The following is a 71004-nucleotide window of genomic DNA, read 5'->3' as shown; positions in this document are numbered from 1 at the left end:
AACCAGAGGCCGAGAAAAAAAAAACAGGGCGCGAGGAACCAAGCCAGAGCCCGAGGAACAAAACCAGCCCTCCATGAACAAAACCAGAGCATGAGGAAGAAAACAAGAGCCCGAGGAACAAAAATAGAGCCCGAGGAAAAAAACCAGGGCCCGAGGAACTAAGCCAGAGCCCGGGAAAGAAAACCATAGCCCAAGAAACAAAACCAGCCCTCGAGGAACAAAACCAGAGCCCGTGGAAATAAAGCAGAGCCCGAGGAACAAAACGAAACCCCGAGGAATAAAACCAGGGCCTGAGGAATAAAACCAGAGCCTGAGGAACAAAACCAGAGCTCGAGGAACAAAACCAGAGCCCGAGGAACACAACCAGCACCCGAGGAACAAAAACAGAGCCCGAGGAACAAATCCAGGGCGTGAAGAAGAAAACGAGAGCTCGAGGAAGAAATCCAGAGCCCGAAAAGAAAACCAGAGCCTGAGGAAGAAAACCAGAGCCCGAGGAAGAAAACCAGAGCCCGAGGAACAAAAACCAAGGCCAAGGACAAAAAGGAGGGCCTGAAGAACAAAAAGAGGGCCATAGGAAGAAAACCAGAGCCCGTGGAATAAAACCAGGGCCCGAGGAACCAAACCAGAAACCGAGGAAGAAAACCAGAGCCTGAGGAAAAAAAACAGAGCCTGAGGCAAAAAAACAGGGCCCGAGGAACCAAGCCAGAGCCCGAGGAACAAAACCAACCATCCATGAACAAAACCAGAGCCTGAGGAAGAAAACAAGAGCCCGAGGAAGAGAAGCAGAGGTGAAGGAACAAAACCAGAGCCCGAGGAACAAAACAGAGACCGAGGAGATAATGCAGAGCTTCAGGAAGAAAACGTGAGCCTAAGGAAGAAAAGCAGAAGCCGAGGAAGTAAACTAAAGCTCTTGGAAGAAAACCAGATGCCGAGGAAGAAAACGAGAGCCCGAGGAACAAAACCAGTGCCCAAGGAACAAAACCAGATCTCGAGGAACAAAACCAGAACCTGAGGAAGAAAACCACAGCCCGAGGAACAAAACCAGAGCTCGCGGAACAAAACCAGACCCGAGGAATACAACCAGAGCCCGAGGAACAAATCTAGGGCCTGAAGAAGAAAACGAGGCCTGGAGGAAGAAATCCAGAGCCCGAGCAAGAAAACCAGAGCCTGAGGAAGAAAACCAGAGCCCGAGGAACAAAAACCAAGGCCAAGGACACAAAGGAGGGCCTGAAGAACAAAAAGAGGGCCATAGGAACAAAACCAGAGCCTGTGGAATAAAACCAGGGCCCCAGGAACCAAACCAGAAACCGAGGAACAAAATCAGAGCCCGAGGAACAAAACCAGCCCTCCATGAACAAAACCAGAGCCTGAGGAAGAAAACCAGAGCCCGAGGAAGAAAACCAAAGCCCGAGGAACAAAACCAGAGGCCGAGAAAAAAAAAACAGGGCGCGAGGAACCAAGCCAGAGCCCGAGGAACAAAACCAGCCCTCCATGAACAAAACCAGAGCATGAGGAAGAAAACAAGAGCCCGAGGAACAAAAATAGAGCCCGAGGAAAAAAACCAGGGCCCGAGGAACTAAGCCAGAGCCCGGAAAAGAAAACCATAGCCCAAGAAACAAAACCAGCCCTCGAGGAACAAAACCAGAGCCCGTGGAACAAATCTAGGGCCTGAAGAAGAAAACTAGACCTGGAGGAAGAAATCCAGAGCCCGAGCAAGAAAACCAGAGCCTGAGGAAGAAAACGAGAGCCCAAGGAACAAAAACCAAGGCCAAGGACAAAAAGGAGGGCCTGAAGAACAAAAAGAGGGCCATAGGAACAAAACCAGAGCCTGTGGAATAAAACCAGGGCCCGAGGGACCAAACCAGAAACCGAGGAACAAAATCAGAGCCCGAGGAACAAAACCAGAGGCCGAGAAAAAAAAAACAGGGCGCGAGGAACCAAGCCAGAGCCCGAGGAACAAAACCAGCCCTCCATGAACAAAACCAGAGCATGAGGAAGAAAACAAGAGCCCGAGGAACAAAAATAGAGCCCGAGGAACAAATCCAGGGCCCGAGGAACTAAGCCAGAGCCCGGGAAAGAAAACCATAGCCCAAGAAACAAAACCAGCCCTCAAGGAACAAAACCAGAGCCCGTGGAAATAAAGCAGAGCCCGAGGAACAAAACGAAACCCCGAGGAATAAAACCAGGGCCTGAGGAATAAAACCAGAGCCTGAGGAACAAAACCAGAGCTCGAGGAACAAAACCAGAGCCCGAGGAACACAACCAGCACCCGAGGAACAAAAACAGAGCCCGAGGAACAAATCCAGGGCGTGAAGAAGAAAACGAGAGCTCGAGGAAGAAATCCAGAGCCCGAGCAAGAAAACCAAAACCCCAGGAAGAAAACCAGAGCCCGAGGAACAAAAACCAAGGCCAAGGACAAAAAGGAGGGCCTGAAGAACAAAAAGAGGGCCATAGGAAGAAAACCAGAGCCCGTGGAATACAACCAGGGCCCGAGGAACCAAACCAGAAACCGAGGAACAAAACCAGAGCCTGACGAAAAAAACCAGAGCCTGAGGCAAAAAAACAGGGCCCAAGGAACCAAGCCAGAGCCCGAGGAACAAAACCAGCCCTCCATGAACAAAACCAGAGCCTGAGGAAGAAAACAAGAGCCCAAGGAAGAAAACCAGAGGTGAAGGAACAAAACCAGAGACCGAGGAACAAAACAGAGACCGAGGAGATAATGCAGAGCTTCAGGAAGAAAACGTGAGCCTAAGGAAGAAAAGCAGAAGCCGAGGAAGTAAACTAAAGCTCTTGGAAGAAAACCAGATGCAGAGGAAGAAAACGAGAGCCCGAGGAACAAAACCAGTGCCCAAGGAACAAAACCAGATCTCGAGGAACAAAACCAGAGCATGAGGAAGAAAACAAGAGACCGAGGAACAAAAATAGAGCCCGAGGAAAAAAACCAGGGCCCGAGGAACCAAGCCAGAGCCCGAGAAAGAAAACCATAGCCCAAGGAACAAAACCAGCCCTCGAGGAAAAAAAACAGAGCTCGAGGAACAAAACCAGAGCCCGTGGAAATAAAGCAGAGCCCGAGGAACAAAACGAAACCCCGAGGAATAAAACCATGGCCTGAGGAATAAAACCAGAGCCTGAGGAACAAAACCAGAGACCGTGAAAGAAAACCAGAGCCCCAGGAACAAAACCAGAGCTCGAAGAACAAAACTAGAGCTCAAGGAACAAAACCAGAGCCCAAGGAACACAACCAGAGCTCGAGGAACAAAATCAGAGCCCGAGGAACACAACCACAGCCCGAGGAACAAAAAGAGAACCCGAGGAACAAATCCAGGGTGTGAAGAAGAAAACCAGAGCTCGAAGAACAAAACCAGAGCCCATGGAAATAAAGCAGAGCCCGAGGAACAAAACCAGAGCTCGAGAAACAAAACCAGAGCTCAAGGAACACAACCAGAGCCCGAGGAACAAGAACAGAGACCGAGGAACAAATCTAGGGCCTGAAGACAAAAACGAGAGCTCGAGGAAGAAATCCAGAGCCCGAGCAACAAAACCAGAGCCTGAGGAAGAGAACCAGAGCCCGAAGAAGAAAACCAGACCTCAAGGAACAAAACCAGAACCCAAGGAACAAAACGAGAGTCCGAGGAAGAAAACGAGAGCCCGAGGAACAAAACCAGTGCCCAAGGAAGAAAACCAGAGCTCGAGGAACAAAACCAGATCCTGAGGAAGAAAACCAGAGACCGAGGAACAAAACCACAGCCCGTGGAATAAAAACAGGGCCCGAGGAACCAATCCAGAAACCGAGGAACATAACCAGAGCCCGAGGAACAAAACCAGCCCTCGAGGAACAATACCAGAGCCTGAAGAATAAAACAAGAGCCCGAGGAACAATGATAGAGCCCGAGGAAAAAACCAGGACCCGAGGAACCAAGCCAGGGCCCGAGAAAGAAAACCATAGACCAAGGATCAAAACCAGCCCTCGAGGAACAAAACCAGAGCTCGAGGAACAAAATCAGACCCCGTGGACATAAACCAGAGCCCGAGGAACAAAACCAGAGCCCGAGGAAAAAAAACAGACCCCAAGGAACAAAACCAGAGCCCGAGGAACAAAACCAGAGCTCGAAGAAAAAAACTAGAGCTCAAGGAACAAAACCAGAGCCCAAGGAACACAACCAGAGTTCGAGGAACATGACCAGAGCCCGAGGAACACAACCACAGCCCGAGGAACAAAAACAGAACCCGAGGAACAAATCCAGGGCGTGAAGAAGAAAACGAGAGCTCGAGGAAGAAATCCAGAGGCCGAGCAATAAAACCAGAGCCTGAGGAAGAAAACCAGAGCCCGAGGAACAAAACCAGAGCTCAAGGAAAAAAAACAGAACCCGAGGTACAAAACGAGAGTCCGAGGAAGAAAACGAGAGCCCGAGGTACAAAACCAGTGCCCAAGGAAGAAAACCAGAGCTCGAGGAACAAAACCAGATCCTGAGGAAGAAAACCAGAGCCCGAGGAACAAAAACCAAGGCCAAGGACAAAAAGGAGGGCCTGAAAAACAAAAACAGGGCCATAAGAAGAAAACCAGAGCCCGTGGAATAAAACCAGGGCCCCAGGAACCAAACCAGAAACCGAGGAACAAAACCAGAGCCCGAGGAACAAAACCAGAGCCCGAGGCAAAAAACCAGGGCCCGAGGAACCAAGCCAGAGCCCGAGAAAGAAAACCATAGCCCAAGGAACAACACCAGCCCTCGAGGAACAAAAACCAGAACCCGTGGAAATAAAGCAGAGCCCGAGGAACAAAACGAAACCCCGAGGAATAAAAACAGGGCCTGAGGAATAAAACCAGAGCCTGAGGAACAAAACCAGAGCCCGTGAAAGAAAACCAGAGCTCCAGGAACAAAACCAGAGCTCGAAGAACAAAACTAGAGCTCAAAGAACAAAACCAGAGCCCGAGGAACACAACCAGCACCCGAGGAACAAAAACAGAGCCCGAGGAACAAATCCAGGGCGTGAAGAAGAAAACGAGAGCTCGAGGAAGAAATCCAGAGCCCGAGCAAGAAAACCAGATCCTGAGGAAGAAAACCAGAGCCCGAGGAAGAAAACCAGAGCCCGAGGAACAAAAACCAAGGCCAAGGACAAAAAGGAGGGCCTGAAGAACAAAAAGAGGGCCATAGGAAGAAAACCAGAGCCTGTGGAATAAAACCAGGGCCCGAGGAACCAAACCAGAAACCGAGGAACAAAACCAGAGCCTGAGGAAAAAAAACAGAGCCTGAGGCAAAAAAACAGGGCCCGAGGAACCAAGCCAGAGCCCGAGGAACAAAACCAGCCCTCCATGAACAAAACCAGAGCCTGAGGAAGAAAACAAGAGCCCGAGGAAGAAAACCAGAGGTGAAGGAACAAAACCAGAGCCCGAGGAACAAAACAGAGACCGAGGAGCTAATGCAGAGCTTCAGGAAGAAAACGAGAACCTGAGGAAGAAAAGCAGAGGCCGAGGAAGTAAACTAAAGCTCTGGGAACAAAACCAGATGCCGAGGAAGAAAACGAGAGCCCGAGGAACAAAACCAGTGCCCAAGGAACAAAACCAGAGCTCGAGGAACAAAACCAGATCCTGAGGAAGAAAACCACAGCCCGAGGAACAAAACCAGAGCTCGAGGAACAAAACCAGACCCGAGGAACACAACCAGAGCCCGAGGAACAAATCTAGGGCCTGAAGAAGAAAACGAGAGCTGGAGGAAGAAATCCAGAGCCCGAGCAAGAAAACCAGAGCCTGAGGAAGAAAACCAGAGCCCAAGGAACAAAAACCAAGGCCAAGGACAAAAAGGAGGGCCTAAAGAACAAAAAGAGGGCCATAGGAAGAAAACCAGAGCCTGTGGAATAAAACCAGGGCCCGAGGGACCAAACCAGAAACCGAGGAACAAAATCAGAGCCCGAGGAATAAAACCAGAGGCTGAGAAAAAAAAAACAGGGCGCGAGGAACCAAGCCAGAGCCCGAGGAACAAAACCAGCCCTCCATGAACAAAACCAGAGCATGAGGAAGAAAACAAGAGCCCGAGGAACAAAAATAGAGCCTGAGGAAAAAAACCAGGGCCCGAGGAACTAAGCCAGAGCCCGGGAAAGAAAACCATAGCCCAAGAAACAAAATCAGCCCTCGAGGAACAAAAACAGAGCCCGTGGAAATAAAGCAGAGCCCGAGGAACAAAACGAAACCCCGAGGAATAAAACCAGGGCCTGAGGAATAAAACCAGAGCCTGAGGAACAAAACCAGAGCTCGAGGAACAAAACCAGAGCCCGAGAAACACAACCAGCACCCGAGGAACAAAAACAGAGCCCGAGGAACAAATCCAGGGCGTGAAGAAGAAAACGAGAGCTCGAGGAAGAAATCCAGAGCCCGAGCAAGAAAACCAGAGCCTGAGGAAGAAAACCAGAGCCTGAGGAAGAAAACCAGAGCCCGAGGAACAAAAACCAAGGCCAAGGACAAAAAGGAGGGCCTGAAGAACAAAAAGAGGGCCATAGGAAGAAAACCAGAGCCTGTGGAATAAAACCAGAGCCCGAGGAACAAAACCAGAGCCCGTGGAATAAAACCAGGGCCCGAGGAACCAAACCAGAAACCGAGGAACAAAACCAGAGCCTGAGGAAAAAAAACAGAGCCTGAGGCAAAAAAACAGGGCCCGAGGAACCAAGCCAGAGCCCGAGGAACAAAACCAACCATCCATGAACAAAACCAGAGCCTGAGGAAGAAAACAAGAGCCCGAGGAAGAAAACCAGAGGTGAAGGAACAAAACCAGAGCCCGAGGAACAAAACAGAGACCGAGGAGATAATGCAGAGCTTCAGGAAGAAAACGTGAGCCTAAGAAAGAAAAGCAGAAGCCGAGGAAGTAAACTAAAGCTCTTGGAAGAAAACCAGATGCCGAGGAAGAAAACGAGAGCCCGAGGAACAAAACCAGTGCCCAAGGAACAAAACCAGATCTCGAGGAACAAAACCAGAACCTGAGGAAGAAAACCACAGCCCGAGGAACAAAACCAGAGCTCGCGGAACAAAACCAGACCCGAGGAACACAACCAGAGCCCGAGGAACAAATCTAGGGCCTGAAGAAGAAAACGAGGCCTGGAGGAAGAAATCCAGAGCCCGAGCAAGAAAACCAGAGCCTGAGGAAGAAAACCAGAGCCCGAGGAACAAAAACCAAGGCCAAGGACACAAAGGAGGGCCTGAAGAACAAAAAGAGGGCCATAGGAACAAAACCAGAGCCTGTGGAATAAAACCAGGGCCCCAGGAACCAAACCAGAAACCGAGGAACAAAATCAGAGCCCGAGGAACAAAACCAGCCCTCCATGAACAAAACCAGAGCCTGAGGAAGAAAACCAGAGCCCGAGGAAGAAAACCAAAGCCCGAGGAACAAAACCAGAGGCCGAGAAAAAAAAAACAGGGCGCGAGGAACCAAGCCAGAGCCCGAGGAACAAAACCAGCCCTCCATGAACAAAACCAGAGCATGAGGAAGAAAACAAGAGCCCGAGGAACAAAAATAGAGCCCGAGGAAAAAAACCAGGGCCCGAGGAACTAAGCCAGAGCCCGGGAAAGAAAACCATAGCCCAAGAAACAAAACCAGCCCTCGAGGAACAAAACCAGAGCCCGTGGAACAAATCTAGGGCCTGAAGAAGAAAACTAGACCTGGAGGAAGAAACCCAGAGCCCGAGCAAGAAAACCAGAGCCTGAGGAAGAAAACCAGAGCCCAAGGAACAAAAACCAAGGCCAAGGACAAAAAGGAGGGCCTGAAGAACAAAAAGAGGGCCATAGGAACAAAACCAGAGCCTGTGGAATAAAACCAGGGCCCGAGGGACCAAACCAGAAACCGAGGAACAAAATCAGAGCCCGAGGAACAAAACCAGAGGCCGAGAAAAAAAAAACAGGGCGCGAGGAACCAAGCCAGAGCCCGAGGAACAAAACCAGCCCTCCATGAACAAAACCAGAGCATGAGGAAGAAAACAAGAGCCCGAGGAACAAAAATAGAGCCCGAGGAACAAATCCAGGGCCCGAGGAACTAAGCCAGAGCCCGGGAAAGAAAACCATAGCCCAAGAAACAAAACCAGCCCTCAAGGAACAAAACCAGAGCCCGTGGAAATAAAGCAGAGCCCGAGGAACAAAACGAAACCCCGAGGAATAAAACCAGGGCCTGAGGAATAAAACCAGAGCCTGAGGAACAAAACCAGAGCTCGAGGAACAAAACCAGAGCCCGAGGAACACAACCAGCACCCGAGGAACAAAAACAGAGCCCGAGGAACAAATCCAGGGCGTGAAGAAGAAAACGAGAGCTCGAGGAAGAAATCCAGAGCCCGAGCAAGAAAACCAAAACCCCAGGAAGAAAACCAGAGCCCGAGGAACAAAAACCAAGGCCAAGGACAAAAAGGAGGGCCTGAAGAACAAAAAGAGGGCCATAGGAAGAAAACCAGAGCCCGTGGAATACAACCAGGGCCCGAGGAACCAAACCAGAAACCGAGGAACAAAACCAGAGCCTGACGAAAAAAACCAGAGCCTGAGGCAAAAAAACAGGGCCCAAGGAACCAAGCCAGAGCCCGAGGAACAAAACTAGCCCTCCATGAACAAAACCAGAGCCTGAGGAAGAAAACAAGAGCCCGAGGAAGAAAACCAGAGGTGAAGGAACAAAACCAGAGCCCGAGGAACAAAACAGAGACCGAGGAGATAATGCAGAGCTTCAGGAAGAAAACGTGAGCCTAAGGAAGAAAAGCAGAAGCCGAGGAAGTAAACTAAAGCTCTTGGAAGAAAACCAGATGCAGAGGAAGAAAACGAGAGCCCGAGGAACAAAACCAGTGCCCAAGGAACAAAACCAGATCTCGAGGAACAAAACCAGAGCATGAGGAAGAAAACAAGAGACCGAGGAACAAAAATAGAGCCCGAGGAAAAAAACCAAGGCCCGAGGAACCAAGCCAGAGCCCGAGAAAGAAAACCATAGCCCAAGGAACAAAACCAGCCCTCGAGGAAAAAAAACAGAGCTCGAGGAACAAAACCAGAGCCCGTGGAAATAAAGCAGAGCCCGAGGAACAAAACGAAACCCCGAGGAATAAAACCATGGCCTGAGGAATAAAACCAGAGCCTGAGGAACAAAACCAGAGACCGTGAAAGAAAACCAGAGCCCCAGGAACAAAACCAGAGCTCGAAGAACAAAACTAGAGCTCAAGGAACAAAACCAGAGCCCAAGGAACACAACCAGAGCTCGAGGAACAAAATCAGAGCCCGAGGAACACAACCACAGCCCGAGGAACAAAAAGAGAACCCGAGGAACAAATCCAGGGTGTGAAGAAGAAAACCAGAGCTCGAAGAACAAAACCAGAGCCCGTGGAAATAAAGCAGAGCCCGAGGAACAAAACCAGAGCTCGAGAAACAAAACCAGAGCTCAAGGAACACAACCAGAACCCGAGGAACAAGAACAGAGACCGAGGAACAAATCTAGGGCCTGAAGACAAAAACGAGAGCTCGAGGAAGAAATCCAGAGCCCGAGCAACAAAACCAGAGCCTGAGGAAGAGAACCAGAGCCCGAAGAAGAAAACCAGACCTCAAGGAACAAAACCAGAACCCAAGGAACAAAACGAGAGTCCGAGGAAGAAAACGAGAGCCCGAGGAACAAAACCAGTGCCCAAGGAACAAAACCGGAGCTCGAGGAACAAAACCAGATCCTGAGGAAGAAAACCAGAGACCGAGGAACAAAACCAGAGCCCATGGAATAAAACCAGGGCCCGAGGAACCAATCCAGAAACCGAGGAACATAACCAGAGCCCGAGGAACAAAACCAGCCCTCGAGGAACAATACCAGAGCCTGAAGAATAAAACAAGAGCCCGAGGAACAATGATAGAGCCCGAGGAAAAAACCAGGACCCGAGGAACCAAGCCAGGGCCCGAGAAAGAAAACCATAGACCAAGGATCAAAACCAGCCCTCGAGGAACAAAACCAGAGCTCGAGGAACAAAATCAGACCCCGTGGACATAAACCAGAGCCCGAGGAACAAAACCAGACCCCAAAGAACAAAACCAGAGCCCGATGAAAAAAAACAGACCCCAAGGAACAAAACCAGAGCCCGAGGAACAAAACCAGAGCTCGAAGAAAAAAACTAGAGCTCAAGGAACAAAACCAGAGCCCAAGGAACACAACCAGAGTTCGAGGAACATGACCAGAGCCCGAGGAACACAACCACAGCCCGAGGAACAAAAACAGAACCCGAGGAACAAATCCAGGGCGTGAAGAAGAAAACGAGAGCTCGAGGAAGAAATCCAGAGGCCGAGCAATAAAACCAGAGCCTGAGGAAGAAAACCAGAGCCCGAGGAAGAAAACCAGAGCTCAAGGAAAAAAAACAGAACCCGAGGTACAAAACGAGAGTCCGAGGAAGAAAACGAGAGTCCGAGGTACAAAACCAGTGCCCAAGGAAGAAAACCAGAGCTCGAGGAACAAAACCAGATCCTGAGGAAGAAAACCAGAGCCCGAGGAACAAAAACCAAGGCCAAGGACAAAAAGGAGGGCCTGAAAAACAAAAACAGGGCCATAAGAAGAAAACCAGAGCCCGTGGAATAAAACCAGGGCCCCAGGAACCAAACCAGAAACCGAGGAACAAAACCAGAGCCCGAGGAACAAAACCAGAGCCTGAGGCAAAAAACCAGGGCCCGAGGAACCAAGCCAGAGCCCGAGAAAGAAAACCATAGCCCAAGGAACAACACCAGCCCTCGAGGAACAAAAACCAGAACCCGTGGAAATAAAGCAGAGCCCGAGGAACAAAACGAAACCCCGAGGAATAAAAACAGGGCCTGAGGAATAAAACCAGAGCCTGAGGAACAAAACCAGAGCCCGTGAAAGAAAACCAGAGCTCCAGGAACAAAACCAGAGCTCGAAGAACAAAACTAGAGCTCAAAGAACAAAACCAGAGCCCGAGGAACACAACCAGCACCCGAGGAACAAAAACAGAGCCCGAGGAACAAATCCAGGGCGTGAAGAAGAAAACGAGAGCTCGAGGAAGAAATCCAGAGCCCGAGCAAGAAAACCAGATCCTGAGGAAGAAAACCAGAGCCCGAGGAAGAAAACCAGAGCCCGTGGAACAAAAACCAAGGCCAAGGACAAAAAGGAGGGCCTGAAGAACAAAAAGAGGGCCATAGGAAGAAAACCAGAGCACGTGGAATAAAACCAGGGCCCGAGGAACCAAACCAGAAACCGAGGAACAAAACCAGAGCCTGAGGAAAAAAAACAGAGCCTGAGGCAAAAAACCAGGGCCCGAGGAACCAAGCCAGAGCCCGAGGAACAAAACCAGCCCTCCATGAACAAAACCAGAGCCTGAGGAAGAAAACAAGAGCCCGAGGAAGAAAACCAGAGGTGAAGGAACAAAACCAGAGCCCGAGGAACAAAACAGAGACCGAGGAGATAATGCAGAGCTTCACGAAGAAAACGTGAGCCTAAGGAAGGAAAGCAGAGGCCAAGGAATTAAACTAAAGCTCTGGGAACAAAACCAGATGCCGAGGAAGAAAACGAGAGCCCGAGGAACAAAACCAGTGCCCAAGGAACAAAACCAGATCTCGAGGAACAAAACCAGATCCTGAGGAAGAAAACCACAGCCCGAGGAACAAAACCAGAGCTCGCGGAACAAAACCAGACCCGAGGAACACAACCAGAGCCCGAGGAACAAATCTAGGGCCTGAAGAAGAAAACGAGATCTGGAGGAAGAAATCCAGAGCCCGAGCAAGAAAACCAGAGCCTGAGGAAGAAAACCAGAGCCCAAGGAACAAAAACCAAGGCCAAGGACAAAAAGGAGGGCCTGAAGAACAAAAAGAGGGCCATAGGAACAAAACCAGAGCCTGTGGAATAAAACCAGGGCCCGAGGGACCAAACCAGAAACCGAGGAACAAAATCAGAGCCCGAGGAACAAAACCAGAGGCCGAGAAAAAAAAAACAGGGCGCGAGGAACCAAGCCAGAGCCCGAGGAACAAAACCAGCCCTCCATGAACAAAACCAGAGCATGAGGAAGAAAACAAGAGCCCGAGGAACAAAAATAGAGCCCGAGGAAAAAAACCAGGGCCCGAGGAACTAATCCAGAGCCCGGGAAAGAAAACCATAGACCAAGAAACAAAACCAGCCCTCAAGGAACAAAACCAGAGCCCGTGGAAATAAAGCAGAGCCCGAGGAACAAAACGAAACCCCGAGGAATAAAACCAGGGCCTGAGGAATAAAACCAGAGCCTGAGGAACAAAACCAGAGCTCGAGGAACAAAACCAGAGCCCGAGAAACACAACCAGCACCCGAGGAACAAAAACAGAGCCCGAGGAACAAATCCAGGGCGTGAAGAAGAAAACGAGAGCTCGAGGAAGAAATCCAGAGCCCGAGCAAGAAAACCAGAGCCTGAGGAAGAAAACCAGAGCCCAAAGAAGAAAACCAGAGCTCAAGGAACAAAACCAGAACCCAAGAACAAAAGGAGAGTCCGAGGAAGAAAACGAGAGCCCAAGGAACAAAACCAGCCCTCCATGAACAAAACCGGATCCTGAGGAAGAAAATCAGAGCCCGAGGAACAAAAACCAAAACCAAGGACAATAAGGAGGGCCTTAAAAACAAAAACAGGGCCATAGGAAGAAAACCAGAGCCCGTGGAATAAAACCAGGGCCCGAGGAACCAAACCAGAAACCGAGGAACAAAACCAGAGCCCGAGGAACAAAACCAGAGCCCAAGGCAAAAAACTAGGGCCCGAGGAACCAAGCCAGAGCCCGAGAAAGAAAACCATAGCCCAAGGAACAAAACCAGCCCTCAAGGAACAAAAACAGAGCTCGAGGAAGAAAACCAGAGCCCGTGGAAATAAAGCAGAGCCCGAGGAACAAAACCAGAGCTCGAGAAACAAAACCAAAGCCCAAGGAACAAAACCAGCGCCCGAGGAACAAAAACAGAGCTCGAGGAACAAAACCAGTGCCCAAGGAACAAAACCAGAGCTCGAGGAACAAAACCAGAGCCTGAGGAAGAAAACAAGAGCCCGAGGAACAAAAATAGAGCCCGAGGAAAAAAACCAGGGTGTGAGGAACCAAGCAAGAGCCCGAGGAAGAAAACCATACCCAAGGAACAAAACTAGCCCTCGAGGAACAAAACCAGAGCTCGAGGAACAAAACCAGAGCCCGTGGAAATAAAGCAGAGCCCGAGGAACAAAACAAAACCCCGAGGAATAAAACCAGGGCCTGAGGAATAAAACCAGAGCCTGAAGAACAAAACCAGAGCCCGTGAAAGAAAACCAGAGCCCCAGGAAAAAAACCAGAGCTCGAAGAACAAAACTAGAGCTCAAGGAACACAACCAGAGCTCAAGGAACAAAATCAGAGCCCGAGGAACACAACCAGCACCCGAGGAACAAAAACAGAGCCCGAGGAACAAATCCAGGGCGTGAAGAAGAAAACGAGAGCTCGAGGAAGAAATCCAGAGCCCGAGCAATAAAACCAGAGCCTGAGGAAGAAAACCAGAGCCCGAGCAAGAAAACCAGAGCTCAAGGAACAAAACCAGAACCCGAGGAACAAAACGAGAGTCCGAGGAAGAAAACGAGAGCCCGAGGAACAAAACCAGTGCCCAAGGAACAAAACCAGAGCTCGAGGAAAAAAAACAGATCCTGAGGAAGAAAACCAGAGCCCGAGGAACAAAAATACACCGAGGAAAAAACCAGGACCCGAGGAACCAAGCCAGAGCCCGAGAAAGAAAACCAGAGACCAAGGAACAAAACCAGCCCTCGAGGAACAAAACCAGAGCTCGAGGAACAAAACCAGAGCCCGTGGAAATAAAGCAGAGCCCGAGGAACAAAACGAAACCCCGAGGAATAAAACCAGGGCCTGAGGAATAAAACCAGAGCCTGAGGAACAAAACCAGAACCCGTGAAAGAAAACCAGAGCCCCAGGAACAAAACCAGAGCTCGAAGAACAAAACTAGAGCTCAAGGAACAAAACCAGAGCCCAAGGAAAACAACCAGAGCCCAAGGAAAAAAACCAGAGCCCGAGGAACACAACCACAGCTCGAGGAACAAAAACAGAACCCGAGGAACAAATCCAGGGCGTGAAGAAGAAAACGAGAGCTCGAGGAAGAAATCCAGAGCCCGAGCAAAAAAAACAGAGCCTGAGGAAGAAAACCAGAGCTCAAGGAAGAAAACCAGAGCTCAAGGAACAAAACCAGAACCCGAGGAACAAAACGAGAGTCCGAGGAAGAAAACGAGAGCCCGAGGAACAAAACCAGTGCCCAAGGAAGAAAACCAGAGCTCGAGGAACAAAACCAGAGCCCGTGGAAATAAAGCAGAGACCGAGGAACAAAACCAGAGCTCGAGAAACAAAACCAAAGCCCAAGGAACAAAACCAGCGCCCGAGAAACAAAAACAGAGCCTGAGGAACAAAACCAGTGCCCAAGGAACAAAACCAGAGCTCGAGGAACAAAACCAGATCCTGAGGAAGAAAACCAGAGACCGAGGAACAAAACCAGAGCCCAAGTACAAAAAGGAGCGACAAAAGAACAAAACGAGGGCCATAGGAAGAAAACCAGAGCCCGTGGAATAAAACCAGGGCCCGAGGAACCAAACTAGAAACCGAGGAACAAAACCAGAGCCTGAGGAACAAAACCAGAGCCCGAAGCAAAAAACCAGGGCCCGAGGAACCAAGCCAGAGCCCGAGAAAAAAAACCAGCCCTCCATGAACAAAACCAGAGCCTGAGGAAGAAAACAAGAGCCCGAGGAACAAAAATAGAGCCCGAGGAAAAAAACCAGGGCCCGAGGAACTAAGCCAGAGCCCGGGAAAGAAAACCATAGACCAAGAAACAAAACCAGCCCTCAAGGAACAAAACCAGAGCCCGTGGAAATAAAGCAGAGCCCGAGGAACAAAACGAAACCCCGAGGAATAAAACCAGGGCCTGAGGAATAAAACCAGAGCCTGAGGAACAAAACCAGAGCTCGAGGAACAAAACCAGAGCCCGAGAAACACAACCAGCACCCGAGGAACAAAAACAGAGCCCGAGGAACAAATCCAGGGCGTGAAGAAGAAAACGAGAGCTCGAGGAAGAAATCCAGAGCCCGAGCAAGAAAACCAGAGCCTGAGGAAGAAAACCAGAACCCGAGGAAGAAAACCAGAGCCCGAGGAACAAAAACCAAGGCCAAGGACAAAAAGGAGGGCCTGAAGAACAAAAAGAGGGCCATAGGAAGAAAACCAGAGCCCGTGGAATAAAACCAGGGCCCGAGGAACAAAAACCAAGGCCAAGGACAAAAAGGAGGGCCTGAAGAACAAAAAGAGGGCCATAGGAAGAAAACCAGAGCCTGTGGAATAAAACCAGAGCCCGAGGAACAAAACCAGAGCCCGAGGCAAAAAACCAGGGCCCGAGGAAAGAAGCCAGAGCCCGAGAAAGAAAACCATAGCCCAAGGAAAAAAAAACAGCCCTCAAGGAACAAAAACAGAGCTCGAGGAACAAAACCAGAGCTGGAGGAAGAAAACCAGAGCCCGAGGAACAAAACCAGAGCCCAAGGACAAAAAGGAGGGCCCAAGGAACGAAACCAGAAACCGAGGAACAAAACCAGAGCCCGAGGAACAAAACCAGAGGCCGAGAAAAAAAAAACAGGGCGCGAGGAACCAAGCCAGAGCCCGAGGAACAAAACCAGCCCTCCATGAACAAAACCAGAGCATGAGGAAGAAAACAAGAGCCCGAGGAACAAAAATAGAGCCCGAGGAAAAAAACCAGGGCCCGAGGAACTAAGCCAGAGCCCGGGAAAGAAAACCATAGACCAAGAAACAAAACCAGCCCTCGAGGAACAAAACCAGAGCCCGTGGAAATAGAGCAGAGCCCGAGGAATAAAACGAAACCCCGAGGAATAAAACCAGGGCCTGAGGAATAAAACCAGAGCCTGAGGAACAAAACCAGAGCCCGTGAAAGAAAACTAGAGCCCCAGGAAAAAAAACAGAGCTCGAAGAACAAAACTAGAGCTCAAGGAACAAAACCAGAGCCCAAGGAACACAAGCAGAGCTCGAGGAACAAAACCAGTGCCCAAGGAAAACAACCAGAGCTCGAGGAATAAAACCAGAGCCCGAGGAACACAACCACAGCTCGAGGAACAAAAACAGAGCCCGAGGAACAAATCCAGGGCGTGAAGAAGAAAACAAGAGCTCGAGGAAGAAATCCAGAGCCCGAGCAAGAAAACCAGATCCTGAGGAAGAAAACCAGAGCCCGAGGAAGAAAACCAGAGCCCGAGGAACAAAAACCAAGGCCAAGGACAAAAAGGAGGGCCTGAAGAACAAAAAGAGGGCCATAGGAAGAAAACCAGAGCCTGTGGAATAAAACCAGGGCCCGAGGAACCAAACCAGAAACCGAGGAACAAAACCAGAGCCTGAGGAAAAAAAACAGAGCCTGAGGCAAAAAAACAGGGCCCGAGGAACCAAGCCAGAGCCCGAGGAACAAAACCAGCCCTCCATGAACAAAACCAGAGCCTGAGGAAGAAAACAAGAGCCCGAGGAAGAAAACCAGAGGTGAAGGAACAAAACCAGAGCCCGAGGAACAAAACAGAGACCGAGGAGCTAATGCAGAGCTTCAGGAAGAAAACGAGAACCTGAGGAAGAAAAGCAGAGGCCGAGGAAGTAAACTAAAGCTCTGGGAACAAAACCAGATGCCGAGGAAGAAAACGAGAGCCCGAGGAACAAAACCAGTGCCCAAGGAACAAAACCAGAGCTCGAGGAACAAAACCAGATCCTGAGGAAGAAAACCACAGCCCGAGGAACAAAACCAGAGCTCGAGGAACAAAACCAGACCCGAGGAACACAACCAGAGCCCGAGGAACAAATCTAGGGCCTGAAGAAGAAAACGAGAGCTGGAGGAAGAAATCCAGAGCCCGAGCAAGAAAACCAGAGCCTGAGGAAGAAAACCAGAGCCCAAGGAACAAAAACCAAGGCCAAGGACAAAAAGGAGGGCCTAAAGAACAAAAAGAGGGCCATAGGAAGAAAACCAGAGCCTGTGGAATAAAACCAGGGCCCGAGGGACCAAACCAGAAACCGAGGAACAAAATCAGAGCCCGAGGAATAAAACCAGAGGCTGAGAAAAAAAAAACAGGGCGCGAGGAACCAAGCCAGAGCCCGAGGAACAAAACCAGCCCTCCAGGAACAAAACCAGAGCATGAGGAAGAAAACAAGAGCCCGAGGAACAAAAATAGAGCCCGAGGAAAAAAACCAGGGCCCGAGGAACTAAGCCAGAGCCCGGGAAAGAAAACCATAGCCCAAGAAACAAAACCAGCCCTCGAGGAACAAAACCAGAGCCCGTGGAAATAAAGCAGAGCCCGAGGAACAAAACGAAACCCCGAGGAATAAAACCAGGGCCTGAGGAATAAAACCAGAGCCTGAGGAACAAAACCAGAGCTCGAGGAACAAAACCAGAGCCCGAGGAACACAACCAGCACCCGAGGAACAAAAACAGAGCCCGAGGAACAAATCCAGGGCGTGAAGAAGAAAACGAGAGCTCGAGGAAGAAATCCAGAGCCCGAGCAAGAAAACCAGAGCCTGAGGAAGAAAACCAGAGCCTGAGGAAGAAAACCAGAGCCCGAGGAACAAAAACCAAGGCCAAGGACAAAAAGGAGGGCCTGAAGAACAAAAAGAGGGCCATAGGAAGAAAACCAGAGCCCGTGGAATAAAACCAGGGCCCGAGGAACAAAAACCAAGGCCAAGGACAAAAAGGAGGGCCTGAAGAACAAAAAGAGGGCCATAGGAAGAAAACCAGAGCCTGTGGAATAAAACCAGAGCCCGAGGAACAAAACCAGAGCCCGAGGCAAAAAACCAGGGCCCGAGGAACCAAGCCAGAGCCCGAGAAAGAAAACCATAGCCCAAGGAACAAAACCAGCCCTCGAGGAACAAAAACAGAGCTCGAGGAACAAAACCAGAGCTGGAGGAAGAAAACCAGAGCCCGAGGAACAAAACCAGAGCCCAAGGACAAAAAGGAGGGCCCAAGGAACGAAACCAGAAACCGAGGAACAAAACCAGAGCCCGAGGAACAAAACCAGAGGCCGAGAAAAAAAAAACAGGGCACGAGGAACCAAGCCAGAGCCCGAGGAACAAAACCAGCCCTCCATGAACAAAACCAGAGCATGAGGAAGAAAACAAGAGCCCGAGGAACAAAAATAGAGCCCGAGGAAAAAAACCAGGGCCCGAGGAACTAATCCAGAGCCCGGGAAAGAAAACCATAGCCCAAGAAACAAAACCAGCCCTCGAGGAACAAAACCAGAGCCCATGGAAATAGAGCAGAGCCCGAGGAATAAAACGAAACCCCGAGGAATAAAACCAGGGCCTGAGGAATAAAACCAGAGCCTGAGGAACAAAACCAGAGCCCGTGAAAGAAAACTAAAGCCCCAGGAAAAAAAACAGAGCTCGAAGAACAAAACTAGAGATCAAGGAACAAAACCAGAGCCCAAGGAACACAACCAGAGCTCGAGGAATAAAACCAGTGCCCAAGGAAAACAACCAGAGCTCGAGGAATAAAACCAGAGCCCGAGGAACACAACCACAGCTCGAGGAACAAAAACAGAGCCCGAGGAACAAATCCAGGGCGTGAAGAAGAAAACAAGAGCTCGAGGAAGAAATCCAGAGCCCGAGCAAGAAAACCAGAGCCTGAGGAAGAAAACCAGAGCCCAAAGAAGAAAACCAGAGCTCAAGGAACAAAACCAGAACCCAAGAACAAAAGGAGAGTCCGAGGAAGAAAACGAGAGCCCAAGGAACAAAACCAGCCCTCCATGAACAAAACCGGATCCTGAGGAAGAAAATCAGAGCCCGAGGAACAAAAACCAAAACCAAGGACAATAAGGAGGGCCTTAAAAACAAAAACAGGGCCATAGGAAGAAAACCAGAGCCCGTGGAATAAAACCAGGGCCCGAGGAACCAAACCAGAAACCGAGGAACAAAACCAGAGCCCGAGGAACAAAACCAGAGCCCAAGGCAAAAAACTAGGGCCCGAGGAACCAAGCCAGAGCCCGAGAAAGAAAACCATAGCCCAAGGAACAAAACCAGCCCTCAAGGAACAAAAACAGAGCTCGAGGAAGAAAACCAGAGCCCGTGGAAATAAAGCAGAGCCCGAGGAACAAAACCAGAGCTCGAGAAACAAAACCAAAGCCCAAGGAACAAAACCAGCGCCCGAGGAACAAAAACAGAGCTCGAGGAACAAAACCAGTGCCCAAGGAACAAAACCAGAGCTCGAGGAACAAAACCAGAGCCTGAGGAAGAAAACAAGAGCCCGAGGAACAAAAATAGAGCCCGAGGAAAAAAACCAGGGTGTGAGGAACCAAGCAAGAGCCCGAGGAAGAAAACCATATCCAAGGAACAAAACTAGCCCTCGAGGAACAAAACCAGAGCTCGAGGAACAAAACCAGAGCCCGTGGAAATAAAGCAGAGCCCGAGGAACAAAACAAAACCCCGAGGAATAAAACCAGGGCCTGAGGAATAAAACCAGAGCCTGAGGAACAAAACCAGAGACCGTGAAAGAAAACCAGAGCCCCAGGAAAAAAACCAGAGCTCGAAGAAAAAAACTAGAGCTCAAGGAACACAACCAGAGCTCGAGGAACAAAATCAGAGCCCGAGGAACACAACCAGCACCCGAGGAACAAAAACAGAGCCCGAGGAACAAATCCAGGGCGTGAAGAAGAAAACGAGAGCTCGAGGAAGAAATCCAGAGCCCGAGCAATAAAACCAGAGCCTGAGGAAGAAAACCAGAGCCCGAGCAAGAAAACCAGAGCTCAAGGAACAAAACCAGAACCCGAGGAACAAAACGAGAGTCCGAGGAAGAAAACGAGAGCCCGAGGAACAAAACCAGTGCCCAAGGAACAAAACCAGAGCTCGAGGAAAAAAAACAGATCCTGAGGAAGAAAACCAGAGCCCGAGGAACAAAAATACACCGAGGAAAAAACCAGGACCCGAGGAACCAAGCCAGAGCCCGAGAAAGAAAACCAGAGACCAAGGAACAAAACCAGCCCTCGAGGAACAAAACCAGAGCTCGAGGAACAAAACCAGAGCCCGTGGAAATAAAGCAGAGCCCGAGGAACAAAACGAAACCCCGAGGAATAAAACCAGGGCCTGAGGAATAAAACCAGAGCCTGAGGAACAAAACCAGAGACCGTGAAAGAAAACCAGAGCCCCAGGAACAAAACCAGAGCTCGAAGAACAAAACTAGAGCTCAAGGAACAAAACCAGAGCCCAAGGAACACAACCAGAGCCCAAGGAAAAAAACCAGAGCCCGAGGAACACAACCACAGCTCGAGGAACAAAAACAGAACCCGAGGAACAAATCCAGGGCGTGAAGAAGAAAACGAGAGCTCGAGGAAGAAATCCAGAGCCCGAGCAAAAAAAACAGAGCCTGAGGAAGAAAACCAGAGCTCAAGGAAGAAAACCAGAGCTCAAGGAACAAAACCAGAACCCGAGGAACAAAACGAGAGTCCGAGGAAGAAAACGAGAGCCCGAGGAACAAAACCAGTGCCCAAGGAAGAAAACCAGAGCTCGAGGAACAAAACCAGAGCCCGTGGAAATAAAGCAGAGACCGAGGAACAAAACCAGAGCTCGAGAAACAAAACCAAAGCCCAAGGAACAAAACCAGCGCCCGAGGAACAAAAACAGAGCCTGAGGAACAAAACCAGTGCCCAAGGAACAAAACCAGAGCTCGAGGAACAAAACCAGATCCTGAGGAAGAAAACCAGAGCCCAAGGAACAAAACCAGAGCCCAAGTACAAAAAGGAGCGACAAAAGAACAAAACGAGGGCCATAGGAAGAAAACCAGAGCCCGTGGAATAAAACCAGGGCCCGAGGAACCAAACTAGAAACCGAGGAACAAAACCAGAGCCTGAGGAACAAAACCAGAGCCCGAAGCAAAAAAACAGCGCCCGAGGAACCAAGCCAGAGCCCGAGAAACAAAACCAGCCCTCCATGAACAAAACCAGAGCCTGAGGAAGAAAACAAGAGCCCGAGGAACAAAAATAGAGCCCGAGGAAAAACACCAGGGTGTGAGGAACCAAGCAAGAGCCCGAGGAAGAAAACCATACCCAAGAAACAAAACCAGCCCTCGAGGAACAAAACCAGAGCTCGAGGAACAAAACCAGAGCCCGTGGAAATAAAGCAGAGCCCGAGGAACAAAACAAAACCCCGAGGAATAAAACCAGGGCCTAAGGAATAAAACCAGAGCCTGAGGAACAAAACCAGAGACCGTGAAAGAAAACCAGAGCTCCAGGAACAAAACCAGAGCTCGAAGAACAAAACTAGAGCTCAAGGAACACAACTAGAGCTCGAGGAACAAAATCAGAGCCCGAGGAACACAACCACAGCCCGAGGAACAAAAAAAGAGCCCGAGGAACAAATCCAGGGCGTGAAGAAGAAAACGAGAGCTCGAGGAAGAAATCCAGAGCCCGAGCAATAAAACCAGAGCCATAGGAAGAAAACCAGAGCCCAAGCAAGAAAACCAGAGCTCAAGGAACAAAACCAGAACCCGAGGAACAAAACGAGAGTACGAGGAAGAAAACGAGAGCCCGAGGAAGAAAACCAGTGCCCAAGGAACAAAACCAGAGCTCGAGGAACAAAACCAGATCCTGAGGAAGAAAACCAGAGACCGAGGAACAAAACCAGATCCCGTGGAATAAAACCAGGGCCCGAGGAACCAATCCAGAAACCGAGGAACATAACCAGAGCCCGAGGAACAAAACCAGCCCTCGAGGAACAATACCAGGGCCTGAGGAAGAAAACAAGAGCCCGAGGAACAAAAATAGAGCCCGAGGAGAAAACCAGGACCCGAGGAACCAAGCCAGAGCCCGAGAAAGAAAACCATAGACCAAGGATCAAAACCAGCCCTCGAGGAACAAAACCAGAGCTCGAGGAACTAAACCAGAGCCCGTGGAAATAAAGCAGACCCGAGGAACAAAACCAGACCACAAGGAACAAAAGCAGATCCCGACCAACAACACCAGAGCGTGAGGAACAAAACCAGCCCTCGAGGAATGAAACCAGACGCCGAGGAAGGAAACCAGAGGTCAAGGAACAAAACCAGAGCCCGAGGAACAAAACCAGATCCTCAGGAAGAAAACCAGAGTCCGAGGAACAAAACCAGAGCCCAAGGACAAAAAGGAGGACCTGAAACAAAACGACGGTCATAGGAAGAAAACCAGAGCCCGTGGAATAAAACCAGGGCCCGAGGAACCAAACCAGAAACCGAGGAACACAACCACAGCTCGAGGAACAAAAACAGAACCCGAGGAACAAATCCAGGGCGTGAAGAAGAAAATGAGAACTTGAGGAAGAAATCCAGAGCCCGAGCAACAAAACCAGAGCCTGAGGAAGAAAACCTGAGCCCAAAGAATAAAACCAGAGCTCAAGGAACAAAACCAGAACCCGAGGAACAAAACGAGAGTCCGAGGAAGAAAACGAGAGCCCGAGGAACAAAACCAGTGCCCAAGGAAGAAAACCAGATCTCGAGGAACAAAACCAGAGCCCGTGGAAATAAAGCAGAGCCCGAGGAACAAAACCAGAGCTCGAGAAACAAAACCAGAGCCCAAGGAACACAACCAGCACCCGAGGAACAAAAACAGAGCCCGAGGAACAAATCTAGGGCCTGAAGAAAAAAACGAGAGCTGGAGGAAGAAATCCAGAGCCCGAGCAACAAAACCAGAGCCTCAGGAAGAAAACCAGAGCCCAAAGAAGAATACCAGAGCTCAAGGAAAAAAACCAGAACCCGAGGAAGAAAACGAGAGTCCGAGGAACAAAAACCAAGGCCAAGGACAAAAAGGAGGGCCTGAAAAACAATAACAGGGCCATAGGAAGAAAACCAGAGCCCGTGGAATAAAACCAGGGCCCCAGGAACCAAACCAGAAACCGAGGAACAAAATCAGAGCCCGTGGAATAAAACCAGAAACCGAGGCAAAAAACCAGGACCCGAGGAACCAAGCCAGAGCCCGAGAAAAAAACCATAGCCCAAGGAACAAAACCAGACCTCGAGGAACAAAAACAGAGCTCGAGGAACAAAACCAGAGCCCGTGGAAATAAAGCAGAGCCCGAGGAACAAAACGAAACCCCGAGGAATAAAACCATGGCCTGAGGAATAAAACCAGAGCCTGAGGAAAAAAAACAGAGCCCGTGAAAGAAAACCAGAGCCCCAGGAACAAAACCAGAGCTCGAAGAACAAAACTAGAGCTCAAAGAACAAAACCAGAGCCCAAGGAACAAAACCAGAGCTCAAGGAACAAAATCAGAGCCCGAGGAACACAACCACAGTCCAAGGAACAAAAACAGAACCCGAGGAACAAATCCAGGGTGTGAAGAAGAAAACCAGAGCTCGAAGAACAAAACCAGAGCCCGTGGAAATAAAGCAGAGCCCGAGGAACAAAACCAGAGCTCGAGAAACAAAACCAGAGCCAGAGGAACAAAAACAGAGACCGAGGAACAAATCTAGGGCCTGAAGAAAAAAACGAGAGCTCGAGGAAGAAATCCAGAGCCCGAGCAACAAAACCAGAGCCTGAGGAAGAGAACCAGAGCCCGAAGAAGAAAACCAGACCTCAAGGAACAAAACCAGAACCCAAGGAACAAAACGAGAGTCTGAGGAACAAAACCAGTGCCCAAGGAACAAAACCAGAGCTCGAGGAACAAAACCAGATCCTGAGGAAGAAAACCAGAGACCGAGGAACAAAACCAGAGCCCGTGGAATAAAACCAGGGCCCGAGGAAACAATCCAGAAACCGAGGAACATAACCAGAGCCCGAGGAACAAAACCAGCCCTCGAGGAACAATACCAGAGCCTGAGGAATAAAACAAGAGCCCGAGGAACAAAGATAGAGCCCGAGGAAAAAACCAGGACCCGAGGAAACCAAGCCAGAGCCCGAAAAAGAAAACCATAGACCAAGGATCAAAACCAGCCCTCGAGGAACAAAACCAGAGCTCGAGGAACCAAACCAGACCCCAAGGAACAAAACCAGAGCCCGAGGAAAAAAACCAGACCCCAAGGAACAAAACCAGAGCCCGAGGAACAAAACCAGACCCCGAGGAATTTAACCAGAGCCCTAGGAACAAAACCAGAACCCGAAGAACAATACCAGCTGTCGAGAAACAAAAGCAGAGCTTCAGGAATAAAAGAGAACCCGAAGGAAAAAAACAGAGCCAGAGAAAAAAAAACAGCCCTCGAGGAAAAAAAAAAGCGTCCGAGGAAGAAAACCAGAGCCCGTGGAACCAAACCAGAGCCAGAGTAAGAAAACCAGTTCCCGAGGAACAAAACAAAAGCCCGAGAAAAAAAACGAGAGGCCAAGGAAGAAAAGTAGAGCCTGTGGAACTAAACCAGAACCAGACGAACAAAGCCATAGTTCGAGGAAAAAAACAGAGCCTGAGGAACAAAAGCAGAGCCTGAGGAACACAGCCAGAACCCGAGGAAAAAAACCAGAGCCCAAGGAAAAAAAGCAGAGCGCGAGGAACAAAACCAGGGCTCGAGGAAGAAAACCAGGGCCCGAGGAACAAAACCCGACCCTGAGGAAGAAAACCAGAGACTGACGAACAAAAGGAGGGCCCGAGGAACAAAACCAGTCCCCGAGGAAAAAAAGCAGAGCCCGAAAACTAAACCAGAGCCTGAGGAACAAAAGCAGGGCCCGCGGAGCAAAACCAGGGCCCAAGGAAAAAAACCAGATCCTTAGGAACAAAACCAGTCCCCGAGGAACAAAAGCAGAGACTGAGGAACTAAGCCAGAGTCCGAGGAACACAACCAGAGCCCGACGAAAAATACCAGTCCCCGAGTAACAAAAGCAGAGCCCGAGGAACTAAACCAGAGTTCAAGGTAAAAAAGGAGAGCCCGAGGACGAAAAACAGGGCCGGAGGAACAAAACCAGAGCCTGAGGAAAAAAAAGAGAGCCCGAGGAACAAAAGGACAGCCCGAGGAACAAAATCAGAGACCGAGGAACAAAAACAAGCCCAGAGAAACAAAACCAGAGCTGGAGTAACTAAACCAGAGCCCGAGGAACAAAACCAGGGCCCGAGGAACAAAACCACAGCCCGAAGAAAAAACGAGAACCCATAGGAAAAATCCAGGGCCCAAGAAACAAAACCAGCCCTTGAAGAAAAAAAGCATGGTCCGAGGACGAAAACCAGAGCCCATAGAACGAAAGCAGAGCACGAGGAACAAAAGCAGAGCCCAAGGAAGAAAACCAGTGCCTGAGGAACAAAACGAGAGCCCGAGGAAGAAAGTGAGAGCTCGTGGAACTAAACCAGAGCCGGACGAACAAAACCATAGTTCGAGGAAAAAAACAGAGCCCGAGGAACAAAACCAGAGCCTGAGGAACCAAACCAGAGCCCGAGGGACCAAACCAGAGCCCGAGGAAGAAAACCAGAGCCCGAGGAACAAAACCAGGGCCCGAGGAACAAAACCAGTGCCTGAGGAAGAAAACCAGGGCCTGAGGAACAAAACCAGAGACTGCGGAACAAAACGAGAGCCCGAGGAACAAAAGGAGGGCCCGAGGAACAAAACCAGAGCTCGAGGAACAAAATGAGAGCCTGAGGAAGAAAACGAGAGCCCGAGGAACAAAACCAGAGTCCTAGGAACAAAACCAGCCCTCAAGGAACAAAAACAGAGCCCAAGGAATAAAACGAGAGCTCGAGGAAAAAAAACAGAGTTCAAGGAACAAAACCAGATCCCGAGGAAGAAAACCAGAGCCCGAGGATACAAAAACAGAGCCCAAGGAAAAAAAGTAGGGCCCGAAGAAGAAAAGGAGAGCTCGAGGAAGAAATCCAGAGCCTGAGGAACAAAACCAGAGCCCGGGGAAGAAAACCAGAGCCCGAGTAAGAAAACCAGAGCTCAAGGAACAAAACCAGAACCCCAGGAATAAAAAGGAGAGTCCGAGAAAGAAAAAGGGAGCCCGAGGAACAAAACCAGTGCCCGAGGAAAAAAAACAGAGCTCGAGGAACAAAATGAGTGCCTGAGGAAAAAACGAGAGCCCGAGGAAAAAAACCAGAGTTCGAGGAACAAAACCAGTCCCGAGGAACACAACCAGAACCCGAGGAACAAAACCAAGGCCCGAGGAAGAAAACCAGGGCCAGAGAAGTTAAACCAGAGCCCGAGGAACAAAACCAGAGCCCGTGAAAACAAACCAGAGCACAAGGAACAAAACCAGAGGTCGAAGAACAAAACCAGAGCCGGAGGAACTAAACCAGAGCCCGAGGAACAAAACCACAGCACGAGGAACAAAACCAGAGCCCGAGGAACACAACCAGAGCCCGAGGAACAAAACCACGGCCTGAGGAACCAAGCCAGAGTCCGAGGAATAAAACCAGAGCCCAAGGGAAAAAACCACAGCCTGAGGAACAAAAGGAGGGACCGAGGAACAAAAGCAGAGCCCGTGGAATCAAACCAGAGCCCGAGGAACAAAACCAGCCCTTGAGGAACAAAACCAGAGCCCGAGGAAGAAAACGAGAGCCCGTGGAACTAATCCAGAGCCCGACGAACAAAACCATAATTCGAGGAAAAAAACAGAGCCCAAGGAACAAAACCAGAGCCTGAGGAACCAAACCAGAGCCCGAGGAACCAAACCAGAGCCCAAGGAACACAACTAGTGCCTGAGGAATAAAATCAGTCCCCGAGGAGCAAAAGCAGAGCCCGAGGAACTAAACCAGAGTTGGAGGAACAAAACCACAGGCTGAGGAACCAAACCAGAGCCCGAGGAACCAAACCAGAGCCCGAGGAAGAAAACCAGGGTCCGAGGAACAAAACCAGGGTCCGAGGAACAAAACCAGAGCCTGAGGAACAAAACCAGAGTCCGTGGAAATAAACCAGAGCCCGAGGAAAAAAACCAGAGCCCGAGGAACAAAACCAGAGCTTGAGGAACAAAACCAGAGTCCGTGGAAATAAACCAGAGCCCGAGGAAAAAAACCAGAGCCCGAGGAACAAAACCAAACCCGAGGAAGAAAACCAGCCCTCGAGGAACCATACCAGAACCTGAGGAACAAAACCAGAGCCCGAGGAGAAAAAGTAGGGCCCGAGGAACTAAACCAGTCCTCTAGGAACCAAACCAGAGCCCGAGGAAGAAAACGAGAACCCGAAGGAAAAAACCAGAGCCCGAGAAACAAAACAAGCCCTCGAGGAAAAAAAGCAGCATCTGAGGAAGAAAACCAGAGCCCGTGGAACCAAACCAGAGCCCGAGGAACAAAAGCAGAGTCCGAGGAAGAAAACCAGTGCCCGAGGAACAAAACAAGAGCCCGAGGAAGAAAACGAGAGCCCGTGGAACTAAACCAGAGCCCGATGAACAAAACCATAGTTCGAGGAAAAAAACAGAGCATGAGGAACAAAACCAGAGCCCGAGGAACAAAACCAGCCCACGAGGAACAAAACCAGCCCACGAGGAACAAAACCAGAGCCCGAGGAACAAAACCAGAGCCCGAGGAACAAAACCAGCCGACGATGAACAAAAGCAGAGCCAGAGGAAGAAAATGAGAGCCCGAAGAACAAAACTAGAGCCTAGGAACAAAGCAAGAGCCCGAGGAACAAAAGGAGGACCCGAGGAAAAAATCCAGAGGCCGAGGAGCTAAACCCGAGCCCGAGGAACAAAACCACAGCACGAGGAACAAAACCACGGCCTGAGGAACCAAGCCAGAGCTCGAGGAACAAAACCATACCCCAAGGAACAAAACCAGAGTTCGAGGAAGTAAACCAGGGCCCGAGGAACAAAACCAGAACCCGAGGAACAAAACCAAGGCTGGCGGAAGAAAACCAGGGCCATAGAAGCAAAACCAGAGCCCGAGGAACAAAACCAGAGCCCTTGAAACCAAACCAGAGCCCGAGGAATGAAACCAGAGCCCGAGGAACGAAACCAGAGCTCGAGGAAAAAAAGGAGGGCCCGAGGATCAAAACCAGAACTCGAGGACCAAAATCAGAGTCCAAAGACCAAAACCAGACCCCGAGGAACAAAACCAGAGCCCGAGGAACAAAACCAGAGTCCGTGGAAATAAACCAGAGCCCGAGGAAAAAAAACAGAGCCCGAGGAACAAAACCAAACCCGAGGAAGAAAACCAGCCCTCGAGGAACCATACAAGAACCTGAGGAACAAAACCAGAGCCCGAGGAGAAAAAGTAGGGCCCGAGGAACTAAACCAGTCCTCTAGGAACCAAACCAGAGCCCGAGGAAGAAAACGAGAACCCGAAGGAAAAAACCAGAGCCCGAGAAACAAAACAAGCCCTCGAGGAAAAAAAGCAGCATCTGAGGAAGAAAACCAGAGCCCGTGGAACCAAACCAGAGCCCGAGGAACAAAAGCAGAGTCCGAGGAAGAAAACCAGTGCCCGAGGAACAAAACAAGAGCCCGAGGAAGAAAACGAGAGCCCGTGGAACTAAACCAGAGCCCGATGAACAAAACCATAGTTCGAGGAAAAAAACAGAGCATGAGGAACAAAACCAGAGCCCGAGGAACAAAACCAGCCCACGAGGAACAAAACCAGCCCACGAGGAACAAAACCAGAGCCCGAGGAACAAAACCAGAGCCCGAGGAACAAAACCAGCCGACGATGAACAAAAGCAGAGCCAGAGGAAGAAAATGAGAGCCCGAAGAACAAAACTAGAGCCTAGGAACAAAGCAAGAGCCCGAGGAACAAAAGGAGGACCCGAGGAAAAAATCCAGAGGCCGAGGAGCTAAACCCGAGCCCGAGGAACAAAACCACAGCACGAGGAACAAAACCACGGCCTGAGGAACCAAGCCAGAGCTCGAGGAACAAAACCATACCCCAAGGAACAAAACCAGAGTTCGAGGAAGTAAACCAGGGCCCGAGGAACAAAACCAGAACCCGAGGAACAAAACCAAGGCTGGCGGAAGAAAACCAGGGCCATAGAAGCAAAACCAGAGCCCGAGGAACAAAACCAGAGCCCTTGAAACCAAACCAGAGCCCGAGGAATGAAACCAGAGCCCGAGGAACGAAACCAGAGCTCGAGGAAAAAAAGGAGGGCCCGAGGATCAAAACCAGAACTCGAGGACCAAAATCAGAGTCCAAAGACCAAAACCAGACCCCGAGGAACAAAACCAGAGCCCGAGGAACAAAACCAGAGTCCGTGGAAATAAACCAGAGCCCGAGGAAAAAAAACAGAGCCCGAGGAACAAAACCAAACCCGAGGAAGAAAACCAGCCCTCGAGGAACCATACCAGAACCTGAGGAACAAAACCAGAGCCCGAGGAGAAAAAGTAGGGCCCGAGGAACTAAACCAGTCCTCTAGGAACCAAACCAGAGCCCGAGGAAGAAAACGAGAACCCGAAGGAAAAAACCAGAGCCCGAGAAACAAAACAAGCCCTCGAGGAAAAAAAGCAGCATCTGAGGAAGAAAACCAGAGCCCGTGGAACCAAACCAGAGCCCGAGGAACAAAAGCAGAGTCCGAGGAAGAAAACCAGTGCCCGAGGAACAAAACAAGAGCCCGAGGAAGAAAACGAGAGCCCGTGGAACTAAACCAGAGCCCGATGAACAAAACCATAGTTCGAGGAAAAAAACAGAGCATGAGGAACAAAACCAGAGCCCGAGGAACAAAACCAGCCCACGAGGAACAAAACCAGCCCACGAGGAACAAAACCAGAGCCCGAGGAACAAAACCAGAGCCCGAGGAACAAAACCAGCCGACGATGAACAAAAGCAGAGCCAGAGGAAGAAAATGAGAGCCCGAAGAACAAAACTAGAGCCTAGGAACAAAGCAAGAGCCCGAGGAACAAAAGGAGGACCCGAGGAAAAAATCCAGAGGCCGAGGAGCTAAACCCGAGCCCGAGGAACAAAACCACAGCACGAGGAACAAAACCACGGCCTGAGGAACCAAGCCAGAGCTCGAGGAACAAAACCATACCCCAAGGAACAAAACCAGAGTTCGAGGAAGTAAACCAGGGCCCGAGGAACAAAACCAGAACCCGAGGAACAAAACCAAGGCTGGCGGAAGAAAACCAGGGCCATAGAAGCAAAACCAGAGCCCGAGGAACAAAACCAGAGCCCTTGAAACCAAACCAGAGCCCGAGGAATGAAACCAGAGCCCGAGGAACGAAACCAGAGCTCGAGGAAAAAAAGGAGGGCCCGAGGATCAAAACCAGAACTCGAGGACCAAAATCAGAGTCCAAAGACCAAAACCAGACCCCGAGGAACAAAACCAGAGCCCGAGGAACAAAACCAGAGTCCGTGGAAATAAACCAGAGCCCGAGGAAAAAAACCAGAGCCCGAGGAACAAAACCAAACCCGAGGAAGAAAACCAGCCCTCGAGGAACCATACCAGAACCTGAGGAACAAAACCAGAGCCCGAGGAGAAAAAGTAGGGCCCGAGGAACTAAACCAGTCCTCTAGGAACCAAACCAGAGCCCGAGGAAGAAAACGAGAACCCGAAGGAAAAAACCAGAGCCCAAGAAACAAAACAAGCCCTCGAGGAAAAAAAGCAGCATCTGAGGAAGAAAACCAGAGCCCGTGGAACCAAACCAGAGCCCGAGGAACAAAAGCAGAGTCCGAGGAAGAAAACCAGTGCCCGAGGAACAAAACAAGAGCCCGAGGAAGAAAACGAGAGCCCGTGGAACTAAACCAGAGCCCGATGAACAAAACCATAGTTCGAGGAAAAAAACAGAGCATGAGGAACAAAACCAGAGCCCGAGGAACAAAACCAGCCCACGAGGAACAAAACCAGCCCACGAGGAACAAAACCAGAGCCCGAGGAACAAAACCAGAGCCCGAGGAACAAAACCAGCTGACGATGAACAAAAGCAGAGCCAGAGGAAGAAAATGAGAGCCCGAAGAACAAAACTAGAGCCTAGGAACAAAGCAAGAGCCCGAGGAACAAAAGGAGGACCCGAGGAAAAAATCCAGAGGCCGAGGAGCTAAACCCGAGCCCGAGGAACAAAACCACAGCACGAGGAACAAAACCACGGCCTGAGGAACCAAGCCAGAGCTCGAGGAACAAAACCATACCCCAAGGAACAAAACCAGAGTTCGAGGAAGTAAACCAGGGCCCGAGGAACAAAACCAGAACCCGAGGAACAAAACCAAGGCTGGCGGAAGAAAACCAGGGCCATAGAAGCAAAACCAGAGCCCGAGGAACAAAACCAGAGCCCTTGAAACCAAACCAGAGCCCGAGGAATGAAACCAGAGCCCGAGGAACGAAACCAGAGCTCGAGGAAAAAAAGGAGGGCCCGAGGATCAAAACCAGAACTCGAGGACCAAAATCAGAGTCCAAAGACCAAAACCAGACCCCGAGGAACAAAACCAGAGCCCGAGGAACAAAACCAGAGCTTGAGGAACAAAACCAGAGTCCGTGGAAATAAACCAGAGCCCGAGGAAAAAAACCAGAGCCCGAGGAACAAAACCAAACCCGAGGAAGAAAACCAGCCCTCGAGGAACCATACCAGAACCTGAGGAACAAAATCAGAGCCCGAGGAGAAAAAGTAGGGCCCGAGGAACTAAACCAGTCCTCTAGGAACCAAACCAGAGCCCGAGGAAGAAAACGAGAACCCGAAGGAAAAAACCAGAGCCCGAGAAACAAAACAAGCCCTCGAGGAAAAAAAGCAGCATCTGAGGAAGAAAACCAGAGCCCGTGGAACCAAACCAGAGCCCGAGGAACAAAAGCAGAGTCCGAGGAAGAAAACCAGTGCCCGAGGAACAAAACAAGAGCCCGAGGAAGAAAACGAGAGCCCGTGGAACTAAACCAGTCCTCTAGGAACCAAACCAGAGCCCGAGGAAGAAAACGAGAACCCGAAGGAAAAAACCAGAGCCCGAGAAACAAAACCAGCCCTCGAAGAAAAAAAGCAGCATCTGAGGAAGAAAACCAGAGCCCGAGAAACAAAACGAGCCCTCGAGGAAAAAAACCAGAGCCCGAGGAAGAAAACCAGAGCCCGAGGAAGAAAACCAGAGCATGAGGAATAAAACCAGAGCCCGAGGAACAAAACCAGCCCTTGATGAACACAACCAGAGCCAGAGGAAGAAAACGAGAGCCCGAGGAACAAAACCAGAGCCCGAGGAACAAAACAAGAGCCCGAGGAACAAAAGGAGGACTCGAGGAACAAAACCAGAGTACGAGGAACAATACCACAGCCTGAGGAGCCGAGCCAGAGCCCGAGGAAGACAACCAGAGCTCAAGGAACAAAACCAGAGCCCGAGGAACAAAACCAGGGCTGGAGGAACAAAACCAGAGCCCGAGGAACAAAACCAGGGCCCGAGGAACCAAACCAGTGTGGCGAATAAGGACACGGACTCCGTCTGAGAGGGCATGAAGACGAAGATGAAAAGACCCTTGTTATACAGCACAAGCGCCTTTTTATACCTCACATTATGCCACATATACACTTCAAAGAATTCCCTATTTCATTCCCTAACCAAAGGTCATCTCGACACTCTTCCGCTAATTTCCTTATCTTTGTCACGCCCTCAGAACCGTTAACTGCCACCTCTTATCTGCCTTTTTCCCACGGCTTCTTTCACTTCCCATCTTCCCATGGCTTCTTGTTTAGCAACGCTATGATACTGCTTGTACTCTCAGACATTGATTCCTCCACATCTCCCCCTTTTTCTTTTACAACAAACACTAAGCTAACTGACTTTTCTATTATTCATTTCACACATTGCAATAAACTTAGTACACACACAAGAATACATACAAATACAATCAAACGTATAATTCCCAGTTCAATCAAACTCATTACGCATTTTGCCAAGCCCCAATAATTCTATCTCTTGTGGCTCTACGCTCAGGGGTGGACGGTACACCAAACATCCATCCCGATTGTCAGTCACATTGCGGCCGCCACTACAAAGTGTTGCATGCGGCTCCGTGAGACCTAGGGTCCAATTGTTCCACGGGAGTCCCACTAAGCAGGTGGAAAAATAATCTCCAGGTGACGAGAGCGAAAGGCAAATGGTCTCCTGGCCTGTCTGATTCACAAGGGCGATCCAGAGTTTCTCTTTGGGCTACGGTGGGGCCCAAAACGCGCTTACGCCTGTGACAATGGCGAAAAAGACGGCTTGACAAACCGTGCTGGTACCCATCTTGGTCCTCGATCTGTGGAGACACAAGCATACCCTCGACCCCAGGTTATCAATGAAAACGGGCCTTCCCACTCATGAGATTCCAGGTTTTTCACCTTTACCCATGCCTTGTCCCTTATGATTGCCTCATGACCTTCAACAGAATCAAAATGTCTGCAAATCGGGGGTCCACCTTCCTCAGCCCACCGACTGAGAAAATTAAGAACATAAACGGCTTTTGCCAATCTTTCCTGTGGGGTCAAATCACCTACTCCCCCTTTTTGTTTTGTTAACATGTCTTTGAGCGAATGGTGCGCGCGCTCAACAATGGCTTGCCCTGTGGGACTGTGTGGAATTCCCATGATATGAGTGATTCCCCACATCTGCAGGAACGTCCGTGTGGCTTGGGCAACATACCCGGGGCCGTTATCTGTTTTTATTTTGCTCGGTACTCCGAGAATGGAAAAAGCAAGAAGAAAACATTTTCGGACATCCCAGGACTTTTCCCCAGTGTGGGCTGTGGCTGCAATTGCTCCCGAAAATGTATCCACTGAGACGTGGACACATTTGAGTCGACCAAAGTCGGGAAGATGTGTAACATCAGTCTGCCAAAGTTCGAGCACCTGCAAGCCACAAGGGTTGACTCCCCCCGGCTGTGGAGGGCCTGCACACTGGCACTCAGGGCATGCAGTGACAATTTGGCATGCTTGCGTAAGTGGTAAATGAAACATTCTAGCCAAGGCCTTAGCGTTCTGATGATAAAAGTTATGTGAACGCCTCGCTTGCTCAAATTTCCCCGGACAAAAACAGCCCCTGCAAGCGAATCAGCCAACCGGTTTCCCTCAACCAGGGGCCCTGGCAATGCAGTATGAGATCTGATATGTAATATAAAAAAAGAGTGGATCCTTCGATGAATGTGTTCTCTGAGGGTTTTAAACAGAGCAAAAAGCTGGGCATTATTTACATCTTTCAAATAAGCAAACTCCATGCGGGACACTACCCCTGCAACATATGCAGAATCAGTCACGATGTTGACAGGGCATTGCCATTTTTCAAACACTCGGACCACTGCCGCAACTCCACGATTTGTGGTGAACCGTCTTGTTTCCGAATATCAGATTGCCATTGATCGTGGTCATCCTTCCAGACAAGGACAGACTTACCCGTGCGCTCGGACCCATCCGTGAAGACCGTTAGAGCATCCAAAGGGGTCACTACATTTCGGCAATTGCTGCAGTGGTAGTGGGGTCTACAGCCATTTATGACTGGGAGGGTGAATAGAAATCACTCCTGTAAAACCTTCCACAGCCATTTGAAAAGGTACAGACATTTGCATCAACCAAGTTAACATAGGCATCACGACAGGAATGTAAATGGTATGCAGGTCTTTTCCACACAGCGCTATCAACCGTTGCCTCCCTCTCATGACCAGGGATGCAAACATTTCTGCTCTAGTGGTGATGGTTTTTCCAAATTGATGGGGAAGAAACACCCATTCTATGACCAACGACTGTTCGCCACTGGGTGTTGGCTTCCATTGAAACAACAAACCATATGGTTGGAAGTCAGTGTTCACTATTGCTAACTGAAAAGGAAGCTCTGGATCACAGTGCTGTGCTTGCCGAGCCGATATCATTGTAGCAATCCGCTGCAACGCTTGCTGAGCCTCGGGGGTTAACGTTCGTCGAGACCCCAACGCCGGATCACCTTTCAGCAAATTAAACAGAGGTCTCAACAGCTCGTTGTTGATTCCCAACAGAGGCCTTACCCAATTGATGATGCCCAATAATTTCTGCAAATCAGTCAGGGTATGGACCTGACTACTGATCTTGAGCCCTTGCGGTATCACAGTTTGCTCAGTAATGCGCCACCCTAGATATTTCCAGGGAGCGGTCTGCTGCACCTTTTCTGGGGCAACTATCAAGCCGTTACGCTGGACGCTCGTTATGACAACCTCCATGGCCCCTCGTATCATGGCCTCAGAGGGGGTTGCTACAAGGATATCATCCATATAATGATAAATTACGACTTCAGGCAATTGGGCACGGGCTGGACTAAGGGCCCGAGCCACGGACCATTGACATATGGTGGGACTATTTTTCATGCCTTGCGGGAGCACCGTCCAGTGGTACCGTTGACTCAGCTGGGCTACATTGGTCGCGGGTACAGTAAAAACAAACCTCGGCGCGTCATCTGGGTGTAGCGGAATGGTAAAAAAACAGTCCTTAAGGTCTATTATAGTGATGTGCCAGTTCATAGATATCATGGTTGGTGAAGGGAGGCCTGGCTATAGAGCTCCCATGTCCTCTATAGCCTCATTTATACGTCTTAGATCGTGAAGGAGCCTCCACTTTCCTGATTTCTTCTGGATGACAAAAACTGGTGAGTTCCATGGGCTCGTGGATGGCACAATGTGCCCAGCGCACAGCTGCTCAGCAACAAGGTCCTGCAAGTGATGCAGCTTATCCGTGGGGAGGGGTCACTGATCCACCCATATAGGCTTTTCACAGGACCATTGCAACTTCAGGGTGTGCTGCCGATCAGTAGCCCCTAGGATAAATTTGTCCCCAGCATGATTCCCCATTGTGACAAACAGTCTCGTCCCCACAGCGTGAGAGGGGCCGGAAGAACGAACGGTCAGACATTGGCCCGCCGACCCTCCGGTCCCTCGATTTGAATTAATTGAACACTCTGCAGTGGTGCTGTTTGCCCTCTGATACCTGTAAGGGCAATCGGGACCTGTTTCGTCGGCCATTGAGCTGGCCAGTGTAACTGCGCAATGACTGTCATGTCAGCTCCGGTATCAATAGGGCCGCTGATGCGCACAGACTGCTGAGGGCCACCGCCTGACAGGCAGCAAGTCAGCTGCGGTCGCCCTGCAGCGACAGGCTGCGCCCACCACAGTTGTGGCGTGCCGGTGGAACCAAAACCTTCACCCCTCCGTTCCTGAGGCTCCGCCGCAGGAGGGACAGCTCGAAAGTAGACGAGCTGTGCTATTCGTGCTCCTGCCGGCACGTAACAGGGCGGAGTAGGCGTCCACAACATGATTTTAATTTCTTCTGTATAGTCTGCATCAATAACCCCCGGGAGAACAAACAAGCCCTGTAACGTGGCGGATGAACGTCGCAGTAAGAGTGCGCTGTAACCGCGCTCCGGCGGGCACCGCTTGAACAGCCGTAGAAGTCAGGTTCACTGGGTGGGAGGGGGCCAAGTCCACGCCGGCACTTCCCCATGTTCAGGCGGATAATTCGGAGGCACGGATGCCAGCAGGGGGCTGGGGGCAGTTTCCATCATCGCATGGGGGGCTACTTGTATCATCGCGCGGCCCCTCCCCGCGCTCCTGCAACCGTTTCCCTGGATAGGCTGACCATCTTTATCATACCGCGACCGGCATTGATTCGCAACGTACCAGCCCTTCCTACATTTTGGACACGTTCCCAGTTGTGAGTCAGCCAGTTCCCGCCTCCGCCTGCCTGCCTGCGGGCACTGTCTCTTAAAGTGACCGGGATGGCCACAGGTGAAGCACGTCTGTTGGCTAAAAGTTTGCAAAAGCAGTAGCCATCCCCACAGCCAGGTGCTCTGTGGTCCCCACACAGTTGCATTCCTCTATCATTTCAACTACCATAGGGTTTTTTAACGGACGGAGCACCTTCTGGCAATCTGCATTAGCATTTTCAATCACCAATTTTTGTAATAATATTTTCCACACTTCCTCATTCTCTACTTGTTTGTCCAAAGCATCTTTTAATGTCTCAATAAATTTCATATACGGTTCCTGCGGTCCCTGCCTAATATTAGTAAACAAGCGTTGGGGCTTCCCTACATCGGGGACCTTCATAATGCTAGGTAGGCAAGATTCTTTGAATCATTTAGGGCTTCCATTGGGAGTTGTGCCTGGACATGGGCAGTGGCATATCAACCCTCTCCTACCAATGCGTCAACTCCCAAGAATCTCACTGGATCTGTCGCGAGATGCTCCAAATATTCCAGTGCTTTTGCCTCACAGAGTCGCCGCCACTCCCCATTCCAGAGCATAAACTGAGCAGAGGAGAGCAACAATTGCACCAGCATTTTGCAATCAAGCGGGCATAACGTATAACTCCTCATGACCGACCCTAGCATGTTCGCAGCGTAAGGGGCATTGAGGACAAATTCAATCACTCCCCTTCTCAACTCCTTCACTACTTGGAAACTCAGAGCTTCCCACCGGGGCCTTTGATGAGCTTCATAAATCACCGGGAACACCCAGACCTCACGGAACTTAGCCGCGAGGTCAGAGTCCCCTTCTTTCTCTGCCTCCCTTTGAATTCCCTTCCACACATCATGCACATGCGGGGGATATAAATCCGGCTCTTTCTCTGGGTCGACCAGTGCCGGATCAAATGGATTGGGATCATCACTGCCGCTACCCTGCTCCCCGCAGGCAGCCACCGCTCCAGCCTCAGTGGCCGGGGGCGCAGAAGGCCCTTTGGCCACAGATGCACCCCCCTCCTGAGTTTTCACCTCTCAGCTTGTCTTTAGTACTGACATGCTTTCTTAGGTCTCATTCAGAGTCCTCCAAGGCGCTAGCAGTCCTGCAGCCACCGAGTCCAAACAAGTGGCAGCATCCCAAAGCTGGGTGCCTGCTTCATTCCAAATTTTTGGATCATAAATGTTAGTAGAATCGAATCCCTTAACGGTGGTTGTCATCCACTTCAGGAGTCGTCTCAAGTCCCCATTATCCATGGTTACTTGATATTTTTTCAGGATCAATTCCATGGTCCTGCAAACAGTTTTTTCCTTCTTTGTCATGTTTAAACCCATGACTACCGCCCTCTGCTGCTCACCTCTGTTCTGCAGAGACGATTCGATGTCACTATCCTCTTTCCTTTCAACAGCTTTTCTCCCGTTTCCTTTCAAAGGCTTTCTTCCTGTCTCTTTTCAACGGCTTTTTTTCCTGTTTCTTTTCAACAGCTTTTGTTCCTGTTTCTTTTCAACAGCTTCTATCCCGTTTCCTTCCAATGGCTTTTTTCCTGTTCTTTTTCAACGGCTTTGGCAGTTCAGCAGGGCTCGCCAACGGATTGGCAATTGTCGACTTTATGGCCCTTCAGACAGAATGTCCTAGTCCCTGTTCAGGCGCCATTTGTGGTAAACAAGGACACGGACTCCGTCTGAGAGGGCATGAAGACGAAGACAAAAAAAAAAACCTTTATTATACAGCACAAGCGCCTTTTTATACCTCACATTATGCCACATATACACTTCAAAGAATTCCCTAGTACATCCCCTAACCAAAGGTCATCTCGACACTCTTCCACTAATTTCCTTATCTTTGTCACGCCCTCAGAACCGTTAACTGCCACCTCTTATCTGCCTTTTTCCCACGGCTTCTTTCACTTCCCATCTTCCCATGGCTTCTTCTTTAGCAACACTATGATACTGCTTGTACTCTCAGACATTGATTCCTCCACACCCAGCACCCCGACATGCCCAGCACCCAGACATGCCCAGTGCCCAACGCACCAGAACACAGCAAACCAGCCCCCAATAAACCCAATGATCAGCACATAGCACCTGGACATTCCCAACACCCACCATACAGCACCCCCACAGGTCTCACACCCAGCACCTCCAGTGCTCGGAAATCAGCATACCCAACACTCAGCATCCAGCACCCCCCACCCCCCAGCACCCAGTGCCCTGCACCTGGCCAGCACCCAGATATGCTCAGCACCCAGCAACACAGGGGCAAAGAACCCAGCACCCCCAGCGCCCAGAAACCTTCCATCCCAGCGTCCAGCACCCCCACCACCCAGCACAGGGACATGCCCAGCACCCAGCACACCCAAAGACCATCATCCCCAGCGCCATGCACCCAGCACCGCCATTGCCTAGCACCCGGAAATGCCCAGCACTCAGACATGCCTAGCAGGCAGCTTCCCTGCTCCCCATCGCCCAGAACCTCCAGTGCCCATCACCCAGCACCCGGACATGCCCAGCACCCACACCGCCCAACACACAGCACCCACACATACCCAGCACAACCAGGGGCCGGCACACAGCACACGCACATGCCTAGAAACAAGCACCCCCAGAGCACAGCACCCAGCAACCGCAGAGCACAGGCCCAGCACCGGATATGCCCAGCACCCAGCACCCAGTACCTCCAGCACCAAGAGATACCCTGCACTCAGTTATGCATAGTACCCAGCAATACCAGGGCCCAGCACCCCCAGTACCTAGCCCCCAGCAACCCCACCGCCCAACACCCACCACCCGGACATGCCCTGCACACAGCAACCCCACCCGCAGTGCCAAGAACTCAGCAACCACACATGTCCAGCACCCAAACATGCGCAGGACCCAACACACCAGAACGCAGGAAACCAGCAACCAACATCCCCAGGGATCAGGACACAGAACCCGGACATACCCAGCACCCAGCACCTGCAGCACTCAGCACCCAGCACCCCCAGTGCCCGGAAACCAGCACACCAAACACCTGACATCCAGCACCTCCACAGGTCTCATACCCACCACCCCCATTGCCCAGAAACGAGCCTACCCAACAACCAGCATCCAGCCCTCCCACCACCCAGCAGCCCCAGGGCCCACCACCCAGCACCCTCACTGGCCACCGCCCAGAACCCCAAGTGCCAAGCACACAGCATCCAAACATGCCTAGCACCTGGACATGCCGAGAATCCACAAAACTCAGCACACGGTCATGACCAGCAACTGAAATGCCCACAGCCAGCAACTCTAGCTCTCAGCAGCCACCACCCCCAGTGCCCAGCACCCGGTCATGCCAAGCACCTGGACATGACCGGCACCCAACACCCCAGTGCCCAGCACACAATACGCCCAGCTCCCAGTAACCCCAGCACCCACCAGCAAGACATACCCTGCACCCGCTTATGCATCGTACCCAGCACTCCCAGGGCCCAGCAACCAGCAACCCCAGGACCTAGACCCCAGCAACCGCACCGGCCAGCACCCAGCAAACCGAGTGCCCAGCCTCCAGCAACCTCAGGGCCCAGCCCCCAGCACCCGCACATTCCCAGCACACAGCAACCCCACTGCCCAACACCCACCCTCCGGACATGCCCAGCACACAGCACCCCCAGGGACCACCACCCCCAGCACCCAGTACCCAGCACCTGGACATGCCCAGCACCCAAACATGCCTAGCACGCTACACACCACAACACAGCAAACCAGCCCCCAACACCCCCAGTCATCAGCACGTAGCACCCGGACATGCCCAGCACCCAGCACGCCCAGCGCCCTGCACCCAGTACACCAAACACCCACCACCATACAGGTCTCGCAGCCAGCACCTCCCCAGTGCCCAGAAACCAGCATACCCAACACCCCCACAGCCCAAGAACCCGTTTACCCAGCATCCGGACATGCCCAGCACTCGGACATACACAGCACCCCCAGGGCCCAGCACTAACTCCTGGACAGGCGCACAACCCAGCACCCCAACCGCCAACAAACAGCACCTGGACATGCCCACCACTCAGCAGCCCCAGTGCCCAGCGCCCAGCACCGCAACAGCCAGCATCCCCAGCGTCCAGCACCCTCACCGCCGACCACCCAGAACCCCAAGTGCCGAGCACACAGCATCCGCACATGCCCAGCACCTGGAGACGCCCAGCACCTGGTCATGTCCAGCAACTGAAATGCCCACAGCCAGCACCCCTAGCTCCCAGCAGCCAGTACCCCCAGTGCCCAGCATCAGTCATGCCAAGGACGAGGACATGCCCAGCACCCAACACCCCAGTGGCCAACACCCAATACCCCCAGCACCCAGCAGCAAGACATACCCTGCACCCGCTTATGCATAGTACCCAGCACTCCCAGGGCCCAGCAACCAGCACCCACAGGACTTAGCACCCAGCAACCCCAGTGCCCAGCACCCAATACCCCCAGCTCCCAGTAGCCCCAGAACCCACCATCCAGCAGCAAGACATACCCTGCACCCGCTTATGCATAGTACCCAGCACTCCCAGCCCCCAGCAGTCGCGCTGCCCAACACCCAGCAACCCCAGTGCACAGCACCCACTAACCCCAGTGCCCAGCATCCCCAGCGCACAGCATCCGGCATATGGACATACCCAGCACACGGACATACCCACTAGCCAGCACCCCTAGTGCCCAGCACCCAAAACTCCCTCCATCCATCACCCAGACATGCCCAGTGCTCAGCGCCCCCAACAGCCAGGATCAGAAAATGCCCAGCAACAAGCACTCCCATGCCTACCACCGCCAGTGCCCAATAACCAGCACACAGACAATGCCCACCAGCCAGCATCCAGAACCCAGCGCCAAGCACTCAGTACGCAGGCATGCCCAGCACCCTGATATGCATAGTCCCCAGCACCCCCACTGCCCAGCAGTCCCAGTGCCCCGGACCCATCACTTGGACATGCTCAGCACCCAGAGATGTCCAGCACCCCGCATGCCCAGTGCCTAGAACCCAGTACCCCCAATGACCAGCACCCAGCGCAGCCAGTGCCCAGCACTGCCTGTAGCCCGCATCCACCACCCAGGCACGATCGTCGCCTGCCCATTCCCAGCACCAAATCCTCCCAGTGCCCAGCACAGGGACATGGCGAGCACCCAGATATGCCCAACACCCAGCAACCGCAGCACCCAGACCTGTCCAGAACCCACTCCACTCAGGGCCTAGCACACAGTACCCCCACGACCCAGCACCGACACATGCCCAGCACCAAGCACTGCCAAAGATCCCAAGGGGTGCTAGGTGTGCTGGATGTTGCGCATTTGCGGTGCTGGAGATGGCTGGGTGCTGGGCAGCTGAGAAGGGGCTGTAAAGGGAAGGTGAGCACTGCGAACATATTTCAGTCCTGGCAAAACGTGTGTGGGAGCTCGACGGGGCGCTTGTCTGCTTTGCAGTTGGGCTGCGGCAAGGTTGACGGTTGAGTGCTACGGCAAGCGCCTAGCCCCGGTGGTGGTGGGGACCTCAAAGGGCTGCCGGGGCAGGCGAGTGCAACGAACGCCAGTCATCTTGGTTCCCTCTGTGTTGGAGCGCCATCTGGTGGGTAGACGTTTCAGAGCCTGGCTCTGATGAAGGTAAGATGTAGGTTGATGTTTAGGTGGGAGACCAAAGAGAAGGGAGAAGGGGTTGGTGGGGCTGAGGAGGGGCTGACAAGAGATCATGACGGCCAGCATCAGCCTTCATTCCTGGCCAAGTCTGCCCCAGAGCCCCATGTGGTGGGTGGCCGCTTCGGAGCTTGGCCCTGATGAGGAGAAGGGATATGTCGAGGATAACTGGGGGAACAGACACAGAGCGCCGGTGTTGGTGGGGCTGCCTAGGGACTGCAAACGGAAGGCGAGGTCTGGCATCAGCCTTAATTCCTGGCTATCTCAATGCCAAGCCCCATGTGGAGGGTGGCTGCTTCGAAGTTTTGCCCTGATGAGGGTCAGGGCTAGGTTGAGGTTAGGTGGGAGAACAGGCACAGAACCACGGTGTTGGTGGGGGTGAGAAGAGCTGCCAAGAGATCGTGAGGGCCAGCATCAACCTTGGTTCCAGGCTACTTCAGTACCTTAGCCCCACGTGGGGAGTGGTCGCTTCGGAGCTTGGCTCCGATGAGGGTCAGGGATAGGTCGATGTTACGTGAAGCAGAGACACAGAGCCCCGGTGTTGGTGGGCCTGAGAAGGAGCTGCCAAGAGCCCGTGAGGGCCAGCATCAGCCTTGGTTCCTGGCTACTTCAGTGCCTGAGCCCCATGTCGAGGGTAGCCTCTTCGGAGCTGGGCTCCACTAAGAGTAAGGGATATGTCGAGGATAAGTGGGAGAACAGAAACAGTGCTTCAGTTTTGGTGGGGCTACCAAGGGAAGGTGAGGGCCAGCATCAAGCTGCATTTCTGGTTACCTTAGTGCCATCTCCACGTGAGGAGTGGTCGCTTCGGAGCTTGGCTCCGATGAGGGTAAGGGATAGGTCGATGTTACGTGAAGCAGAGACACAGAGCCCTGGTGTTGGTGGGCCTGAGAAGGAGCTGCCAAGAGCCCGTGAGGGCCAGCATCAACCTTTGTTCCTGGCTACTTCAGTGCCAAGCCCCATGTGGACGGTGGTCACTTCGGAGCTTGGCCCTGATGAGGGTCAGGGCTAGGTTGAGGTAAGGTGGGAGAACAAGCCCAGAGCCCCGGCATTGGTGCGGCTGAGAAGGGGCTGCGCAGTGATCGTGAGGACAAGCATCTACCTTCGTTCTTGGCTGCCTCAGTGCCTCAACCCCACATGAAGAGTGGTCGCTTCGGAGCTTGGCTCCGATGAGGGTAAGGGATAGGTCGCTGTTAGGTGCGAGCACAGACACAGAGCCCCGGTACTGGTGGGGCCGACAAGAGACCGTGAGGGCCAGCATCAACCTTTGTTCCTGGCTACTTCAGTGCCAAGCCCCATGGGGAGGGTGGCCGCTTCATAGGTGGCCCTGATGAGGGTCAGGGCTAGGTTGAGGTTAGGTGGGAGAACAGGCACAGAGCCCCGGTGTTGGTGGGCTTGCCTAGGGACTGCAAATGGAAGGTGAGGGCCAGCACCACCCTTGATTCCTGGCTATCTCAGTGCCAAGCCCCATGTGGAGGGTGGCCGCTGCGGCGCTTTCCCCTGATGAGCGTAAGGGATCTGTCGAGGCTAAGTGGGAGAACAGATACAGAGCCCTGGTATTGGTGGGGCTGAGAAGGGGCTGCAAAGAGATCGTGAGGGCCAGCATCAACCTTGATTCCAGGCTACTTCAGTACCTAAGCCCCACGTGGGGAGTGGTCGCTTCGGAGCTTGGCTCCGATGAGGGTAAGGGATAGGTCGCTGTTAGGTGCGAGCAGAGACACAGAGCCCCGGTATTGGTGGGGCTGAGACGGGGCTGCCCTTCAGTGCCTGAGCCCCATGTTGAGGGTGGCCTCTTCGGAGCTTGGCTCCGATGAGGGTAAGGGATATGTCGAGGATAAGGTGGAGAACAGAGACAGAGCCCCGGTTTTGGTGGGGCTACCAAGGGAAGGTGAGGGCCAGCATCAAGCTGGATTTCTGGTTACCTTAGTGCCAAGCTCCACGTGGAGGTGGCCGCTTCGGAGCTTGGCTCCGATGAGGGTCAGGGCTAGGTTGAGGTAAGGTGGGAGAACAGGCACAGAGCCCCGGCATTGGTGCGGCTGAGAAGGGGCTGCGCAGTGATCGTGAGGACAAGCATCTACCTTGGTTCTTGGCTGCCTCAGTGCCTAAGCCCCACATGAAGAGTGGTCGCTTCGGAGCTTGGCTCCGATGAGGGTAATGGATAGGTCGGTGTTAGGTGCGAGCACAGACACAGAGCCCCGGTATTGGTGGGGCCGACAAGAGACCGTGAGGGCGAGCATCAACCTTTGTTCCTGGCTACTTCAGTGCCTAGCCCCATGGGGAGGGTGGCCGCTTCGGTGGTGGCCCTGATGAGGGTCAGGGCTACGTTGATGTTAGGCGGGAGAACAGACAGAGAGCCACGGTATTGGTGGGGCTGCCAAGGAAGGTGAGGGCCAGCATTAACCTTGATTCTTGGCTACCTCATTGCCAAGATCCACGTGGAGAGTGGTCGCTTCGGAGCTTGGCTCCGATGAGGGTCAGGGATAGGTCGATGTTAGGTGCGAGCAGAGACACAGAGCCCTGGTGTTGGTGGGCTTGAGAAGGAGCTGCCAAGAGCCCGTGAGGGCCAGCATCAGCCTTGCTTCCTGCCTACTTCAGTGCCAAGCCCCATGTGGTCGGTGGCCACTTCGGAGCTTGGCCCTGATGAGGGTCAGGGCTAGGTTGAGGTTAGGTGGGAGAACAGGCACAGAGCCACGGTGTTGGTGGGGCTACCTAGGTATTACAAATGGAAGGTGAGGGCCACCATCAGCCTTGGTTCCTGGCTATCTCAGTGCCTGAGCCCCATGTGGAGGGTGGCCTCTTCGGAGCTTGGCTCCGATGAGGGTAAGGGATATGTCGAGGATAAGGTGGAGAACAGAGACAGAGCCCCGGTTTTGGTGGGGCTACCAAGGGAAGGTGAGGGCCAGCATCAAGCTGGATTTCTGCTTACCTTAGTGCCAAGCTCCACGTGGAGGGTGGCCGCTTCGGAGCTTGGCCTGATGAGGGTCAGGGCTCGGTTGAGGTAAGGTGGGAGAACAGGCCCAGAGCCCCGGCATTGGTGCGGCTGAGAAGGGGCTGCGAAGTGATCGTGAGAGACAGCATCAACCTTGTTTCCTGGCTACTGCAGTGCCAAGCCCCATGTGGAGGGTGGCCGCTTCGGAGGTGGCCCTGGTGAGGGTCAGGGATATGTCGAGAATAAGTGGGAGAACAGCGACAGAGCCCCGGTGTTGGTGGGGCTGACAAGGGGCTGCCAAGGGACCGTGAGGGCCAGCATCCGCCTTGGTTCCTAGCTACTTCAGTGCCTAGCTCCATGTGGTGGGTGGCCACTTCGGAGCTTGGCCCTGATGAGGGTAAGGGATAGGTCGCTGTTAGGTGCGAGCAGAGGTACAGTGCCACGGTGTTAATGGGGCTGAGAAGTGGCTGCCAAGAGATCGTGAGGGCCAGCATCGTCCTTCATTCCTGGCTATTTCTGTGCCTGATCCGGAGGAGGTGGGTGGCCATTTCGGAGCTTGCCTCTGAGGAGGATAAGGGATAGTTTGAGGTTCTGCGTAGATAACGAGATCCTTCTGCATTAGTTAACGCCACCCACCACATGGACCCACCACGGGACCCTTCCCCGTCCCACCACCCCTCTCCCTTATTCTCAAACCTAAATATCAACCTTTGCCTTACCATCTCTCGAGTTCATTTCGTAAACGGCTTCCCACCAGAGGGCGCTCCAACACAGAAAGAACCAGGATTGAAAGCTGTTTCTGGCTCTTGCCTTTCGTGGCAGCCCTTTCCGAGGGAGCTGCTCTCGCTCTACCACCCAACCAGCAACCTTACCACAGCCCAACTGCAAAGCAGTCGATCCCCTCTTCGGGCTCCCATAAACTAACAGGCAGGACTGAAAGATGTTGGTGGCTCTCACCTTCCCTTGATAGACCCTTCTCAGCTGCCCAACACCCAGCCAGCTCCAGCACCCCAAATGTGCCATATCCACCACACCTAGCACTCCTTGCTACACCTTGGTGGTGCCTGGTGCTAGGCATGTTCCGTTGCTGAGTCGTGGGTTGTTGGGCACTGGTGGCCTAATCGGAGCTTGGCCGTGAGGGCCAGCATCAGCCTTGGTTCCTGGCTACTTCAGTGCCTAGCTCCATGTGGTCGGTGGCCACTTCGGCGCTTGGCCCTGATGAGGGTCAGGGCTAGGTTGACGTTAGGTGTGAGAACAGGCACAGAGCCCCGGTGTTGGTGGGGCTACCAAGGGAAGGTGAGGGCTAGCATCAAGCTGGATTTCTGCTTACCTTAGTGCCAAGCTCCACGTGGAGGGTGGCCGCTTCGGAGCTTGGCCTGATGAGGGTCAGGGCTCGGTTGAGGTTAGGTGGGAGAACAGGCACAGAGCCCTGGTATTGGTGGGGCTGAGAAGGGGCTGCCAAGGGACCGTGAGGGCCAGCATCAGCCTTGGTTCCTGGCTACTTCAGTGCCAAGCCCCATGTGGTCGGTGGCCACTTCGGCGCTTGGCCCTGATGAGGGTCAGGGCTAGGTTGACGTTAGGTGTGAGAACAGGCACAGAGCCCCGGTGTTGGTGGGGCTTGCCTAGGGACTGCAAATGGAAGGTGAGGGCCACCATCAACCTTGGTTCCTGGCTACTTCAGTGCCTGAGCCCCATGTCGAGGGTAGCCTCCTCGGAGCTGGGCTCCGCTAAGAATAAGGGATATGTCGAGGATAAGTGGGAGAACAGAAACAGTGCTTCGGTTTTGGTGGGGCTACCAAGGGAAGGTGAGGGCCAGCATCAAGCTGCATTTCTGGTTACCTTAGTGCCATCTCCACGTGGGGAGTGGTCGCTTCGGAGCTTGGCTCCGATGAGGGTCAGGGATAGGTTGATGTTACGTGAAGCAGAGACACAGAGCCCCGGTGTTGGAGGGCCTGAGAAGGAGCTGCCAAGAGCCCGTGAGGGCCAGCATCAGCCTTGCTTCCTGCCTACATCAGTGCCAAGCCCCATTTGGACGGTGGTCACTTCGGAGCTTGGCCCTGATGAGGGTCAGGGCTAGGTTGACGTTAAGTGGGAGAACAGGCACAGAGCCCCGGTGTTGGTGGGCTTGCCTAGGGACTGCAAATGGAAGGTGAGGGCCAGCACCACCCTTGATTCCTGGCTATATCTCAGTGCCAAGCCCCATGTGGAGTGAGGCCGCTGCGGCGCTTTGCCCTGATGAGGGTAAGGGATCTGTCGAGGCTAAGTGGGAGAACAGATACAGAGCCCCGGTATTGGTGGGGCTGAGAAGGGGCTGCAAAGAGATCGTGAGGGCCAGCATCAGCCTTGATTCCAGGCTACTTCAGTACCTAAGCACCACGTGGGGAGTGGTCGCTTCGGAGCTTGGCTCCGATGAGGGTAAGGGATAGGTCGCTGTTAGGTGCGAGCAGAGACACAGAGCCCCGGTATTGGTGGGGCTGAGACGGGGCTGCCCTTCAGTGCCTGAGCCCCATGTTGAGGGTGGCCTCTTCGGAGCTTGGCTCCGATGAGGGTAAGGGATATGTCGAGGATAAGGTGGAGAACAGAGACAGAGCCCCGGTTTTGGTGGGGCTACCAAGGGAAGGTGAGGGCCAGCATCAAGCTGGATTTCTGGTTACCTTAGTGCCAAGCTCCACGTGGAGGTGGCCGCTTCGGAGCTTGGCTCCGATGAGGGTCAGGGCTAGGTTGAGGTAAGGTGGGAGAACAGGCACAGAGCCCCGGCATTGGTGCGGCTGAGAAGGGGCTGCGCAGTGATCGTGAGGACAAGCATCTACCTTGGTTCTTGGCTGCCTCAGTGCCTAAGCCCCACATGAAGAGTGGTCGCTTCGGAGCTTGGCTCCGATGAGGGTAATGGATAGGTCGGTGTTAGGTGCGAGCACAGACACAGAGCCCCGGTATTGGTGGGGCCGACAAGAGACCGTGAGGGCGAGCATCAACCTTTGTTCCTGGCTACTTCAGTGCCTAGCCCCATGGGGAGGGTGGCCGCTTCGGTGGTGGCCCTGATGAGGGTCAGGGCTACGTTGATGTTAGGCGGGAGAACAGACAGAGAGCCACGGTATTGGTGGGGCTGCCAAGGAAGGTGAGGGCCAGCATTAACCTTGATTCTTGGCTACCTCATTGCCAAGATCCACGTGGAGAGTGGTCGCTTCGGAGCTTGGCTCCGATGAGGGTCAGGGATAGGTCGATGTTAGGTGCGAGCAGAGACACAGAGCCCTGGTGTTGGTGGGCTTGAGAAGGAGCTGCCAAGAGCCCATGAGGGCCAGCATCAGCCTTGCTTCCTGCCTACTTCAGTGCCAAGCCCCATGTGGTCGGTTGCCACTTCGGAGCTTGGCCCTGATGAGGGTCAGGGCTAGGTTGAGGTTAGGTGGGAGAACAGGCACAGAGCCACGGTGTTGGTGGGGCTACCTAGGTATTACAAATGGAAGGTGAGGGCCACCATCAGCCTTGGTTCCTGGCTATCTCAGTGCCTGAGCCCCATGTGGAGGGTGGCCTCTTCGGAGCTTGGCTCCGATGAGGGTAAGGGATATGTCGAGGATAAGGTGGAGAACAGAGACAGAGCCCCGGTTTTGGTGGGGCTACCAAGGGAAGGTGAGGGCCAGCATCAAGCTGGATTTCTGCTTACCTTAGTGCCAAGCTCCACGTGGAGGGTGGCCGCTTCGGAGCTTGGCCTGATGAGGGTCAGGGCTCGGTTGAGGTAAGGTGGGAGAACAGGCCCAGAGCCCCGGCATTGGTGCGGCTGAGAAGGGGCTGCGAAGTGATCGTGAGAGACAGCATCAACCTTGTTTCCTGGCTACTGCAGTGCCAAGCCCCATGTGGAGGGTGGCCGCTTCGGAGGTGGCCCTGGTGAGGGTCAGGGATATGTCGAGAATAAGTGGGAGAACAGCGACAGAGCCCCGGTGTTGGTGGGGCTGACAAGGGGCTGCCAAGGGACCGTGAGGGCCAGCATCCGCCTTGGTTCCTAGCTACTTCAGTGCCTAGCTCCATGTGGTGGGTGGCCACTTCGGAGCTTGGCCCTGATGAGGGTAAGGGATAGGTCGCTGTTAGGTGCGAGCAGAAGTACAGTGCCACGGTGTTAATGGGGCTGAGAAGTGGCTGCCAAGAGATCGTGAGGGCCAGCATCGTCCTTCATTCCTGGCTATTTCTGTGCCTGATCCGGAGGAGGTGGGTGGCCATTTCGGAGCTTGCCTCTGAGGAGGATAAGGGATAGTTTGAGGTTCTGCGTAGATAACGAGATCCTTCTGCATTAGTTAACGCCACCCACCACATGGACCCACCACGGGACCCTTCCCCGTCCCACCACCCCTCTCCCTTATTCTCAAACCTAAATATCAACCTTTGCCTTACCATCTCTCGAGTTCATTTCGTAAACGGCTTCCCACCAGAGGGCGCTCCAACACAGAAAGAACCAGGATTGAAAGCTGTTTCTGGCTCTTGCCTTTCGTGGCAGCCCTTTCCGAGGGAGCTGCTCTCGCTCTACCACCCAACCAGCAACCTTACCACAGCCCAACTGCAAAGCAGTCGATCCCCTCTTCGGGCTCCCATAAACTAACAGGCAGGACTGAAAGATGTTGGTGGCTCTCACCTTCCCTTGATAGACCCTTCTCAGCTGCCCAACACCCAGCCAGCTCCAGCACCCCAAATGTGCCATATCCACCACACCTAGCACTCCTTGCTACACCTTGGTGGTGCCTGGTGCTAGGCATGTTCCGTTGCTGAGTCGTGGGTTGTTGGGCACTGGTGGCCTAATCGGAGCTTGGCCGTGAGGGCCAGCATCAGCCTTGGTTCCTGGCTACTTCAGTGCCTAGCTCCATGTGGTCGGTGGCCACTTCGGCGCTTGGCCCTGATGAGGGTCAGGGCTAGGTTGACGTTAGGTGTGAGAACAGGCACAGAGCCCCGGTGTTGGTGGGGCTTGCCTAGGGACTGCAAATGGAAGGTGAGGGCCACCATCAACCTTGGTTCCTGGCTACTTCAGTGCCTGAGCCCCATGTCGATGGTAGCCTCTTCGGAGCTGGGCTCCGCTAAGAGTAAGGGATATGTTGAGGATAAGTGGGAGAACAGAAACAGTGCTTCGGTTTTGGTTTGGCTACCAAGGGAAGGTGAGGGCCAGCATCAAGCTGCATTTCTGGTTACCTTAGTGCCATCTCCACGTGGGGAGTGGTCGCTTCGGAGCTTGGCTCCGATGAGGGTCAGGGATAGGTCGATGTTACGTGAAGCAGAGACACAGAGCCCCGGTGTTGGTGGGCCTGAGAAGGAGCTGCCAAGAGCCCGTGAGGGCCAGCATCAGCCTTGGTTCCTGGCTACTTCAGTGCCAAGCCCCATTTGGACGGTGGTCACTTCGGAGCTTGGCCCTGATGAGGGTCTCGGCTAGGTTGACGTTAGGAGGGAGAAAAGGCACAGAGCCCCGGTGTTGGTGGGCTTGCCTAGGGACTGCAAATGGAAGGTGAGGGCCAGCACCACCCTTGATTCCTGGCTATCGCAGTGCCAAGCCCCATGTGGAGTGAGGCCGCTGCGGCGCTTTGCCCTGATGAGGGTAAGGGATCTGTCGAGGCTAAGTGGGAGAACAGATACAGAGCCCCGGTATTGGTGGGGCTGAGAAGGGGCTGCAAAGAGATCGTGAGGGCCAGCATCAACCTTGATTCCAGGCTACTTCAGTACCTAAGCCCCACGTGGGGAGTGGTCGCTTCGGAGCTTGGCTCCGATGAGGGTAAGGGATAGGTCGCTGTTAGGTGCGAGCAGAGACACAGAGCCCCGGTATTGGTGGGGCTGAGACGGGGCTGCCCTTCAGTGCCTGAGCCCCATGTTGAGGGTGGCCTCTTCGGAGCTTGGCTCCGATGAGGGTAAGGGATATGTCGAGGATAAGGTGGAGAACAGAGACAGAGCCCCGGTTTTGGTGGGGCTACCAAGGGAAGGTGAGGGCCAGCATCAAGCTGGATTTCTGCTTACCTTAGTGCCAAGCTCCACGTGGAGGGTGGCCGCTTCGGAGCTTGGCCTGATGAGGGTCAGGGCTCGGTTGAGGTTAGGTGGGAGAACAGGCACAGAGCCCCGGTGTTGGTGGGGCTGAGAAGGGGCTGCCAAGGGACCGTGAGGGCCAGCATCAGCCTTGGTTCCTGGCTACTTCAGTGCCAAGCCCCATGTGGCCGGTTGCCACTTCGGCGCTTGGCGCTGATGAGGGTCAGGGCTAGGTTGACGTTAGGTGTGAGAACAGGCACAGAGCCCCGGTGTTGGTGGGGCTGCCTAGGGACCGCAAATAGAAGGTGAGGGCCACCATCAATCTTGGTTCCTGGCTACTTCAGTGCCAGAGCCCCATGTCGAGGCTGGCCTAATCGGAGCTTGGCCGTGAGAGCCAGCATCAGCCTTGGTTCCTGGCTACTTCAGTGCCTAGCTCCATGTGGTGGGTGGCCACTTCAGAGCTTGGCCCTGATGAGGGTCTCGGCTAGGTTGAGGTTAGGTGGGAGAACAGGCACAGAGCCCCGGTGTTGGTGGGCTTGCCTAGGGACTGCAAATGGAAGGTGAGGGCCAGCACCACCCTTGATTCCTGGCTATCTCAGTGCCAAGCCCCATGTGGAGGGTGGCCGCTGCGGCGCTTTCCCCTGATGAGCGTAAGGGATCTGTCGAGGCTAAGTGGGAGAACAGATACAGAGCCCTGGTATTGGTGGGGCTGAGAAGGGGCTGCAAAGAGATCGTGAGAGCCAGCATCCGCCTTGGTTCCTAGCTACTTCAGTGCCTAGCTCCATGTGGTGGGTGGCCACTTCGGAGCTTGGCCCTGATGTGGGTAAGGGATAGGTCGCTGTTAGGTGCGAGCAGAGGTACAGTGCCACGGTGTTGATGGGGCTGAGAAGTGGCTGCCAAGAGATCGTGAGGGCCAGCATCGTCCTTCATTCCTGGCTATTTCTGTGCCTGAGCCGGAGGAGGTGGGTGGCCGTTTCGGAGCTTGCCTCTGAGGAGGATAAGGGATAGTTTGAGGTTCTGCGTAGATAACGAGATCCTTCTGGATTAGTTAACGCCACCCACCACATAGACCCACCACGGGACCCTTCCCCGTCCCACCACCCCTCTCCCTTATTCTCAAACCTAAATATCAACCTTTGCCTTACCATCTCTCGAGTTCATTTCGTAAACGGCTTCCCACCAGAGGGCGCTCCAACACAGAAAGAACCAGGATTGAAAGCTGTTTCTGGCTCTTGCCTTTCGTGGCAGCCCTTTCCGAGGGAGCTGCTCGCGCTCTACCACCCAACCAGCAACCTTACCACAGCCCAACTGCAAAGCAGTCGATCCCCTCTTCGGGCTCCCATAAACTAACAGGCAGGACTGAAAGATGTTGGTGGCTCTCACCTTCCCTTGATAGACCCTTCTCAGCTGCCCAACACCCAGCCAGCTCCAGCACCCCAAATGTGCCATATCCACCACACCTAGCACTCCTTGCTACACCTTGGTGGTGCCTGGTGCTAGGCATGTTCCGTTGCTGAGTCGTGGGTTGTTGGGCACTGCGGGGACTGGCTTCTTGTCATGTCCTGGTGCTGGGGCTGCTGGGTGCTGTGTGCTGGGCTCCAGGGCTGCTGGGCATGTCGAGGTGCTGTGCATTGGCGGTGCGTGTGCTGGGTTGTGTGCATGTGTGGGAATCAGTGCTGGGCCATGGGAGTGCTGGGCCCTGGCAGTGCTGGGTGGAGGGTATGATGGGTGCATGTGTTGGTTTAACCCCAGCCAGCAAATAAACCCCACGCAGCCACTGGCTCACCTCCCCCCCCCACCCCGTGGGATGGGGGAGAGAATCGGGAGGGCACAAGTAGGAAAACTCCCGGGTTGAGATAAAAACAGTTTAATGGTTGAAATAAAACGAAGTAGAACAGTAATAATAACAACAACAACAACAGACGATACAAAGCAGGCAACGCACAATGCAACTGCTCACCGCTGTCGACCGTGTGTCGTGAACGGGGGGGGGGAGAGCCCCCTCCCCCGCCCCCTCCCATTTTTTATACTGAGCAGGATGTCACATGCTATAGAATACCCCATTGGCCAGCTAGGTCAACTACGCCGGCTGTGCTCCCCATCCCCCCGCCCCCCCCACCCCCCCCCAGCTTCCTGTGGGAGGCCGAAAAGAGAGAACAAAAGTCTCCCGGTGCAAGCACCGCCCAGCAACAGCCAAAGCATTAAGGGGCCATCAACGCTCCTCTCACATCAAACCGAAAAGGCCAGCACACCCCCCAAGCTACTGGGAAGAAAGTTAACTCTGTCCCAGCCGGAAGCAGGACAGTGCTGAGTGCTGTGTATGTCCACTTCGGAGCTTGGCCCTGATGAGGGTCTCGGCTAGGTTGAGGTTAGGAGGGAGAACAGGCACAGGGCCCCGGTGTTGGTGGGCTTGCCCAGGGACTGCAAATGGAAGGTGAGGGCCAGCACCACCCTTGATTCCTGGCTATCTCAGTGCCAAGCCCCATGTGGAGTGTGGCCGCTGCGGAGCTTTGCCCTCATGAGGGTAAGGGATATGTCGAGGCTAAGTGGGAGAACAGATACAGAGCCCCGGTATTGGTGGGGCTGAGAAGGGGCTGCAGAGAGATCGTGAGGACCAGCATCAATTTTGATTCCGGGCTCATTCAGTACCTAAGCCCCACATGAAGAGTAGTCGCTTCGGAGCTTGGATCCGGTGAGGGTAAGGGATAGGTTGATGTTAGGAGCGAGCAGAGACACAGAGCCCCGGTTTTGGTGGGGCTGAGACAGGGCTGCCCTTCAGTGCCTGAGCCCCATGTTGAGGGTGGCCTCTTCGGAGCTTGGCTCCGATGAGGGCAAGGGATATGTCGAGGATAAGGTGGAGAACAGAGACAGAGCCCCGGTTTTGGTGGGGCTACCAAGGGAAGGTGAGGGCTAGCATCAAGCTGGATTTCTGGTTACCTTAGTGCCAAGCTCCACGTGGAGGGTGGCCGCTTCGGAGCTTGGCGCTGATGAGGGTCAGGGCTAGGTTGAGGTTAGGAGGGAGAACAGGCACAGAGCCCCGGTGTTTGTGGGGCTGAGACGGGGCTGCCCTTCAGTGCCTGAGCCCCATGTTGAGGGTGGACTCTTCGGAGCTTGGCTCCGATGAGGGTCAGGGATAGGTCGATGTTAGGTGCGAGCAGAGACACAGAGCCCCGGTGCTGGTGGGCGTGAGAAGGAACTGCCAAGAGCCCGTGAGGGCCAGCATCAGCCTTGGTTCCTGGCTACTGCAGTGCCAAGCGCCATGTGGTCGGTGGCCACTTCGGAGCTTGGCCCTGATGAGGGTCAAGGCTAGGTTGAGGTAAGGTGGGAGAACAGAGACAGAGCCCCGGCATTGGTGCGGCTCAGAAGGGGCTGCGAAGTGATCGTGAGAGCCAGCATCAACCTTGTTTCCTGGCTACTTCAGTGCCAAGCCCCATGTGGAGGGTGGCCGCTTCGGAGGTGGCCCTGGTGAGGGACAGGGATATGTCGAGAATAAGTGGGATAACAGCGACAGAGCCCCGGTGTTGGTGGGGCTGAGAAGGGGCTGCCAAGAGATCGTGAGGGCCAGCATCGTCCTTCATTCCTATCGTCCTATTTCTGTGCCTGAGCTGGAGGAGGTGGGTGGCCGTTTCGGAGCTTGCCTCTGAGGAGGATAAGGGATAGTTTGAGGTTCTGCGTAGATAACGAGATCTTTCTGCATTAGTTAACGCCACCCACCACATGGACCCACCACGGGACCCTTCCCCGTCCCACCACCCCTCTCCCTTATTCTCAAACCTAAATATCAACCTTTGCCTTACCATCTCTCGAGTTCATTTCGTAAACGGCTTCCCACCAGAGGGCGCTCCAACACAGAAAGAACCAGGATTGAAAGCTGTTTCTGGCTCTTGCCTTTCGTGGCAGCCCTTTCCGAGGGAGCTGCTCGCGCTCTACCACCCAACCAGCAACCTTACCACAGCCCAACTGCAAAGCAGTCGATCCCCTCTTCGGGCTCCCATAAACTAACAGGCAGGACTGAAAGATGTTGGTGGCTCTCACCTTCCCTTGATAGACCCTTCTCAGCTGCCCAACACCCAGCCAGCTCCAGCACCCCAAATGTGCCATATCCACCACACCTAGCACTCCTTGCTACACCTTGGTGGTGCCTGGTGCTAGGCATGTTCTGTTGCTGAGTCGTGGGTTGTTGGGCACTGGTGGCCTAATCGGAGCTTGGCCGTGAGGGCCAGCATCAGCCTTGGTTCCTGGCTACTTCAGTGCCTAGCTCCATGTGGTCGGTGGCCACTTCGGAGCTTGGCCCTGATGAGGGTCTCGGCTACGTTGAGGTTAGGTGGGAGAACAGGCACAGAGCCCCGGTGTTGGTGGGCTTGCCTAGGGACTGCAAATGGAAGGTGTGGGCCAGCACCACCCTTGATTCCTGGCTATCTCAGTGCCAAGCCCCATGTGGAGGGTGGCTGCTGCGGCGCTTTGCCCTGATGAGGGTAAGGGATCTGTCGAGGCTAAGTGGGAGAACAGATACAGAGCCCCGGTATTGGTGGGGCTGAGAAGGGGCTGCAAAGAGATCGTGAGGGCCAGCATCAACCTTGATTCCAGGCTACTTCAGTACCTAAGGCCCACGTGGGGAGAGATCGCTTCGGAGCTTGGCTCCGATGAGGGTAAGGGATAGGTCGCTGTTAGGTGCGAGCAGAGACACAGAGCCCCGGTATTGGTGGGGCTGAGACGGGGCTGCCCTTCAGTGCCTGAGCCCCATGTTGAGGGTGGCCTCTTCGGAGCTTGGCTCCGATGAGGGTAAGGGATATGTCGAGGATAAGGTGGAGAACAGAGACAGAGCCCCGGTTTTGGTGGGGCTACCAAGGGAAGGTGAGGGCTAGCATCAAGCTGGATTTCTGCTTACCTTAGTGCCAAGCTCCACGTGGAGGGTGGCCGCTTCGGAGCTTGGCCCGATGAGGGTCAGGGCTCGGTTGAGGTTAGGTGGGAGAACAGGCACAGAGCCCTGGTGTTGGTGGGGCTGAGAAGGGGCTGCCAAGGGACCGTGAGGGCCAGCATCAGCCTTGGTTCCTGGCTACTTCAGTGCCAAGCCCCATGTGGTCGGTGGCCACTTCGGCGCTTGGCCCTGATGAGGGTCAGGGCTAGGTTGACGTTAGGTGTGAGAACAGGCACAGAGCCCCGGTGTTGGTGGGGCTTGCCTAGGGACTGCAAATGGAAGGTGAGGGCCACCATCAACCTTGGTTCCTGGCTACTTCAGTGCCTGAGCCCCATGTCGAGGGTAGCCTCCTCGGAGCTGGGCTCCGCTAAGAATAAGGGATATGTCGAGGATAAGTGGGAGAACAGAAACAGTGCTTCGGTTTTGGTGGGGCTACCAAGGGAAGGTGAGGGCCAGCATCAAGCTGCATTTCTGGTTACCTTAGTGCCATCTCCACGTGGGGAGTGGTCGCTTCGGAGCTTGGCTCCGATGAGGGTCAGGGATAGGTTGATGTTACGTGAAGCAGAGACACAGAGCCCCGGTGTTGGAGGGCCTGAGAAGGAGCTGCCAAGAGCCCGTGAGGGCCAGCATCAGCCTTGCTTCCTGCCTACATCAGTGCCAAGCCCCATTTGGACGGTGGTCACTTCGGAGCTTGGCCCTGATGAGGGTCAGGGCTAGGTTGACGTTAAGTGGGAGAACAGGCACAGAGCCCCGGTGTTGGTGGGCTTGCCTAGGGACTGCAAATGGAAGGTGAGGGCCAGCACCACCCTTGATTCCTGGCTATATCTCAGTGCCAAGCCCCATGTGGAGTGAGGCCGCTGCGGCGCTTTGCCCTGATGAGGGTAAGGGATCTGTCGAGGCTAAGTGGGAGAACAGATACAGAGCCCCGGTATTGGTGGGGCTGAGAAGGGGCTGCAAAGAGATCGTGAGGGCCAGCATCAGCCTTGATTCCAGGCTACTTCAGTACCTAAGCACCACGTGGGGAGTGGTCGCTTCGGAGCTTGGCTCCGATGAGGGTAAGGGATAGGTCGCTGTTAGGTGCGAGCAGAGACACAGAGCCCCGGTATTGGTGGGGCTGAGACGGGGCTGCCCTTCAGTGCCTGAGCCCCATGTTGAGGGTGGCCTCTTCGGAGCTTGGCTCCGATGAGGGTAAGGGATATGTCGAGGATAAGGTGGAGAACAGAGACAGAGCCCCGGTTTTGGTGGGGCTACCAAGGGAAGGTGAGGGCCAGCATCAAGCTGGATTTCTGGTTACCTTAGTGCCAAGCTCCACGTGGAGGTGGCCGCTTCGGAGCTTGGCTCCGATGAGGGTCAGGGCTAGGTTGAGGTAAGGTGGGAGAACAGGCACAGAGCCCCGGCATTGGTGCGGCTGAGAAGGGGCTGCGCAGTGATCGTGAGGACAAGCATCTACCTTGGTTCTTGGCTGCCTCAGTGCCTAAGCCCCACATGAAGAGTGGTCGCTTCGGAGCTTGGCTCCGATGAGGGTAATGGATAGGTCGGTGTTAGGTGCGAGCACAGACACAGAGCCCCGGTATTGGTGGGGCCGACAAGAGACCGTGAGGGCGAGCATCAACCTTTGTTCCTGGCTACTTCAGTGCCTAGCCCCATGGGGAGGGTGGCCGCTTCGGTGGTGGCCCTGATGAGGGTCAGGGCTACGTTGATGTTAGGCGGGAGAACAGACAGAGAGCCACGGTATTGGTGGGGCTGCCAAGGAAGGTGAGGGCCAGCATTAACCTTGATTCTTGGCTACCTCATTGCCAAGATCCACGTGGAGAGTGGTCGCTTCGGAGCTTGGCTCCGATGAGGGTCAGGGATAGGTCGATGTTAGGTGCGAGCAGAGACACAGAGCCCTGGTGTTGGTGGGCTTGAGAAGGAGCTGCCAAGAGCCCATGAGGGCCAGCATCAGCCTTGCTTCCTGCCTACTTCAGTGCCAAGCCCCATGTGGTCGGTTGCCACTTCGGAGCTTGGCCCTGATGAGGGTCAGGGCTAGGTTGAGGTTAGGTGGGAGAACAGGCACAGAGCCACGGTGTTGGTGGGGCTACCTAGGTATTACAAATGGAAGGTGAGGGCCACCATCAGCCTTGGTTCCTGGCTATCTCAGTGCCTGAGCCCCATGTGGAGGGTGGCCTCTTCGGAGCTTGGCTCCGATGAGGGTAAGGGATATGTCGAGGATAAGGTGGAGAACAGAGACAGAGCCCCGGTTTTGGTGGGGCTACCAAGGGAAGGTGAGGGCCAGCATCAAGCTGGATTTCTGCTTACCTTAGTGCCAAGCTCCACGTGGAGGGTGGCCGCTTCGGAGCTTGGCCTGATGAGGGTCAGGGCTCGGTTGAGGTAAGGTGGGAGAACAGGCCCAGAGCCCCGGCATTGGTGCGGCTGAGAAGGGGCTGCGAAGTGATCGTGAGAGACAGCATCAACCTTGTTTCCTGGCTACTGCAGTGCCAAGCCCCATGTGGAGGGTGGCCGCTTCGGAGGTGGCCCTGGTGAGGGTCAGGGATATGTCGAGAATAAGTGGGAGAACAGCGACAGAGCCCCGGTGTTGGTGGGGCTGACAAGGGGCTGCCAAGGGACCGTGAGGGCCAGCATCCGCCTTGGTTCCTAGCTACTTCAGTGCCTAGCTCCATGTGGTGGGTGGCCACTTCGGAGCTTGGCCCTGATGAGGGTAAGGGATAGGTCGCTGTTAGGTGCGAGCAGAAGTACAGTGCCACGGTGTTAATGGGGCTGAGAAGTGGCTGCCAAGAGATCGTGAGGGCCAGCATCGTCCTTCATTCCTGGCTATTTCTGTGCCTGATCCGGAGGAGGTGGGTGGCCATTTCGGAGCTTGCCTCTGAGGAGGATAAGGGATAGTTTGAGGTTCTGCGTAGATAACGAGATCCTTCTGCATTAGTTAACGCCACCCACCACATGGACCCACCACGGGACCCTTCCCCGTCCCACCACCCCTCTCCCTTATTCTCAAACCTAAATATCAACCTTTGCCTTACCATCTCTCGAGTTCATTTCGTAAACGGCTTCCCACCAGAGGGCGCTCCAACACAGAAAGAACCAGGATTGAAAGCTGTTTCTGGCTCTTGCCTTTCGTGGCAGCCCTTTCCGAGGGAGCTGCTCTCGCTCTACCACCCAACCAGCAACCTTACCACAGCCCAACTGCAAAGCAGTCGATCCCCTCTTCGGGCTCCCATAAACTAACAGGCAGGACTGAAAGATGTTGGTGGCTCTCACCTTCCCTTGATAGACCCTTCTCAGCTGCCCAACACCCAGCCAGCTCCAGCACCCCAAATGTGCCATATCCACCACACCTAGCACTCCTTGCTACACCTTGGTGGTGCCTGGTGCTAGGCATGTTCCGTTGCTGAGTCGTGGGTTGTTGGGCACTGGTGGCCTAATCGGAGCTTGGCCGTGAGGGCCAGCATCAGCCTTGGTTCCTGGCTACTTCAGTGCCTAGCTCCATGTGGTCGGTGGCCACTTCGGCGCTTGGCCCTGATGAGGGTCAGGGCTAGGTTGACGTTAGGTGTGAGAACAGGCACAGAGCCCCGGTGTTGGTGGGGCTTGCCTAGGGACTGCAAATGGAAGGTGAGGGCCACCATCAACCTTGGTTCCTGGCTACTTCAGTGCCTGAGCCCCATGTCGATGGTAGCCTCTTCGGAGCTGGGCTCCGCTAAGAGTAAGGGATATGTTGAGGATAAGTGGGAGAACAGAAACAGTGCTTCGGTTTTGGTTTGGCTACCAAGGGAAGGTGAGGGCCAGCATCAAGCTGCATTTCTGGTTACCTTAGTGCCATCTCCACGTGGGGAGTGGTCGCTTCGGAGCTTGGCTCCGATGAGGGTCAGGGATAGGTCGATGTTACGTGAAGCAGAGACACAGAGCCCCGGTGTTGGTGGGCCTGAGAAGGAGCTGCCAAGAGCCCGTGAGGGCCAGCATCAGCCTTGGTTCCTGGCTACTTCAGTGCCAAGCCCCATTTGGACGGTGGTCACTTCGGAGCTTGGCCCTGATGAGGGTCTCGGCTAGGTTGACGTTAGGAGGGAGAAAAGGCACAGAGCCCCGGTGTTGGTGGGCTTGCCTAGGGACTGCAAATGGAAGGTGAGGGCCAGCACCACCCTTGATTCCTGGCTATCGCAGTGCCAAGCCCCATGTGGAGTGAGGCCGCTGCGGCGCTTTGCCCTGATGAGGGTAAGGGATCTGTCGAGGCTAAGTGGGAGAACAGATACAGAGCCCCGGTATTGGTGGGGCTGAGAAGGGGCTGCAAAGAGATCGTGAGGGCCAGCATCAACCTTGATTCCAGGCTACTTCAGTACCTAAGCCCCACGTGGGGAGTGGTCGCTTCGGAGCTTGGCTCCGATGAGGGTAAGGGATAGGTCGCTGTTAGGTGCGAGCAGAGACACAGAGCCCCGGTATTGGTGGGGCTGAGACGGGGCTGCCCTTCAGTGCCTGAGCCCCATGTTGAGGGTGGCCTCTTCGGAGCTTGGCTCCGATGAGGGTAAGGGATATGTCGAGGATAAGGTGGAGAACAGAGACAGAGCCCCGGTTTTGGTGGGGCTACCAAGGGAAGGTGAGGGCCAGCATCAAGCTGGATTTCTGCTTACCTTAGTGCCAAGCTCCACGTGGAGGGTGGCCGCTTCGGAGCTTGGCCTGATGAGGGTCAGGGCTCGGTTGAGGTTAGGTGGGAGAACAGGCACAGAGCCCCGGTGTTGGTGGGGCTGAGAAGGGGCTGCCAAGGGACCGTGAGGGCCAGCATCAGCCTTGGTTCCTGGCTACTTCAGTGCCAAGCCCCATGTGGCCGGTTGCCACTTCGGCGCTTGGCGCTGATGAGGGTCAGGGCTAGGTTGACGTTAGGTGTGAGAACAGGCACAGAGCCCCGGTGTTGGTGGGGCTGCCTAGGGACCGCAAATAGAAGGTGAGGGCCACCATCAATCTTGGTTCCTGGCTACTTCAGTGCCAGAGCCCCATGTCGAGGCTGGCCTAATCGGAGCTTGGCCGTGAGAGCCAGCATCAGCCTTGGTTCCTGGCTACTTCAGTGCCTAGCTCCATGTGGTGGGTGGCCACTTCAGAGCTTGGCCCTGATGAGGGTCTCGGCTAGGTTGAGGTTAGGTGGGAGAACAGGCACAGAGCCCCGGTGTTGGTGGGCTTGCCTAGGGACTGCAAATGGAAGGTGAGGGCCAGCACCACCCTTGATTCCTGGCTATCTCAGTGCCAAGCCCCATGTGGAGGGTGGCCGCTGCGGCGCTTTCCCCTGATGAGCGTAAGGGATCTGTCGAGGCTAAGTGGGAGAACAGATACAGAGCCCTGGTATTGGTGGGGCTGAGAAGGGGCTGCAAAGAGATCGTGAGAGCCAGCATCCGCCTTGGTTCCTAGCTACTTCAGTGCCTAGCTCCATGTGGTGGGTGGCCACTTCGGAGCTTGGCCCTGATGTGGGTAAGGGATAGGTCGCTGTTAGGTGCGAGCAGAGGTACAGTGCCACGGTGTTGATGGGGCTGAGAAGTGGCTGCCAAGAGATCGTGAGGGCCAGCATCGTCCTTCATTCCTGGCTATTTCTGTGCCTGAGCCGGAGGAGGTGGGTGGCCGTTTCGGAGCTTGCCTCTGAGGAGGATAAGGGATAGTTTGAGGTTCTGCGTAGATAACGAGATCCTTCTGGATTAGTTAACGCCACCCACCACATAGACCCACCACGGGACCCTTCCCCGTCCCACCACCCCTCTCCCTTATTCTCAAACCTAAATATCAACCTTTGCCTTACCATCTCTCGAGTTCATTTCGTAAACGGCTTCCCACCAGAGGGCGCTCCAACACAGAAAGAACCAGGATTGAAAGCTGTTTCTGGCTCTTGCCTTTCGTGGCAGCCCTTTCCGAGGGAGCTGCTCGCGCTCTACCACCCAACCAGCAACCTTACCACAGCCCAACTGCAAAGCAGTCGATCCCCTCTTCGGGCTCCCATAAACTAACAGGCAGGACTGAAAGATGTTGGTGGCTCTCACCTTCCCTTGATAGACCCTTCTCAGCTGCCCAACACCCAGCCAGCTCCAGCACCCCAAATGTGCCATATCCACCACACCTAGCACTCCTTGCTACACCTTGGTGGTGCCTGGTGCTAGGCATGTTCCGTTGCTGAGTCGTGGGTTGTTGGGCACTGCGGGGACTGGCTTCTTGTCATGTCCTGGTGCTGGGGCTGCTGGGTGCTGTGTGCTGGGCTCCAGGGCTGCTGGGCATGTCGAGGTGCTGTGCATTGGCGGTGCGTGTGCTGGGTTGTGTGCATGTGTGGGAATCAGTGCTGGGCCATGGGAGTGCTGGGCCCTGGCAGTGCTGGGTGGAGGGTATGATGGGTGCATGTGTTGGTTTAACCCCAGCCAGCAAATAAACCCCACGCAGCCACTGGCTCACCTCCCCCCCCCACCCCGTGGGATGGGGGAGAGAATCGGGAGGGCACAAGTAGGAAAACTCCCGGGTTGAGATAAAAACAGTTTAATGGTTGAAATAAAACGAAGAAGAACAGTAATAATAACAACAACAACAACAGACGATACAAAGCAGGCAACGCACAATGCAACTGCTCACCGCTGTCGACCGTGTGTCGTGAACGGGGGGGGGGAGAGCCCCCTCCCCCGCCCCCTCCCATTTTTTATACTGAGCAGGATGTCACATGCTATAGAATACCCCATTGGCCAGCTAGGTCAACTACGCCGGCTGTGCTCCCCATCCCCCCGCCCCCCCCACCCCCCCCCAGCTTCCTGTGGGAGGCCGAAAAGAGAGAACAAAAGTCTCCCGGTGCAAGCACCGCCCAGCAACAGCCAAAGCATTAAGGGGCCATCAACGCTCCTCTCACATCAAACCGAAAAGGCCAGCACACCCCCCAAGCTACTGGGAAGAAAGTTAACTCTGTCCCAGCCGGAAGCAGGACAGTGCTGAGTGCTGTGTATGTCCACTTCGGAGCTTGGCCCTGATGAGGGTCTCGGCTAGGTTGAGGTTAGGAGGGAGAACAGGCAGAGAGCCCCGGTGTTGGTGGGCTTGCCTAGGGACTGCAAATGGAAGGTGAGGGCCAGCACCACCCTTGATTCCTGGCTATCTCAGTGCCAAGCCCCATGTGGAGTGTGGCCGCTGCGGAGCTTTGCCCTCATGAGGGTAAGGGATATGTCGAGGCTAAGTGGGAGAACAGATACAGAGCCCCGGTATTGGTGGGGCTGAGAAGGGGCTGCAGAGAGATCGTGAGGACCAGCATCAATTTTGATTCCGGGCTCATTCAGTACCTAAGCCCCACATGAAGAGTAGTCGCTTCGGAGCTTGGATCCGGTGAGGGTAAGGGATAGGTTGATGTTAGGAGCGAGCAGAGACACAGAGCCCCGGTTTTGGTGGGGCTGAGACAGGGCTGCCCTTCAGTGCCTGAGCCCCATGTTGAGGGTGGCCTCTTCGGAGCTTGGCTCCGATGAGGGCAAGGGATATGTCGAGGATAAGGTGGAGAACAGAGACAGAGCCCCGGTTTTGGTGGGGCTACCAAGGGAAGGTGAGGGCTAGCATCAAGCTGGATTTCTGGTTACCTTAGTGCCAAGCTCCACGTGGAGGGTGGCCGCTTCGGAGCTTGGCGCTGATGAGGGTCAGGGCTAGGTTGAGGTTAGGAGGGAGAACAGGCACAGAGCCCCGGTGTTTGTGGGGCTGAGACGGGGCTGCCCTTCAGTGCCTGAGCCCCATGTTGAGGGTGGACTCTTCGGAGCTTGGCTCCGATGAGGGTCAGGGATAGGTCGATGTTAGGTGCGAGCAGAGACACAGAGCCCCGGTGCTGGTGGGCGTGAGAAGGAACTGCCAAGAGCCCGTGAGGGCCAGCATCAGCCTTGGTTCCTGGCTACTGCAGTGCCAAGCGCCATGTGGTCGGTGGCCACTTCGGAGCTTGGCCCTGATGAGGGTCAAGGCTAGGTTGAGGTAAGGTGGGAGAACAGAGACAGAGCCCCGGCATTGGTGCGGCTCAGAAGGGGCTGCGAAGTGATCGTGAGAGCCAGCATCAACCTTGTTTCCTGGCTACTTCAGTGCCAAGCCCCATGTGGAGGGTGGCCGCTTCGGAGGTGGCCCTGGTGAGGGACAGGGATATGTCGAGAATAAGTGGGATAACAGCGACAGAGCCCCGGTGTTGGTGGGGCTGAGAAGGGGCTGCCAAGAGATCGTGAGGGCCAGCATCGTCCTTCATTCCTATCGTCCTATTTCTGTGCCTGAGCTGGAGGAGGTGGGTGGCCGTTTCGGAGCTTGCCTCTGAGGAGGATAAGGGATAGTTTGAGGTTCTGCGTAGATAACGAGATCTTTCTGCATTAGTTAACGCCACCCACCACATGGACCCACCACGGGACCCTTCCCCGTCCCACCACCCCTCTCCCTTATTCTCAAACCTAAATATCAACCTTTGCCTTACCATCTCTCGAGTTCATTTCGTAAACGGCTTCCCACCAGAGGGCGCTCCAACACAGAAAGAACCAGGATTGAAAGCTGTTTCTGGCTCTTGCCTTTCGTGGCAGCCCTTTCCGAGGGAGCTGCTCGCGCTCTACCACCCAACCAGCAACCTTACCACAGCCCAACTGCAAAGCAGTCGATCCCCTCTTCGGGCTCCCATAAACTAACAGGCAGGACTGAAAGATGTTGGTGGCTCTCACCTTCCCTTGATAGACCCTTCTCAGCTGCCCAACACCCAGCCAGCTCCAGCACCCCAAATGTGCCATATCCACCACACCTAGCACTCCTTGCTACACCTTGGTGGTGCCTGGTGCTAGGCATGTTCTGTTGCTGAGTCGTGGGTTGTTAGGCACTGCGGGGACTGTGTGCTGGGCTCCAGGGCTGCTGGGCATGTCGAGGTGCTGTGCATTGGCGGTGCGTGTGCTGGGTTGTGTGCATGTGTGGGAATCAGTGCTGGGCCATGGGAGTGCTGGGTGGAGGGTATGATGGGTGCATGTGATGGTTTAACCCCAGCCAGCAAATAAACCCCACGCAGCCACTGGCTCACCTCCCCCCCCCACCCCGTGGGATGGGGGAGAGAATCGGGAGGGCACAAGTAGGAAAATTCCCGGGTTGAGATAAAAACAGTTTAATGGTTGAAATAAAACGAAGTAGTACAGTAATAATAACAATGAGAACAACAACAACAGACGATACAAAGCAGGCAACGCACAATGCAACTGCTCACCGCTGTCGACCGTGTGTCGTGAACGGGGGGGGGGGAGAGCCCCCTCCCCCGCCCCCTCCCATTTTTTATACTGAGCAGGATGTCACATGCTATAGAATACCCCATTGGCCAGCTGGGTCAACTACGCCGGCTGTGCTCCCCATCCCCCCGCCCCCCCCACCCCCCCCAGCTTCCTGTGGGAGGCTGAAAAGAGAGAACAAAAGTCTCCCGGTGCAAGCACCGCCCAGCAACAGCCAAAGCATTAAGGGGCCATCAACGCTCCTCTCACACCAACCCAAAAGCCAGCACACACCCCCCCAAGCTACTGGGAAGAAAGTTAACTCTGTCCCAGCCGGAAGCAGGACAGTGCAGTGCACTGCACTGGAGTTCTGAGTGCTGGGTCCTAGGGGTACTGTGTATGTTCGGGTGCTGGGCATATCCGCATGCGGGTACTGGGCAGTTGGGGTGGTGGTGGTACTGGATGCTGGGCATTGGGTATGCTGGTTTCTGGGCACTGTGGGTGGTGGGTGCTGAGCGCAGCGTGTGCTGGGTGCTATGTGCAGATCACTGGGGATGGTGGGGGCTGGTTTGCTGCTTTCTGGTGTGTTGGGCGCTGGGCATGTTTGGCTGCTGGGCATGTCTGGGTGCTGGGCACGGGCAGTGGGGGTGCTGGGTACGTCCGGGTGGTGGGTATTGGGCGGTGGGAGTGCTGGGTGCTAAGTACTGGGGATGCTGGGCCCTGGCATTGCTTGGTACTATGCATAACTGAGTGCAGGGTATGTCTTGGTGCTGGCCATATCCGGTGCTGGCCATATCCGGTGCTAGGTGTGTGCTCTGGGTTTGCTGGGTGCTGTGCTGTGAGGGTGCTGGATTCCTGGCATGTGCGTGTGCTGTGCCCTGGTTGTGCTGGGTATGTGTGGGTGCTGGGTGTTGGGCAGTATGGGTGCTGTGTGGTGGGCGCTGGGCATGTCCCGGTGCTGGGTGATGGGCACTGGAGGTTCTGGGCGATGGGGAGCAGGGAAGCTGCCTGGTAGGAATGTCTCAGTGCTGGGCATATCCGGGTGCTTGGTACTGTGCACTGGTGGTGGTGGTACTGGGTGCTGGGCATGTCCCGGTGCTAGGCAATGGCGGTGCTGGGTGCTTGGCGCTGGGCGTGATAGTCTTTGGGTGTGCTGGGTGGTGGGGGTGCTGGGCATGTGCGGGTGTTGGTTGCTGGGCCCTGGGTGTACTGGGTGCTGGACACTGGGGTGGTTGGTTTCTGGGCACTGGGGCTTCTGGGTTCTGTGGACTGGGGTTGCTGGGTGCTGGGCATGTCTGGGTGCTGAGCAATGGCTGGCTGCTGGGTTCTGGGCCCTGAGGTTGCTGGGTGCTGGGCACCGGCCTTGCTGGGTGCTGGCTGGTGTGGGTGCTGGGGGCTAAGTGCTGGTTGCTGGGCCCTGGGAGTGCTGGGTATTATGCATAAGCAGGTGCAGGGTATCTCTTGCTGCTTGATGCTGGGCCCTGGGGTGCTGGGCACTGGGGCGGCTGGGCATGTCCAGGGGCAGTGTGTTGGCGGTGGGTGTGCTAGGTTGTGCGCATGTCTGGGAATGAGTGCTGGGCCATGGGGGTGCTGGGTGGAGGGTATGATGGGTGCATGTCATGGTTTAACCTGGCATGTGTGTGTGCTGGGCCCTGGTTGTGCTGGGTATGTGTGGGTGCTGGGTATTGGGCAGTGTGGGTGCTGGGTGGTCGGGGTGCTGGGCGGTCGCGATGCTGGGCGGTGGGCAGCAGGGAAGCTGCCTGCTGGGCACATCTGGGTGCTGGGCATGTCCAGGTGCTGGGCAGTGGTAGTGCTGGGTGCGTGGTGCTGGGGGTGGTGGTCCCTGGTGGTGCTGCATGCTGGGCATGTCCGGGTGCTGGGTGGTTGGAGTGTTGGGTGCATGCGAATGTTGGTTTCTGAGCCCTGGGAGTGCTGGGCACTGGGGCTGTTGGTTTCTGGGCGCTGGGGCTTCTGGGTTGTGTGCACTGGGGTTGCTGGGTGCTGGGCATGTCTGTGTGCTGGGCAATGGCTGGCTGCTGGGTTCTGGGCCCTGAGGTTGCTGGGTACCGGCCTTGCTGGGTGCTGGCTGGTGTGGGTGCTGGAGGCTAAGTACTCGGGGTGCTGCTTGCTGGGCCCTGGGAGTGCTGGGTACCATGCGTAAGCGGGTGCAGGGTATCTCTTGCTGCTGGGCGCTGGGGATGCTGGGCAATGCGGTGCTGGGCAGTGGGGCTGCTGGGTGCTGGGCATGTCCAGGGGCTGTGTGTTGGCGGTGGGTGTGCTACGTTGTGCGCATGTCTGGGAATGCGTGCTGGGTGCTGGGTGGAGGGTATGATGGGTGCATGTCGTGGTTTAACCCCAGCCTGCAAAAAAACCCCACGCAGCCGCTGGCTCTCCTCCCCCCCCCACCCCGTGGGATGGGGGAGAGAATCGGGAGGGCACAAGTAGGAAAACTCCCGGGTTGAGATAAAAACAGTTTAATGGTTGAAATAAAACGAAGTAGAACAGTAATAATAACAATGAGAGCAACAACAACAACAGACGATACAAAGCAGGCAATGCAGAATGCAACTGCTCACCGCTGCCGACCGCGTGTCATGAACTGGGGCGGGGGGGGGGGGGAGAGTCGTTTCCCCCCCCCCGCCCCCTCCCATTTTTTATACTGAGCAGGATGTCACATGCTATAGAATACCCCATTGGCCAGCTAGGTCAACTACGCCGGCTGTGCTCCCCCCCCCCCCCCCCCGCCACCCCCCACCCCCCCCCCCGAGCTTCCTGTGGGAGGCCGAAAAGAGAGAACAAAAGTCTCCCGGTGCAAGCACCGCCCAGCAACAGCCAAAGCATTAAGGGGCCATCAACGCTCCTCTCACACCAAACCCAAAAGCCAGCACACCCCCCAAGCTACTGGGAAGAAAGTTAACTCTGTCCCAGCCGGAAGCAGGACAGTGCTGAGTGCTGTGTATGTCCGGGTGCTGGGCATGTCTGGGTGCGGGGTACTGCGCACTGGGGGTGCTGGGTGGTGGGGGAGCTGGATGGTGGGTGTTTGGTGTGCTGAGTACAGAGCACTGGGGGTGCTGGGTGTGAGACGTGTGGGGGTGCTGGATGGTGGGTGTTGGGTATGCTGGTTGCTGGGCACTGGGGATGCTGGGTGTGAGATGTGTGGGGGTGCTGGATGGTAGGTGTTTGGTGTGCTGAGTACAGAGCACTGGGGGTGGTGGATGCTGAGCGCTGCGGGTGCTGGGTGCCGGGCATGTCCGGGTGCTATGTGCTGATCACTGGAGATGTTGGGGGCTGGTTTGCTGGGATGTGGGCAGTGGTGTGTTGAGTGCTGGGCATGTTTGGGTGCTGGCCATGTCTGGGTGCTGGGTACTGGGCGCTGGCTGTGTGGGGCAGTGGGGGTGCTGTGTGCTGGGCACGTCCGGGTGGTGGGTGTTGGGCAGTGGCAGTGTTGGGTTCTAGGAACTGGGGTGCTGGGCCCTGGTATTGCTGGCTACTATACATAACTGAGTGCAGGGTATGTCTTGGTGCTGGATGCTGAGTACTGGAGGTACTGGGTGCTGGGTGTTGGGCATATGCGGTGCTAGGTGCTGGGCATATGCGGTGCTGGGTGGCTGTGCTGGGGTTGCTGGGTGCTGTGCTGTGAGGGTGCTGGATTCCTGACATGTGCGTGTGCTGTGTGCTGGGCCCTGGTTGTGCCGGGTATGTGTGAGTGCTGGGTGTTGGGCAGTGGGGGTGCTGTGTGGCGGGGCCTGGGCATGTCTGGGTGCTGGGTGGTCGGGATGCTGGGCGGTGGGCAGCAGAGAAGCTGCCTGCTGGGCATGTCTGAGTGCTGGGCATGTGTGGGTGCTGGGTACTGGGCAGTGGGGGTGGTGGTGCTGTGTGCTGGGCATGTCTGGGTGCTGGGCATGTGTGGGTGCTGGGTACTGGGCAGTGGGGGTGGTGGCAGTGGTGGTGCTGTGTGCTGGGCATGTTGGGCTGCTGGGTTTTGGGCGGTGGGCGTGCTGGGTGTGTGCGTGTGTTGGTTTCTGGGCGCTGGGGGTGCTGGGTGTTGTGCTCTGGGGTTGCTGGGTGCTGGGCATGTCCGGGTGGCGGGCACGGCTGGGTGCTGGGCCCTGAGGTTGCTGCGTGCTGGGCACTGGGCTTGCTGGTGCTGCTGGTGCGGGTGCTGGGGGCTAGGTGTTGTCCGAAAAGCGGATTCGTGCCCGGCGTGGAAGGAACTGTTGGAGTGACCATGGGTCGGAATAGGAGCGCGTTCCCGGAGTAATGAGGAGTCCCAATGTGGGTATGGTCATCCTCCTTTATTTCAAGATATTGTGCTACTTTTATAAGCTAGCCACAGTAACACGCGCACCTCCGAATCCTCTATTGGTTTACAGTCAGCAAGCACACGAATCTTAACATACACAGATTGGTCAAAAGCAGGTGTCCACGCGAACGCTTCCTGCGCCTGCATTCCGTTACATAATCTACTGATATTTCCATTCCTCAGCCTGTTTTTCCTGCTCTACTATCACTTCAGAGACTCTAAAACTACAATTGCTCTTTAGCAGCCTTCTACTATTACTAACAAATCCTCAGTGCTTGGAATGTTCATAGGATGACCGTTATTTAATAAAAATCCCTCCACAAGGAACCAATTCCACACGCTCAGGAGAGAGATTGTTTTATTCAGGCCTGGGTGCTCGGTGGACTTGCCACAAATGAAGCACACCAGGTCTAATCACCTTTCTGTTTGTATCCATGCTTCTCATACATATTTTCAGTTTCTCTTTTACATATTCCTTAAATTTCCGAGAACCGATTATAATATTACATCATCCTAGACACATGCGCACTAAAACCTTTAGGGTCTCCTTGAGGGTCTCGGGTGGTCTGTGGTGGTCGGCGGGGTCGTGAACTCTTTGTGAACCTGTTCCTTTCTTTCCTTATAAGGTCGAGGTTTGTCTCCGAGCCACGTCTGGACTACCTTTGTTTACGGTTCTCGTTTCCAAGGTTACTCTTCACTAGAGTCTAACACTGCTTCCAGGAGACATGATTTAGACTACAATTCTACACACCTGCAAACACCACACCTGCTAGTTCCCTAACTTCTAAGCCACAAGTCTTCATTGTGTAGAATTACAGAAGCGAGCCGAGGTACTGGGGCTACTGGTTGCTGGGCCCTGGGAGTGCTGGATACCATGCATAATTGGGTGCAGGGTATGTCTTGCTGGTGGATGCTGGGCACTGGGGCTGCTGGGCATGTCTCGATGCTGTGTGTTGGCGGTGGGTGTGCTGGGTTGTGCGCATGTCCGGGAATTCGTGCTGGGCCCTGGGAGTGCTGGGTGCGGGGAGCTAGGGGTGCTGGCTGTGGGCATTTCCAGGAACTGGTCATGACCAGTGCTGGTTGTTGGGTCTTGTGGGTGCTGGGCGTGTGCAGGTGCTGGGCACGTCCGGATGCTGTGTGCTCGGCACTTGGGGTTCTGGGTGGTGGGCAGTGAGGGTGCACACCAAACACCCACCATCCAGCACGCCCACAAGTCTCACACCCAGCACCCGCAGTGGCAGGAACCAGCATACCCAACACCCAGCTTCCAGCACACCCACTGCCCAGGACCTGCATACGCTGCATTGAACCCAGCACCCCCAGCACCCGGTAACCGATAGCCCCAGCGCCCAGCACGCCAGGGTCCAGCAACCAACAGACGCACACGCCCAGCACCCAGCACCCCCACCACCCAAAACCCAGCACCCCGACGTGCCCAGCACACAGCAGCCCCAGGTACCACCACCCCCAGCGCCAAGCACCCAGCACCACCATTGCTCAGCACCTGGACATGCCCAGCACCTAGCACCACCCCCCGCAGTGCCCAACACCCAGCACCTACACATACCCAGCACAACCAGGGCCCAGCACACAGCACACGCACATGCCAGGAATCCAGCACCCTCACAGCACAGC

Source organism: Calonectris borealis, unplaced genomic scaffold, assembly GCF_964195595.1.
Source record: "Calonectris borealis unplaced genomic scaffold, bCalBor7.hap1.2 HAP1_SCAFFOLD_53, whole genome shotgun sequence".
In the NCBI taxonomy this organism is placed as follows: Eukaryota; Metazoa; Chordata; class Aves; order Procellariiformes; family Procellariidae; genus Calonectris; species Calonectris borealis.
Note: the sequence above shows the minus strand (reverse complement) of the source record.